The following is a 60948-nucleotide window of genomic DNA, read 5'->3' as shown; positions in this document are numbered from 1 at the left end:
TCATTTGATCGCCGAGCCACTCCGACAGTGTTATGTTAAATAAATGTCTCATCTGTCCATAAGGAAAACCGTCAATGTCACGCAAATGAATGTTTTCTAAATGAAAATTAAGTGATCGATTGAAAAGTCATGGCACCAAATGAGCATTGCACAAAAGTTGCGCCGCCATTAATGTCCTTTTCCCGATTATTTTTATCAATTTAGAAAGAATGTACCATGAATGAGGATATATACAGGCAATAAATTCATCTTTTTCACTCTTTTATATCGAGAGTAGTTTGGGCATTGTATTAAGTGCTCCTTATAATGTATCTCATTATTTGACATTTGGTAAAGATAATCAACATATGAAGTAAATGGGCGAGTTTAGGCCACGCTCTTGCACGTGAAAGCCCGGCCCACTTCATCTTTAACCGAGCCCAGCTGAAAATATTTTATATGATGGATGGGCTTCGACAACACAGTAGGCCCAATATTCAAACCCAGCGTAATCAAAGCCTCTCAGTGATCACCTATGCTACAAATTTATAGTTCATCATGTAATTGTCACTAATATCCTAAAACCTTAACCAATAACAGATCAGATAGTAAATATTTACTCAAGTGGCTTGAGAATCAAACGCTCGAATTTGCATACCAGCATCTCGTCGAGAGGATGAGCAAGATGAAGCCTTAACCTTCGGCGATTTTTTTTTTTTTAATTTTGCGGATGAAAAATGTGGGGTTAAGGTTTGCGCTTGGATCTACTTTAACCAATTCGTCAATTTGGGGCAAGGAAAGGGCTGAATGACGCTGCTATTCATGCTTTTGATGACGTCGTTTCCTTGGCGAGCCCAGTTAGATGGTTTTATGTTAAATAATATCATATAGGATTTTCCAAGAAATGAAATCACCGATGTCGTGCAAGTGAACATTTTCTAAAAGTAATGGAATTTGATTGGTTGAAAAGTTATGACATCAAATGAGTGTTGTACGTTATGGTGCTATTAGTGTCATTTTCTTGATCATCTTTGTCAATTTAGAAAGAATGTAACATAGACAATATATTAATAGTTATCTAGTTTGAGGAAATACATAAGTAAAAGATTTGTTTTTTTTTACCTCTTTTCAATCGAGAGTACTTTGAACATTGTAACTGATTGATCCTTTGCGACCAAAAAAAAAAAAAAAACTGGTTGATCCTTTAAATCTGCATTTTAACTGCATGGTAAGTAAAGGTAAGAAACTTCCACCAAAAAAAAAAGGGCGGATTGGGGCAATGCTCTTACATGAGAAAGTCCAGCCCGCTCATCTTTAAACCTGGTCAGTGTAAAAATTATTTGATAAATTTTGTGCGACTTAGGCAACACATTAGCCGAACTTCAAACTCAGCCTAACAAACTTTATAATTCATAATATAATTGTCAGTGATTTCCTGAATCCTTAATTAATAACTCATTAGAGGATAATTATTTACGAAATTATCTCATCGAGAGAACGAGCAAGATGAAGCCTTACCCTCGACAATCTTTTGATTTGCAGATGCAAATGCGGGATTAGAGTTTTTGATTGGACCTAATTTAACCTCAATTCGTCAGTCTGGGGGCAAGAAAAGGGCTAAACAACGTTGCTTTACACGATTTTGATGACATCATTTTCTTGGCAAGCCAAATTGGACGATTTTATGTTAATTTAATACCATATCGGAGGAAGAAGATATATACGGCGTTCACTTTGTTGCCAAAAATTCTTGCCGGATCACTAAGTGCCAAATCGGAGATAGAATGATCACTTTAGCCTTTAGTACCTCCGGCGAGAAAATCCTGCATAAATTAATACGTGGCATTTTGAATTAAATTTTTAATATTAAGTGGTATTTATTAAATAAAAAATAAGTCCACATGGATTTTTAAACTTAAAAAAAATTAAAAAGATAAAATTAGATTTAAAAAAAGAAAAATTAGTAAAGGCAATTTAAAATACAAATTTTATGTAAAATAAATTGAAACATTAGCTTAAAATTTAACAAAAAAAAAAAAAAAAATAAAAAATAAAAAAAGGGGGATGCAGAACTAGGCACCGAGGGGGTTGCCAACCCTTGGCCTAGGCTCAACGACCCCCGCCGGCCATGCCCTACCCTCGTTGGCAAGCACTACAGCCATCGTCGCTTGGTTATCCATCCCATTTTTTTTTTATTTTATCTTCTTCTTTTTTAAATTGTTAAGCTTATTTTTTAATTTATTTTAAATATAAAATTCATATTTCAAATTTTTTTGTTAATTTTTCTTTTCTAAAATATAATTTAAATAAAATTTATATTAAAAGTCGAATTTGAACCAAACCGACGTGGTCTCAGCCAAGTCATTAACAAGTAAGAGAGAAAAAATATTAAAAAAAGTCGTCATTTTCCATTAGTCCAAATGGATGAAGTTAACAGAGTTACTCGTTTGCACCAATTTGATAAATTTTAGGATTTGATTACACGTTTTGTAAGTTTGAGGACTCAATTCTACTTTCGTGACAAGTTTTACGACATCTATTGGACATGTCCTTTTTTTTATTTTTTAGCTTTTTTATTTTTTTAAACTAATCAAGCTTGTATTTTTTTTATTTTTTTCATTTATTTTTTCAATTTTTAGCTTTTTTTTTTATTGCTAACTGGACCTCTAGCCAACCATGTGAGCTTCATATATGAAATAAAAATATGCACATAAGATTTTTGGCCAAGCATATCGGAGTTAACACTTAAGTGATCATTTTTCAAAAAAATTTGGCACCGAAAGGATCGGTCGAAATTTTTTGGCACTAAAGTGAGCACTATACATAACTTTTGGCACTCGTAGTGTTTCTTCCCATATCGAATTTTTCGGTAAGAGAAATTATCAACTTATGTGAACCTTTTATAAAAATAAAGGGACTTCAATAATCAATTGAAAAGTTACGGTACCAAATGAGCATCGTACAATAGTTTTGACTCCTTATCATGATTGTTTTGTTCTTGTTGTTGGTTTTCTTGGCTTATCCTTACTCTTTTCTATAACTAGTTTTTGGGGTATTGTTACTAGGGTTAATACAACGAAAAACCTTATACTCGTATACATGTGATAATCTTATCCTAAATTAATTTTTTGACCAACAAGAATCCAAAACTGGAACACCTATGGTAAATTTACCTCAAACTAATATTTTGACCATAAAAAATTCTAAATTGATACATCTATGAAAAATCTAACCCATGTTAGTTTCCGTTAAATTTGTTTATCACCACAAAAATCCAAACCAGTATACCCGTGATAAACGGAGGGTAAAAATTTCAAACTGGTATATCCGTCAATTGTCACATGTCATTCAGCTAAGTAATTTGACGGTAAAATTAATGAAAATTAACGGAGGGTAAATTGGTCACAAATGCATCGCTTTGGGCTCTTTGATGGTTAAAAAATTAATTTGAAGTAAAATTATGATAAGTGTACTCTTTTGAATTTTTCACGGTATTTGAAGTAAATTTACAACAAGTGTATTCTTTTGAATTTTTCATTGTATTTACCCTTGCTACTAATGGATTCTTAGAATGTACCATTTATTATATTGTCAAGAAAGGCAATCAACGGATAAATGATGGATGGGCTTGGGCAATGCATTAGGACCGATTTTCAAACATAACCTGGCAAGAGCCCTCGCAATGATCACCTCTATGCTACAAATATACAATTATCATATGATTGTCCCTAGTTTCCTAAAAGCTAATAAAAATGATAGGGTAATTATTTACTTAAGGGACTTGATAATCAAACACTCAAATTTGCATATAAGTATCTAGCGAGCTTAAGGTTTGGATTACATCACCTTTAAAGCAAAATAAGGGAATACGCTGGGGGAAACAAAAAGGGAAACGTCTACACCGGATTACTAATCCCAATGGCGCGCTCGATTACCATTACCATCTTCGTTAGCCGTCGGAACCTAGATATCTAAAAAAGAGGGAATAACTACAGAGTGAGCCAAAGCTCAGCAAGTAAAACGTCTAGCCAAACCAGTAAACTATCCAAATCACCATCCAATTAGGCACAATCCAGCAAGCAATGAACACCCCCAAATGAACAACAAAACCGGCATGAAAGGACCAAGCAAGGCCACGAGGTACTAAATGTTCAATCGAATCAGCAGTTAGCGAGCTCGAGGCTCGCTAGGCCGTGCCTGTGGCCAATTGCCAGGTTGTCGGCTGGTGATGAGGCCTGGTGACTGCGAAGAAAGGAAAAGAGAAGAAAAAGAAAGAAAATAAGACAAAAAACAAGAATACAAATTATTTAAACCAAACTAAAGAGGCATGTTGATAAAGAGAAGTCAGAAGAGAGAGATTGGTCTCCGTCAAACCCCACTTTTGAAGGTGTTTATTCCATCGACGGAAAACGATTTCCTTGAATCATTTATTTTTCATGAATCGAACTTCGAAAAATTTGGAAAATATTTTCTTGGAAGCTATTTTCACAAAATGAAGGGATTCTTAAATTTATTTATTCAATGCACACAACCGTGCCCGCATCGTTTTGCACATTTTGTAGCCCTACCATTAATGAGGTGAATTATGAAGGTCCTCTCCTTTGAAATTTTTAGGAAAAAGAAAGCCGGGGGCAATGTTCTAATTTTTAAAAAGAAAAAGAATTCTGACAAAAAAAAGGAAAGGAAAAACATCACCAAAAATCCTAAACTATGCTCATCGTGACATATTTACCCTAAAATTTTTCTTGTGACATGAAAAATCCCAAACTTATATATGTGTAACACATTTACCCCAAACATTTTTTTATGACACAAAAAATTCCAAACTAATATCAATGTGACACATTTATCCCAAATTATCTTTTTGTGACACAAAAAATCCCAAACTTATAAGCACGTGACACATTTATCCTAAATATTGAGGTAAATGTGTCACACGGATACAAATTTAGGGTTTTTAGTGTCACAAAAAAAGGTTTGGGATAAATGTGTCATACTAGTATAAGTTTGGGGCAAATGTATCACATGGATAAAAGTTTGGGATTTTTGGTGTCACGAGAAAAAGTTTAGGGTAAATGTGTCACAATGGGTATAGTTTAGGGTTTTTGGTGGCTCCCAAAAAAAAAAAAGAGAGACAAAAAAAGAACAATGATTATTTTGTTAGAACAAGAGAATGATATTTATTTAAAATTTAAATATAATTGTTGAAAAGTTCTTTTAGACAGAACGGTTTATTTCATGAATTTTGGGAGTTCATTCTTATCGATTTGATTCATTTCAATAACTAGAAGCGTATCTTTCATAATCGTCCATTAGGATTGTGTCTTTATCATCGCTTGAGCCAGTAACATTCATGCAGCTTCAACAACGAACCATAACAGAATATTAGATGAACTAATCATGATAATTTCGTCCCGCCATAAGTACATAATAATGGTGAATCAGGCGACCACAATATGGATGATCAATAAAATAAGTTGAGTCTTTTTTTAAAAAATTTAATACTACGAAAAATCTCAGATCGATATATCTGTGATAATTTTACCTCAAATTAATTTTTTGACCATAAAAAAATCCCTAACTGGAACATTTGTGATAAAATTACCATAAAATTAATTTTTTTATCACCAAAAATCCCAAACTCATACACCCGTGATAAATATACTCTCGGTTAGTTTTTATTGAATTGGGTCAATATAACGAAAAAATCCAAATTGACACATATGTGACAAACGGGTACAATTTAACAATAACATTTAACGGAAACTAACGGATGACAAATTTATCACAGAAGTACGTATTTGGGATTTTTAGTGGTTAAAAAATTAGTTTAGTAAATGCGTCACAACCGTATCAATTTAGAGTTTTTCGTTGTATAAACCATTTTTGAAAAGAAGGGGTTTCTGTAATTTGGATATTTGATTTGTGGTGGGTCATCGTAAAATACATGCATCTTATATAATTTCTTAACGAGTAAGAACTAAATAATGTGCAAAATTAATTAGTGAGATTTAGTCCTGGTTAATACATTTAATAGATTGCCAGAAGAAATGATGTGTAAACTTCATCCTTGGGTTCAATTTCTTTTTCCTTTTTTCCTTTTCTTTTTCCTACTTCCTCCATTGTGATTGGTCGGCAACGGTCGCCGACGAGCTCGAGGCCCGCCCGGCGACGACCACAGGGAGCTTGAGCCTCCCTAGGCTGCATCTGTGGCTGGTCGCCCGGTTGCCAGCAGTTGCTGAGGCCTGGCGACCGGTGGAGAAAGAAAAAAAGAAGAAAAGAAAAAGAAAAGAAGCCAAAAAATAAAAAGAAAACATTTTTTGAACAAAAAAATTATTAAAAAATTCGAAGACATATAGATAGGGAGAAGAGGAGATATGTCTCCTAGGAACCCCACTTTTGAAGGCGTTAATTCCATCGACAGAAAATATTTTTCTTGACTTATTTATTTTTCGTGAGCTGAATATCGAAAAATTCAGAAAGTATTTTCTTGAAAATTATTTTTCGCCAAACAAACGGAGCCTTAAATTTATATATTCGATACACACAATTTGGGTTTGCACATATTGTAGCCCTACCATTAACGAGATGAATTTTGAAGGTTCTCATCTTTAAGATTATTAGGAAAACGAAGGACTAGGGCTCAATGTTTTGATTTTTAAAGAGAAAAAGAATAATGATTATTTTATTAACACAAGAGTATGATATTTATTTAAAAATAAATATAACTGTTGAAAAGTTCTTTTAGAAAGAACGGTCTATTTCATGAATGTTAGGAGTTCATTCTTATCGATTAGATTCATTTCAATAACTAGAAGCGGATCTTTCATAATCGTCCATCAGGATTATGTCTTTATCATCGCTTGAGCAAGTGACATTAAATCAGCTTCAACAACGAACCATAACAGAATATTAGACGAAGTAATTATGGTAATTTCGTCCCGCCATAAGTATATAATAACAGTGAAATGGGCGATCACAATATCGATGATCAATAGAACGAGTCGAGTCTTCTTTAAAAGGTTAACACCACAAAAAACTCATAACTAATATATCTCCGAAAAATTTACCATAAACTAATTTTTTGACAAAAAAAATTATAAATTGGTACATTTGTGATAAATTGCCACCAAAAACCTTAAGCTTATATACCTATGATAAATTTACCTTTATTAAATTGGGTCGATACTAAGAAGAACTCCAAATTGTTATACCCGAAACAAACAGAGGGTAAAAATTCCAAACCTGGTACTCCATCAATAGCCTTGTGTCATCTAACTCAACAAAAAACTAACGGATGATAGATTTGTCGTAGAAAGTACGGGTTTGGAGTTTTTGGTGATTAAAAGATTAGTTTAGTAAATTTATGACAGTTGTACTAATTTGAAGTTTTTGGTAGTATTAATCATTTTAAAAAAGAGGGGCTTTTGTAATTCGGGTATTTGATTTGTGGTTAGCTTATAGTAAAATACATGCATCTTATACAATTATAATTTCTTAACGAGTAAGAACTAAAGAAGGTGCAAAATTAATTAGTGAGATTTAGTACCTGCTTAATTACATTCAAATTCAATAGATTGCCAGAAAAAATGAGATGCAAACTTCATCCTTCGGATTTCAATGCCTTGCCATCTCAGGGGCGCCCCCCATCTGTTCAAAAGCCTCCCAAGCCCTCCCTCCCTCGCTCCCTCGCTCGCTCTTCCTCTTCCTCTTCCTCTTCCTCTTCCTCTCTTCCGTAACTCTCTCTCCTCTCTCTCTCTCTCTAAAACCCTCTGCTGGGTTTGTCAGAGGTGCAGCACAGCTCGTCTCCCTTCCTCTTCCTAGGGAGCTGGCTTTTCTTGTTCTCGAATCTCTGTGAATCTTGGCGTTCGCCCTCGTAATTCGAGTCACCGGCCCGCTATGATTGGGATTGGCGGGTCGCTCGCTGGAGTTGCTCCGGTTCGTGATTCTGCGATGGGTCGCTCCTCCAATTGAGCCTCTTGACGGTTCGGAGACCGAATCTTGGTCGGTTTCGCCACGAGCGGGCGGGTTTCGTTTTTTTCTTCTGGTAGCTGGGTTCTTGTTTCGACACTCCGTCTCGGGTTCGGGAGCTACGAGCGGGTTCTTCTGTGAATGAACGTCGTTCTTAGGGTTTTCGTCAGCTTCAGATAAGTCGGAATTCCGGTGCAGGGCGTGTTCAGTCCTGATGAATAGCGTATTCAGCGAGCAGATACTTGCGGACAAGCTCTCCAAGCTCAACAGCACACAGCAGTGTATTGAGAGTAATGCCATCTTAGTCCTTGTCCTCTCTTTGTGTGCACTCCTCGTATGAGTGCTTTGTTCATTTCCGCATCTTGGCGTTGTTGGGAACCTTGTTTACTTAGTGAATATCTGGTTTAGGACTTGTGTAGGATAAGGGCTATCATGGTTAAGATGTCATATATTTTTTATGCCTTCATTTGTAAGTAGTTGGTTAGATTCTGTTTTAGTGGTTCTGGTTCCCAATTGGGATTATAGTCTTAAGCATAGTTTTTGAAATTTGCGGTGTCTGGTTATCTGTGGTCAAACGTGATTGTGCATTCATTCTTCTGTCCTAAGTTTTTCTTGAATCACATCCTTGTAATGTTGTTCAAGATTGTTATGACTGATCTAGGGAATTTAGCAGATGGCCTGTAAAGTTTTTGGTTTCTCTGCATCCATTGATGGGTATAGTTGGCACTAGAAATGTCGTGTAGGAACTTAAGAGGCCTTGTCACCTTCCATAACTATCATCTTCTTAAAGACAAAATGAAATATCCTTGAATAAAGCATATTGGAGGTATATGTTCTTGGTGATATGGATTTACGAAAGACCCATGTACTCTGTTTCACACAATTTGAAATTTTGATTGTTACGGTCTAGGTATTTTCTGAAGGTACTGCTGAGTGGTGTAACAAGTTGAGGTTTGCATGTAGTGAAGGGAATGTAAAGCATGGTAATAGGCAATTTAGTTCATTAGTAGTAGGTTTTGCTTTTGGGATAAATTTCCCCTTTTCTTGCCAGTCGTCATATAGAATCCTAAGCTGCTCAATCATTCTGGTCCTAAGGACACTGTCAATTACTGGAAATATCTCTTGTTACATCAAGGTTACTTTTGACTTCAGGCTAGACTAGGAACGGTTTTTTCTTGATTGCTGTGATTTCTTCTACGTCTTTCCTTATCCTGATTGCATGAATCAACTGGTTGATTCTTATGGTTTTGTTTTCCTTTATGTACTATTCACAGCTTTGTCACATTGGTGTATATTTCATCGAAGTAAGGCGGAGCTGGTTGTTGCAACATGGGATAAGCAATTTCACAACTCTGAAATGGTTCAGAAAGTTCCTCTATTATATCTTGCAAATGACATACTGCAAAACAGCAAGCGCAAGGGAAATGAATTTGTGAATGAATTCTGGAAGGTTCTTCCAGCAGCACTCAAAGATGTTGTTGAGAAAGGGGACGATCATGGGAAGAATGTTGTTTCAAGATTGGTGGGTCTATCATTTAATGCTCTTGCATGTGTACCGTGCTTTTTTTTTTCTTCTCTGAAGCTGTGTATGTTTCTATGCAAACTCTATAAGAAATTGCAGGTGAAGTATGAAAGTTCTGCCGATGCAGTTTTGGAGCTAGTTAGAGTAACTGTTTATCTTTTTTATAAGCAGAAAAGATCAACTTCACTGTTTTTTTGGTAGGTTGGTATCTGGGAAGAAAGAAGAGTATTTGGATCCCGTGCACAGAGTCTCAAAGATTTAATGCTTGGAGAAGACATTCTTCCACCCTTGGAATTAAACAGAAAGCGTTCACGTTCTGTCAAGATTGTTAAAAGGGATTCGCGCTCAATTAGAACGGTTAGAATGCGAATGTTACCTCATAATACTTGCTTTCTGTCTCAAGTAGATTGGAATTCATTTTTTTAGTATTCTAGAAACTTTCTCCACCTTGGCTGCATGCTTTTGTCTTATGCATTCCACGAGATTGGAATTGACGCTAATTTGATGTTATATTTGTACCATCAGAAATTGTCGATTGGATCAACAGCTGAAAAAATTGTTTCGGCAATTCACCTGGTTCTCAGTGAGCATCCTAATGAGGATGTGGAGATGAGTAACTGTAAGTCTGCTGTCCATCGTGTGAGGAAGATGGAGAAGGATGTTGATCTAGCCTGTGTGACTGGTAAGCTGAAACTAACTTGTAGTTAACTTTGGTGTGGACTTCATTCTGCTCGAAAGATTAGCACTTAAATTTCTTGAGTCTATGTAAAGCTTTCTGTTACTCAAGACCTGAGTATCTAATTCGTCCTTGTCTGCCTTCAGCTAAGGATCCTAAGAGGAGAACATTGGCTAAAGAGCTTGAGAATGAAGAGAACACCTTAAAGCAGTGCGTTGAGAAACTCAAATCAGTTGAAGCAAGTAGAGGACTACTTGTATCTCATTTAAAAGAAGCACTGCATGAACAGGTATTCAATTTGGAATGATTATTGATTATTCTGCTCTTTGCAATGAGGCAGAATGAAGTTATTATTGCAAGTGCTTATCAGTCTGATCTTTATCTCCTTTCATGTTTTTCTTTTTCAGGAATCTGAGCTTGAGAATGTTCTAACTCAAATGCAGGTAGCATTTTCTCAGTTTAACTTATTCTCAAATCTTTGTGAATCAAATATCTATATTGGATTTTTTTCTATCGATAGCCTAATGTTTAACTGCTTAAACTTTAGTCTGGGTTTTTGCTTGGATAATTTATTGACACTTCTTCAGGACTAGTAACTATAAGATGTCTTATAACAATTAGGTGGCACAAGCACAGGCGGAAGAAGCTGAAAGTATGAGAAAACGGCTAATGGATGAAGATTATATATTCAAATCACCCACCTCTGCTACTCAAGGCCTTGATATAAATGCAAAAGGGGGACAAACGCCCAAGAGGACAGCTGCAGCCATTGCAGCTGAGGTTGCAGACAAGCTCACAGCTTCTAGTTCCTCACAACTGATTATGAGTTCAGTTTTATCAACATTTGCTGCTGAAGAGGCAAAGAGTGCTGGGCATACGAAGAGCTCCAATAAATCAGACAAAACAATACCAGCATCAGATGTTAGCGCTTTTATGCCATCTCAGCCTCATGCTACTCACTCATACCAAGCCGCCGTCATTGTGAACCAGCAAACCATTCAGCAGCAGAATCAATGCTCGGCATCTCACAGTCAATATTATTTGCAGCAGCCCTCTGGAGCAATGATGCCCTCCTACGGTTATGTTAACTTCCCAACCATGTCGCCTGGACCAGCCCCACCGCCACATGCGTTGAGTGCAATGGTGCCTTTGAGTCAGCAGTCATTACCCATGGCTCAGAAACAGTCAATGGCTTTGCCTCAGCAGCCAGTTCCTTTAACTCAACAACAGCCCATGCCCTTGAGTCAACAACCACCCATACCTCCTAGTTTTCGGCCGCTTCAGCCACCGAGTATGGTGTATTATAGTCATCAGCATCATTCCCAGTAAAATGGCAATATCATTCTGTGGCAGCTTTTGGGGACAAATTTGATTAATTTTGTGGAGAGTTTGGTTTCCAGTTAACAGGTGAGACCATTTGAAAAATCTTTAAAGCAAAAGCATTTATAGAGAGCGGCTGAATTAGTTGTCATTTTGAGGGTTGAATTGTAACCTTGGATTGTGTTTCGAATGTAGGTTCTGTTCAATATAAACCGCCGATCTGGCCTTTAGTACTACCAGTAATGCAGGCAAATTTATTGGGTGCTCTCGACCGGTACATCTACTCCCGCATTGGTGTGGACATGGGGAGCATGTTGGTCATTGTGCGGTAGCAGGTGGTATGTGCATATGAGCTGGTTTTGCGCTGATGGAACCTTTCGGTTTCAGCATTGATAACTCAGCTAATTGTTAGGTTAGCCTAGGACTAAACCATAGGTTGTGAGTCAAAGACCATAATATTAGGTTTCTTCAGACTTGATTCGCTGTGTAATGTCATTCGCTATTGAGAAATAAACTGACAAGAGAATCCGGAGAAATAGTGGTGTTATTCAATCCTTATCTATTGAGAAATAAACTGACGAGAGAATCTGGAGAAATAGTGGTGTTATTCAATCCTTATCGGCGTGCAGAACTCAGAGTGAATCGAGCCCTTAAGACTCGGTGAGCCCGTGCTGGCTAGCAAAGAGGGTTACCTTTGTTTCATTCTGAGCCTTACATAGGTTTTTCCTTATGACCCTTGACTGGTAGGGAGGCCATTGCTGTTGTTCCATATTTCAATGACAATGTCAAACAACTGATTTCCTCATGATTTTGATTGTGGGTGAAATGTGGAGGCATCTCCTTTGGATCCAATCACAGCGACACCACACCCTGTAATTTCGAGGACGTTGCTGCACGTAGGTAGAGAGAAGAGCCCGGCAAACAAGGACCAAACTTGATTGCACTTGCAAAACTCAAGAAAAGAAGGATAGATGAATGGCCGATATCATGGGAAATTGCACGAGTTCTGAGCCTTATGGAAAGAAATCACCTAAATTTCTCAGTTAATTAAACCAAATCCTAAGCCTTTTATTGAAAAGAGGCAATGAAGTCCTAAATCTTTTAGTTGATTGAATTAAATCCTAAAGCCTTATCGAATGATGCAATTGATTCGTAAAACACATATTGAGAAGTGCAATTTAAGGATGCCACATTAACAATTCCAAGTGACATGTAAGCAATTTTGGATACTGCTTATCGAGATGACTTAATTGGACTTTTTACAAAAGACTTAGTAATTAGTTATACCAATTGGAATATTTAGTATTTGATTGTATTTTGTGCATAAGGTTTGGTACTTCCAAGTTCCAACTACTTTCACCTATTTAACCATAAGACAACCAAGGAAGCACGAACATCGACGCGTGATCAATAAGTGTAAGACATTCAACACGTGATCAGCATTCCGAACACGCCGGTGACACGCGAGTCCAGCATTCCTACACATCATTTCGACACGCATAAGGTCAATTCTAAATACTCTCAATAAATTGTGTCAACGTGTAAATGTATCAAAAATATATATTCTTAAGTCATATAACCAACCACCCCAAAATTATATAACTAGCCGCAAAAAAAAAAACCTAATCGTGAATCCCTAACATAATAAAAAGCAACTCACTATTAATATTTTTATATACATGATAATTTATCATATTTATAGAAATACATCTAATATACATATCCCAACGTGTCAAAATTTTCTATTTTTTGATAATTGACATCATGTCGCGTGTCGGTACTACTTAAAAGTTAGAAGACAACCACCATTCTTTGCAATTTTTTTTTCCCTATCCGTATTTTGGGGAGAACAATTTTATGTCCTGTAAGTTGCGGGAACAAGCCAAAAGTTATACAAAGCCAGACCTGCCGACGCTGGGTCATACCTAACATTTCATCGCCATCCTCATTATGAAATCCCGATGAAGATTGGCTTGCGGGAACAAGCCAAATGTTCTATTCTACTACGAGATTGGAATCGGCCCAAATTAGATGTTATCCTTTTAATGTCAGAAATTGTCGATTGGATCAACAGCTGAAAAAATTGTTTCGGCAATTCACCTGGTTCTTAGTGAACATCCTACTGAAGATATGGAGATGAGTAACTGCAAGTCTGCTGTCCATCGTGTGAGGAAGATGGAGAAAGATGTTGATATAGCCTGTGCGACTGGTAAGCTGAAACTAATTTGTAGTTAACTTTGGTGTGGACTTCATGAAGAGAAAAAACTCTCCTTTCATTCAATGAATATTTTTTTCTGTACATTTTCAATACTCAATCCTATCATATATATATATATATAGGACATCCGATAACCCTAATTAGAGGATATACAATAGGAAGGATTCTATACTAGGAAGCATACTATACAATAAAAAACTTCCTAACAAATAGGCTAAAATAGCTCACGACCACACTCCCCCTCAAGTGGGTGCAAAGATGTCTTTGACACCCAACTTGATAAGTGAGCAATGGAATTCTCTACTTGATACAACATTTGTCGAGATATCGCCTAACTGGTCTTCGGACTTGACAAATGGTAACTGGATCACTTTTGCATCCAAATTCTCTTTGATGAAATGTCTGTCAACCTCCACATGTTTGGTTCTATCATGCTGAACTGGATTATGAGCAATGTTTATGGCTGCTTTATTATCACGGAACAATTTGATTTCCAAACCTGGTGGATACCCGAGCTCGGTTAGCAACTTCCGAAGCCATAGAAGTTCACATAACCCATTTACTACACCTCCGAATTCAGCTTCTGCACTAGATCGAGCTACAACCTTTTGTTTCTTACTTCTCCATGTAACAAGGTTGCCTCCCACAAATGTAAGATACCCCGATATAGACCTCCTATCTGTCACACTTCCAGCCCAATCCGCATATGTGTAACCCTCTAATTCAAGGTGGCCATTCTTTGCAAATAGCAATCCCTTTCCTGGGGCTGACTTCAAATATCGAATGATGTGCAACACAGCACTCATATGATCCTCACTAGGTGTATGCATGAACCGACTCACCACACTTACTGCATGAGCAATATCGGGATGTGTATGTGATAAGTAAATCAATCGGCCTACTAACATTTGGTATTTCTCTTTATTAGTAGCGTCTGATCGGGGTACTCTCCAAGCTTACGGTTTTGTACCATAGGAGTGTCTGCAGGCTTGCAATCAAGCATGCCAACTTCAGTCAAAAGATCAAGAACATACTTCCGCCGAGACAAGTAAATCCCTTCCTTCGACCTAGCAACCTCGATTCCAAGGAAATATTTCAGACCTCCCAAGTTCTTCATCTCAAACTCCCTAGATAATAATTTACGTAGTCTCATAATCTCTGCACTATCATTGCCTGTAATAATCATATCGTCTACATATATAATAAGAGCCGTTATTCTTCCTTGAGCACTTTTTAAGAACAAAGTGTGATCCGAATTACTTTGGGAGTATCCATACCTTTTCATAGGCGAGCTAAAGCGACGGAACCATGCACGAGGGGACCGCTTCAACCCATGCAATGATCTATCCAACTTACAAACCATGTTCGGCTGATCTGCGCATCTGTATCCAGGTGGAAGCTCCATATAGATCTCCTCCTCTAAATCTCCATGAAGGAATGCATTCTTCACATCAAATTGATGCAAAGGCTAGTCCAAGTTTGCAGCCGGAGATAACAACACTCTTATAGTATCTAACTTCGCAACTGGAGAGAATGTTTCCTAATAATCCACCCCATAAGTCTGTGTATACCCTTTAGCTACTAGTCGCGCCTTATACCTCTCAATAGTGCCGTCTGCCTTATGCTTGACCGTAAACACCCACCTACATCCAACTGGCTTTTTATCCTTTGGTAGTTCCACAAGTTTCCGGGTTCGATTTTTCTCCAACGCCTCCATCTCTGCCTCCATCGCTTGAAGCCATTTCGGATCCTTCATGGCTTCTTCGACTCTGTTTGGAACTTGAACCGAGGAAACCGTGGACATGAAGACTTGTAGTGGTGTGGACAGCCTCTTAGCGGACACATAGTCCGTAATAGGGTATCGAGACCGACGATCCTCTACATCCGGAGAATATCGATTCGGTGGTTTACCCCTATTATGCCTATCGGGTAGCTTATAACTAGTAAGCACATTAGTATCTTCAAAAGAATTAAGTACGGTAGAAGTACTTACCTCGGGTACATTCTCGGGAGATTGGAGTGGTACTGAAGAGGGCGAAGAGGGCAAAGATGAGGGATGCTGTTGTAGCTGTGAATCGGTTGACACCTGTTCGGACCCATACAATAATTCAGTGCTCCCGCACGGCTGTATGGTCTGGAGCGCTTGATCGTGCGGTTGTAGCTCGGTTGCCACCGCATCTGTGCCGCCCGGCCGTGCGCTTATCTCACTTCCATGAGGCAATAGTTCAAAATCTTCAGCCTCAGAATCGTGCGACCGTGCGCACCCATCCGTCACTCCTGCAGTCCCAACCTCCCACCAATGTCCGGTTCTACATCCAGTCTCCCCCCGAACAGGACATTGGGGGGAAGGAAAAAAGGACTCCGTCTCGATAAATGTTACATCCATGGTGACATACGTGCGCTTCCCGGCAAGATCATAGCACCGATACCCTTTCCGAGAAGGGCCATAGACAAGAAACACACATTTGATCGCACAAGGGTCAAGTTTGGTCCGCTGATTTTTGTGAAGATGGACATAAGCAACACATCCAAACACCTTAGGAGGCAATGTAAGAACCGAAGGAAGAGACACATGGGCGGCAAGCGATTGCATTGGCGTACGATGGCTTAGAATGCGGGAAGGCATGCGATTTAACAAATAAGCAGCTGTAACTACAGCAGAATCCCAAAAACGATGGGGAACATGGCCACCCTCCAACAATGCTCGAGTGGTTTCAAGAAGATGGCGATTCTTGCGCTCAGCAACACCGTTCTGCTGTGGAGTCCGAGGGCAAGAAGTTTCATGTATCAAACCATGTTCCCGAAAATAAGCTGCAAGAGGTTTACTTAAGTATTCACCACCATTATTAGACCGAAGAACCTTAAGTTTGGCCCCAAACCGAGTTTGAATCATACGGTGGAAAGTCCGAAAGATAGCTTCAGCCTCATTCTTATGTTTCATCAAATATAGCCAAGTTATACGTGTGCAATTGTCAACAAAGATGATAAACCATCGAAACCCGGATACGGTAGTAATAGGAGACGCACCCCATACATCAGAATGAATTAAGGAAAAAGGAGTGGAACCGATATTCGAACCGGGAGGAAAACAGGTACGATGGCTTTTTGCCAAAATACATGTATCACACTGAAAACTAGAGTTTGATAGACCATGAAATAACTTGGGAAATAAATGCCGTAAATACCCAAAGGATGGGTGACCTAAACGACGATGCCATAACCAAAGTTCCTTCTCTTGAGCTAACTGTCCACGAGAATGATAGGTTCGTCCGTAAGTAATTTCATCCACGAAATACAGCCCCTCCCTCTTAGTACCACGCCCAATAATCTCCTTCGTGAGAATGTCCCGAAACAGGCAAAAATCAGGGTACATAAGCACAACACGCTTTAACTCACTAGTAAGCTGTCCAATTGATAATGCACGATTAGACAATGTAGGAACAAGTAAGGTATGAGATAGAGAGAGAGAAAGCGTGACGGATACACGCCCAGCAGCCGTCACAGGAAAGCTATGCCCATTGGCATTGTAAATATGATCTCGACGTGGTGTAGTAGATGTAAGAAGGTCACCGGATTCCGGAGTCATGTGATCGGTGGTGCCGGAATCAATTATCCACCCATGATGATCAGCACCACGTCCATTAGCAAAGACAAACCCATAATTGCCTTCGGGAGATTTGGCATTAGCAGATTCGGGCTCCATAGGAATTAATGCCAAGCCGCTAGTCACTAAGGAGGCTTGCCCTCCATTCCGCCCCTTCCGTGAGCCTTGTTTCTTCTTCTTGGTCTGAAAATCATCCCACCAGTCCGGATAACCATGCAGTTTAAAACAAGATGCTGATGTATGTTTAGGATTCCCACAGTGAGAGCACCCCTCGGATTGAATTGGCATACCGGGTCTAGGGCGAGCTCTCGGGGCAGAAGGCACTAACCGGAGATGCGGATCACCCTTGCCTTGCTGCGACACCATGGCGGAACCAGAGGTAACCCCGACGGGAGTGCACAGCATGACAGATTGGCGCATATCCTCTCGCCCGACCCGAGCATAAGCTTGCTCAATAGTGGGGAATGGATCCATCTTCAGAACATCAGCACGAACATTATCCAGGCGGTCATCGAGACAGTCCAAAAAAATATAAACTCGATCTTCATTGACAATGGCATTGTACCTTAGAATATCGGCCGGGAATTGCATAGGATTATGACGTCGGAAATCAATCTCACGCCAGAGCCCTTGAAGATCATTGTAATATTTCTCGATGGGTCCACCGCCTTGCTTCAATTGAGAAATCCGCCTCTTAAGATCATAGATTTGGGAGGTGTCGGATCCATCAAAAAAGGTCGTTGCCACGTAATCCCATACGGCTTTAGCAAGAGGAAACCGAATGAAGTTTGGTATCAAGGCTGGATCCATAGAATTGATAAGCCAACCTTTCACCGTAGAATCATCCGTCTTCCATTGTCGAAAAAACGGATAAGTAGGAGGGGGCTCAAGAGAACCACCATTCAAATAGCCCAGTTTGTCTTTGCCCGAGACATACATCCGAACAACCTGGGACCATACGCCATAATTTTTTCCATCAAGCTTGACAGCAATCGGTGCGGCAGGAGGTTCAACGCACGACGGCGCGGCCCTCTGGGTCAAGAGCTGCTTCATCCCAGCGGTCAAGTCTGCTAGAATGTCGGTAGTGCAGGCACTAGCATTCGCTTGGTCGGTTGGAACAATCGGCTGTTTGTCGGCCATGAGATCGAGTCCGAAGTAGATCGGACGGGACGAAGTTGATCGGCATGAGACGATGACGCCGCGACAAAAACGATCAAAAAAAAAATTCTAGTCAATGATTGACGTACAAGACCCAAAGGATCAAACCCTAGGGCTCTGATACCATGAAGAGAAAAAACTCTTATTTCATTCAATGAATATTTTTTTCTGTACATTTTCAATACTCAATCCTATCATATATATATAGGACATCCGATAACCCTAATTAGGGGATATACAATAGGAAGGATTCTATACTAGGAAGCATACTATACAATAAAAAACTTCCTAACAAATAGGCTAAAATAGCTCACGACCACACTTCATTCTGCTTGAAAGATTAGCACTTAAATTTCTAGCGTCTATGTAAAGCATTTTGTTATTCAAGACCTCAGATCTATTTCGTCCTTGTCTGCCTTCAGCTAAAGATCCAAAGAGGAGAACATTGGCTAAAGAGCCTGAGAATGAAAAACCGCCTTAAAGCAGTGCATCGAGAAACTCAAATCAGTCGAAGCAAGTAGAGTAGTACTTGTATCTCATTTAAAAGAAGCCCTGCATGAACAGGTATTCAATTGGAATGATTATTGATTATTCTGCTCTTTGCAATGAGCCAGAATAAGGTTATTATTACAAATTCTTCACTTGTACATTACAAATTTGGTTTAGTGAGCTATTACGCACTCTTTTAAGGGTGGCTGCTTCCAGGCAAACCTCCTGGCGCTCATCTGTTTAGCAGTCTAATCTTAAGCTCCGTTCATTTTTTTCCCGGAATCTCAGCTTGAGAATGTTCGAACTCAAATGCAGGTATGCATTTTCTCAGTTTAGCTTATTCTCAAATCTTCGTGAAACTTGGATAAATTATTGACGCTTCTTTAGGATTAGTAACTATAAGATGTCTGATCACAATTAGGTGGCACAAGCACAAGAAGAAGAAGCTGAAAGTATGAGAAAACGGCTAATGGACGAAGATTTTACATTCAAATCGCCCACCTCTGCTACTCAAGGCCTTGATATAAATGCAAAAGGGGGACAAATGCCCAAGAGGACAGCAGCAGCCATTGCTGCTGAGGTTGCAGACAAACTCACAGCTTCTAGCTCCTCACAACAGATTATGAGTTCAGTTTTGTCAACCTTTGCCGCTGAAGAGGCAAAGAGTGCTGGGCATACGAAGAGCTCTAAGAAATCAGACAAAACAACAACTGTGTCAGATGCTAATGCTTTTATGCCATCTCAGCCACATAATGCTACTTCGAACTTGTACCGTGCCGTCATTGTTAACCAGCAAAACATTCAGCAGAACCAAGGCTCGGTGTCTCAAAGTCCATATTTACTGCCGAACCAGCCTCCTCAGCAGTATTTGCAGCAGCCCTCTGGAGCAATGATGCCCTCCTACGGTTATGTTAACTTCCCAACCATGTCAGCCGGACCACCCCCGTCGCCACATGTGTTGAGTGCGGTGGTACCTTTGAGTCAGCAGTCGTTACCCATGGCACAGAAACAATCGATGGTTTTGTCTCAGCAGCAGGTTCCTTTAACTCCACAACAACCCATGCCTTTGAGTCAACAACCACCCATACCTCCTAGTTTTCGGCCACTTCAGCCACCAAGCATGGTGTATTATAGTCATCAGCACCATTCCCAGTAAAATGGCAATAATTTGGATGCATATATTCTGTGGCAGCTTTTCGGGACAAATTTGAGTAATTTTCTGGAGAGTTTGGTTTCCAGTGACCAGGTGAGACCATTCAAAATATCATATAAAGCAAAAGCATTTATAGAGTGGCTGAAATAATTTGTCATTTTGAGGGTCGAATTGTAACTTGGATTGTGTTTCGAATGTAGGTTCTGTTCAATTTAACCGCCGATCTGGCCTTCAGTACTACCAGTAAAGCAGGCAAATTTATTGAGTGCTCTGGACCTAATACATCTACTCTCACATTGAGCCACTGGTCTGGACATGGGGAGCATGTCGATTGTTGTGCGGAAGCAGACGCTATGAGCCGGTTTTGTGTTGATGGATCCTTTATGTTTCAGCATTGATAACTCAGCTAATTGCTAGGTTGGTTTATGACTAAACCATAGGTTGTAAAATTACTTTTAGAATTGGGAGAGAGTTCTCTGGCCTCCCGTAACTTGTGTCTTAGACCATAATTTTAGTTCTCTTCCGGACTCAAGTCCCGGCGTATTGTCATTCGCTATTGAGAAATAAACAGAGGAGAGGATCTGGTGTGATGTTGGTGCTATTCAATCCTTATCGAGCTCTTGAGACTCGGTGAGCCTGTGCCGCTAGCAAAGAGGGTTACCTCTGTTTCATTCTGAGCGCTACACAGGCTTTTCCTTATGATGACCCTTGACCGGTAGGAGGCCATCGCAGTTGCTCCATATTTCAAAGACAAAGGCAAACAGCCACTTTGCTCATGATTTTGATTGTGGGTGAAATGTGGAGACATTCTCCTTTTGCTCAAATCACAGCGACACCACACCCCGTAATTTCGAGGATGGACCGCACGTAGGTAGCGGATGGGTTGGAGGCTTTGGCTGACATCATACGGAAACGAGAGATTGGGAGATGTCATTGGTTACAGGGAACCGTAGCTCGGTTCTAGACACACCGCATGTGAGCCACAGCTCGTCCTTTGCGCTCACAACCTACAGCTTTCGGGTTCGGGTCGGCCTTTGGGCCCGTGGCTAGAGAAGAGCCCGGGAAACATGGACCAACTTGATTGCGCTTGACAGCTCAAGAGAAGAAGGATAGACGAATGGCCGATATAATGAAAAATTGCATGAAAAAGCCCTACTCAGGGGATGCAATTGCCAAAACTTTTCAGTTGACTAAACCAAATCCTAAGCCTTTACTGAAACGAGACAATTAAGGCAATCAAGTCCTGAATCTTTCAATTTACTCTCAATTGATTTAATTAAATCCTAAAGCTTTACTGGCAAAACACTTTAAAAAGTGCAATTTAAGGATGCTACATTAACAATTCTAAGCGACACTGCTTATTGAAATCACTTAGTTTTCCACCAAAAAAAAAAAAAAAAAAAACAGAAATCACTTAGTTGCAATTTTAACAAAAGACTTAGGAATTAATCATAGCAATTGGAATACTTAGTATTTGAGAGTATTTTGTGGACAAGATTTAGTATTTTGCAGTCCACTTTTTCCACCGATTTAACCATGAGTCGCGATTGGACCAAAAAAAAAAAAAAATTTTGATTCACGTACGTCAACATTTTCCCCACTATTCTTCACGACAACCTTTTCTTCTCCATTTTAAACATCCTTGTTTTTTGGGGAGAACAATTTTATGTTCTGAAAGTTGCGGGAACAAGCCAAAGGTGTACAAAGGCAGACCTGCCGAAGCTGGGTCATACCTAACATTTCATTGCCTTCCTCATTATGAAGTCCCGAATGAAGATTGGCAGATGGTATGCAACACAACTAATGGTGGAATACTGGCCGTAGGTGAACCAAGCTGGCGGATTCTTTCTTAGTATTGCAGACACGGCCTCCTTCGCAAACTCTTCAGAAGGGGTCGCTTTGATTCCCTGAGAGAAGTGAGCCCTGTCACGTATCACTGCCTCGAACGGCTTATACAGCTTCCACTCGGGCATCTTGTTGTAGCTGGAAACTGCAGAGTTTCCTATGTTCGATTTGATAGCACCGGGAGCAATGTTGATGACATCGATTCCAAGTGGTTTTAGCTCCAATCTGCTTATCCCAAATGACGAAATGTTTGGTAAGTACTATTTCAACTGTGCCTTGTTCTGGACCTACTTAGTTATATGAACCCATTTACACGGATTTGGCAGGTACAAGAAAGTCCTCTAGTCAACATCATGGTATTGCTAAGGTCATTTAAAGAATCGAAAAGTATGTAACATTTACCCAATTTTTGTTAAACAAAAGAACTCCTGTTAGTTACCGAATTGCACTAACATATAATGGCCATTTATTCAACTAGGCCGTAAGTACTTCTCGGAGCTATTTCCGCGGCATTACTCATCGGTTCCATTCTTATCCTATCCGAGTCCAATGATCATACGAGCCATTCTTTCCCAACCGATGGTGAGGGTGAGAACTTGGACATATACCAACCAACCTAAAGAAAAAGAACAAGAAAATCAACAATGCTCTCACCTGAGAGTATCAGTCATTGAGTGAAGGGCAGCTTTTGATGAAGTATAAGAACCTGCCCATGGTCCATTTGTCAAAGCAGCAACACTCCCCACATTGGCAACTTTTCCCTTCTTCCTGGTTGCCATGTGAGGGACAGCAGCTTGAATCATTCTCAATGATCCTGTAGGAAGTATTGAGAAATGTCAGAGAAGCAGATGCTCTACACTCACTTCACAGTTGCCATGAGAGTGAAAGATAGAAAATACAGCCGTAACATCTTGTTGTCATCGGTGATGAAAGAGATGCAACCATGTTCCTTTAAGATAATCACCAAGGTCAAAGTAATTTGCAATATGCCATGGACATGGTCCCAGGCTCATTGCAAGAATATGTGCCACTAGTAAACAACAAAAATACAGAAAGAGTACGTATATAAGCATTATATGCAGAAGAATTGCCTCTGGGAACTACAGTTTTACAACTCTAATTTTCAACCTCTGGATCTAGAAGAGTGCCTTTCCCTAGAGCTTTGACTACTAATAACAGGACGTTATCGATACAGATGGTAATCTTTCTGCAGTACTAAATTGTCTGGATCAATTTAGAGATTTCTGAATGAAGAGAATCGACATTGAAAAATTTGCAGACTTAAATTATGAAATTACAGGGCTTGATATTTTGAAAGAAAGCATCTGAGGTTCTTAGGTATTAACCTATCCCTTTTTGTGCTACACTGCAGGATTTACAATTGCTCCCATGTGATGTATAGCTTAAACACTAATACACTGGATTGGTAAGTAGATGTATAAGACAGCCCTGTCTAGAGCTAATCACCACAAGAACTGAGAAAAATGTTTCATAGTGTCTAATGATCCACATAAGCCTACTCTGTGTTTTTAAGGCGAATATCGTGTACCGAGACTAATGCACCATGCATAGGACAAAGTAATAGTAAATGCAGGATGCTGCTTTCAAACCAGGATATAATGTACCTCAAGCATGTCCAATGACACAACCAAAAGCAATCATCTTAGGTAGGTATAAGCGGACCCACGACATGGGATCCCAAGAAATTGATCAAAAGTCCAGGTGGGTGGTTGCGCTATGAAATTATTTGCACTAACCAAACCTGTGTCGTGTGTCTAAATCACACAAACACATCTCTATTCCTTAAATCACTGAGTCAATCCCGTTGTTGTTATAGGAAATCGATCCTGTGTCATGCCTAAATTAGGCATGCGCATCTTCAATCCCCAGACCAAATCCTATGGTTGTGTAGGAAACAAGCACATCCCAAAGCAATCATCTCATCCACGGGACCACCTATATAGTAAGAGTTTCACTCTTTCTGGTTGCTTTTTCCTTTTGGTTGCTAAAGCACTCTTCCTGGTTGCTAGCAACAAGCTGAAGAGATCTGCCATCAGCAGGAGAGACATTTCGAACAAAGCACGAATTCCAACTGTCTATGTAAAGCTTTACAACAGCATCATGTACTAACTCATCTGGTACATGTACCAACAACAAAATCATCAATTGTTGACGGTAAGAAGGACAGTCCACGTCCATAAACAGCTAACAATTTTACCGTGAACACCGCATCTCAAAACAAACCTCAGCGATTGCATCCACGCGTCCAGCCCAGAAACCAAGATTAATCAGACAAAAAGCACATCTCAAGCAGCGAATCAAGACTGTGCAGATAATTACCCAAATCATTACATTAATTACCATAGACGTTGGTGTCGAACGTCCTCTGGAGGGCAGAAAGCGGGACCTCCGCGAGAGGGCCCACGCACTGGACTCCGGCATTGTTGACCAGCACATCGATTTTGCCGAACTTGTCAATCACGTCCCCGACCACCTGCTTTACGCTCCCCTCGGAGAGCACATCGAGCTCCTGGAGATGGAACCTCGGGTCGCCGTCGAGGTCGGCCATGGAGGAGATGGACCGGCTGGTGGCGACGACGCGGCAGTCCCTGGCGGCGAAGGCCCGGGCCATGGCGTGCCCGATGCCGCCCTGGGAGCACCCGGTGATCAGGACCACTTGCTGCCGGTCGTCGTCGTCGCCGCCGCCGCCGCTTGCCATCGGAGTCGAGAGATGGGTGAGGTCCGGTCGCTAAGGAGGACTCGAATGAAGATCGAGACCCGTAAAAAGGGAAGCTTTTCGATGATAACGAAGAAGGGTGAAGTAGATAGCTGCTCAGCCTGCTCTGCGTACACTCCTGTGCGCTTGTGGTGTGTGTGGATTGGCATGGTGAGGACAATTCCGTAATTTCATCTTTTTTTCATCTTTTCTTTAAAAAAGATATGGAGAAAAATGTTTAATAAACAAAATAATATTTACTGCCAAGCCATAGCTCACAAATCGGTAAAACTCGTGGCTTTTATTTACTAATCTCCTTTCGGTAGTCGCTTTAACAAAATTCTAATTTTGCATATATTAACTTTCGTGCTTGTTTTGATAATAAATATTTAATGGATGTAGGAGAAGTAAAAACGTCACACATATATTTTTTTGATAACAAATGTAACAAGAATAGTTTTGATGTACATTACACGTTTAAGAGTAATTCATAATGAAACAAGTTATGATTTACGCTCGAATGATGACCATTATGTTTCTCTATTTTTTTTTTTTTTGGTTATTGGGAACAAGTTTGGAACATAAATCTATTTGATAAAATAATTTTATTTTCTATTTCCGGGATAAATTTTAGCCCGTAAATACAACATAAGTGAGAAGCAGAAATTTTTTACTTTTCTATTTTTGGAATAAGAACATAAATAAGAATTTTTCTCATTACTCTCTCTCTCTCTCTCTCTCTCTCTCTCTCTCTCTCTCTCTCTTGCGCCCCAGTTGTTGGCTAACGGTCCTCCGGTCGGTGGCCATCGGTAGTTGGTCGTCTGCCAAGATCCAACAGTTGGTAACCATAGAAATATTATGCATTTATGAAATGAATTGAGGTTTTGGGAACAAAAAATTTGTGTCATTGTTAAACGAGTTTTTCTGTTCAGAAACTCGTTCGAGGAGCATAAATAGAAAATTCTATTTCTAGGCAAAAAGTCTTGAAAACATAGTGGTTATCACACGTGCCGTTAGTGTCCCGTCTTAAAACTTATCCAGCCATACAAGTTTCACGGATACCGCAAATTCCACGATATAGACCCCTAATCGAGAAATTGGATATAATACGATCTAGGGTTTCGAGTTGGAAAAACTTAAAATTTGCTAGGTAGACTCATTGATGGCGTTCATTGGGATTAAGTAGCAAGGGAGCTAAATCTCCATGATAGAAGATTTGCTTATGGTAGGGTGTGATTGTTTCACGGAAAATGAATAATTCGAAAAAAGTTTTCATAAAAAATGGTCACTTGTATCTCTTACAAAAATAAATAATCAAAAAATATTTTCATTATCCCCGTAAATGTATCTCTTATAAATTGCTCTCAATTATGAAAGCATTTATCATCGGGTAAATATTTCATGTAATATAAACGATTATTATTAGGAAAATATTTTTCAAATCATTCATTTTTACAAAATAAACGAAGCTAAAATTGAACCTTGGATACCCACGAACACAAGTAATCTTAGTAACTAAATCAACTTCCAATGGCTAGGGTTTACTCGTTTCTATTTGTATTTCCTCTCAATTCATTTTTTTCTCTTTTTTTTTTTCTTTTGGGTCAGAAGGAATCTCCTCTCAATTCAAGTACCTAGTGACAAAAAAAAAAAAAAATGAACAAGAAAAATTTCAAGTACCTATCTTCTTAATGTTTTGGCAGCATCCCTTTCCGCCATTGAGTAGAGTAGGTCAGTTCTTAGTTGAGGCCAATTTAATGCACCGCTTTGGGAGGTTTGCATGTGATTTTAGCTTGGCTTGCCTTATATCCATTGAAGGAAAAGTGGCAAATCGTTTCGTTCTTTTTTTTTTTTTCCTCATTGTTTTTTAGCCATATTGGTTCGTCATCTTTAATTTTAGCCATAAATTATTGACGTAAATGTCGGCCATCCTACTTGGCACGGCCGGCGCTAATGTGGATAATTTTTTATAATACTCTAATATTTGCTTGAACTTATTTATTTATTTTTTCTTTTCCTTTATTTTTTGTTCTTTTTTTCTTTAGTTTTTCTTTACTATAGCCGATGAGGGTCGCAGCCTTCATCAGACACTCGGCAGCCACAGTTAGAAAAAGTAAGGAAAAAAATAAAAAATAAAAAAATATTATTAGCAATTGTCCACGTAAGCGATTTTCGAAAAAAATTCGTCGAATTGACTCAATTGACAAAAGATAAAAAAGTTTAGGGCTCAAGTGGCAAATTAAAAATTTTAGGACTGAGTTGGCAAAAAAATAATAAATTTAGGACTTTTTGAATAATTTTCTAGTTTGCCGCAGAAGTGCCACACCACTTTTCTACTAAAGTGCAACCGGAAGTTGGACCCTTTCTATACAAACACAATAGCCTTCCTCCATCAATGTAAACCTCTCTGCTAAGATGGCAGATGGTTCGAATAAATAAATCCAAGGTACTATTGCCCGGGCGCCCGCTTTATGCCATAGATTTCTCCTTTGAGCAAAGTTCTCGAACAATCCACGAAGAAGCACCGGCTAAGGAATGGAAGCAAATGGAGTCATATTAGAACTCTACACCATTTTTTTGGCCATTGTACTTAGAGCTGCTCTCTCTTAACATTAAAGAGCACTTTGGTGTTGGGCCATTTCCATTTTGTTTTGTTTTTTTTTTGTTGCTAAAATAGACCCGTCTTAAGATGATTGACCAAACTAGCCTTTAACTCACGATTAAGCAGGTATTGGTGTTTAATAGCACAAATTAGCCTTTAACATAAAAGAAAGATATTAATGCTGCTTACGATCCATAAATCACAACAATTATTCAAAAGAATCTTAAACCTATTACATTGACATCAATTAAGTTTCAAACCTTTCAATTTGACCAGTTTAGTCCTAAACCTTTTGTTTTTGTGCCAATTCGGTTGTTGCGGCCAATTTCAACTGGAGATAGCTGACATGGATGCCGATTATCCTATATGGTATGATCGGTGTTGACATGAATAATTTTTTTTTTAATTTTTTAATATTTTTCTAAATTTTCTTTTTTCATTTTGGCCAACGAGGGTCATGCTAGATGCGATGAGGGTGGCCCTCGTGGCCTGAGGAAAGGTTGCCCTTGTGGACTTTAGCACGGGCTCGACCCTCACCAACCAAAATGAAAATAAAAATAAAATAAAAAGACAATGAAAAAAACAAAAAATGTTAAAATTTTGTAAAATTTGTCAACGCCAGCGCAAATCTTGTCACGTATGATGGCCAGCGTCTATGTTAGTAATTTTCAGCCAAAATTAACCGGATGAACTGTATTGGCACAAATGCGAATGGTTTAGGACTAAAGTGGTCCAATTGTAATGTTTTTAATTGAATTTATATCAGTACAATAGGTTTTTGACTCTTTTAGTGATCTCCCCTGATTATTTAGGTAGAGAGAGTAACTTAGTCTTCTCAATGAAGAAATATGACTTTGTGTAATTAGGTTTGACTCTCCATTAAATTCACACAAAGCTCAGACGAAAGAATGAATGAACAATGTCATAACAATTCAAACGAACAGCAATATACTGTCAACAAGTCAATGGATTGGTGATCGGCCATGGAAAATCTGTTTTTCAAGTCAATGGATTGGTGATCGGCCGTAGAAAATCTGTTTTTCAACTTTAAAACACGGTTTTGCTTAGAAAGACCTTGTTAGTAATACTAATTCACACGTAGTCGTGAGTAATCTAAAAGTCTTTTAACTACCATTTTCGTTCAAAAAGATAAACGGGGAAGAACTTGCTTAACATTTTCAATATTTAGTTAAATATAACATGCGATTGAGAGTAATTTAGCCGTTTCGCTTAATGTCTCTTTTTTAAGCAAAAAGGGTTGTCGAAAATAGCCCGACCCATTTATGTTTCCTTCTTTCTCTGTCTTTATTATGTAAAAAAAAAATGTAATTGTGATGTACCAAAAAAAATCATTTAAGATATATCTATAGATAGTAGAAACAGTAGGAAATGTCATCCATTAATCTCTCTCACACACATTACACACATGGTAAGTAGTAAATATGTATTTTGTACTTTGTTGTCCTATTGTCCTAATTTTTTTTTTCTCAGAAAAACTCTGCGCAATATTTTCTCGGGGCGTTGTTTTCAATTTTCATAGTCGCTGACAAAATAATTACTTTTTATGACCATTTATCTACCGGTCCTAAATAAAAGCTTTCGAAAATCTACGCCCAACGCTCCTCCCTGCTCGTTTCTCTCGCCGTTTTACCGCGTACGTTTCGGCCGCTTTTCCATGTTCGAACATTCCATGTGGTCTGCAAGGGAAGGGCTCTAGCTTTTGCAGACTGATTAATCAGGAGGTTGAATGCAGATTTCACAGATATGTTATATTGTCAGAAGAAAACACGTTCATTTACTGGGATAAAGCGCGTGAATACAATCCGTAAGATTCGGAGCAGAGTAAATCCCAAATGTCCGGGAGAGGATAAAGGATCCAATTGTTCGGTTAACACTTTTTTCTTTGGGCAAATTTCATAGATATCGATCTGTGGATATAGGGACGAATTAATGTGGTAATTATCGTTTAGAATTTTAGGAAATTGATGACGTGATTCTGACTGGATCCGTCAAATGGGTACGTCAAGTCAGGTCGAAAATGGCCCGCTTGACTAAGTTTATCCGAATCATATTGCTGGAACATTTTAATATTTAACCAAATATAAGTAAATTCAATCCATTCTGAGGTGATAGCACGAAAAAAGTGAGCGCAAAATCAAGTGAGGACGAGAGAGAGAGAGAGAGAGAGAGAGAGAGAGAGAGAGAGTAATTGAAGTAGGTTAAATATAAGTACGTCGTGAACTCAATTAATATTCGTATTATATTGAGCTTTACTATTCTAAACTCATTTGTAACCCATTTAATGAATATAATTAATTTATATAACAATTTAATAAATCAAATATGGTTAGAAAATAAAAAAAGAAAAGCATGAGTTAGAAAACGGGTCTATGACCTATTTTGATAGGTTTGATTTTGACTAGCCGATTGAGCCATGACACATGTTGTGTGGACATCGATAGGCACGGTTGGTAATTCCCAGTGGGTTTGGATAATTCCACCCGACAGTAACATTTTGTTGCCCGACGGTCTGGTCTTGACAGCGCGTGATTTCAACATTATTTTGTGGGAGCCCATGATGATGCTACTTCTATCTAAAAGATTGCACGTGTATCGGCCCTTAAAACTGTATGAATGTCATCTGTGATACCCTTTCACCAGAAGGCATTCGTAGATCACCATCTGTCCAACATAACATTCCACCAATAATTATATACATGATTAATATCACGAAAAACTCCAAACTCATACATTTGTAACAAATTTATCCTAAATAAACCGATACTTGTGAAAATTTTATTCTACATTAATTTTCGCTAAATTATACTGTCAAATTATTATGTTAGAGGATATGTGGCGGTTAACGAGTGCACCAGTTTAAAATTTTTACCATTTATTTGTCACATGTGTACCAATTTAAATTTTTTTATGATATTAACTTAATTTAACGGAAACTAACAGAGTGTAAATTTTCCACATGCGTATCGGTTTGGAGTTTCTAGTGCTCACAAAATTAGTTTATGATAAGTTTATCATAGGTATACCAGCTTGTGACTTTTGATGGTCAAAACATTAGTTTAGGGTAAATTTGTCACATGTGCATCGGTTTGGGATTTTTATTTTATGGTATTAATCTTTTATATACAAATACTAATCTAAGTGAGAAAAATACCGAAAAAGTTCTAAACCTTTTTCATCGATATCAATTTAGTCATAAACATTTTAATTGGACCAATTCAATCTATTAGTACAATTTTTTCCGGAACTCGTTGACGTGGTTGTTGGCCTTCTTACATTGTGCGACCGGCGCCGACGTGGACATTTTTGAATACTTTTTCAAAATAAATTCTTATGTTTTTTTATAAATATTTTAATTACTTTTTAAAATTTTTTCATGCTTTTTCTTTTCTTTTCACTTTGGCCCGCGAGGGCCTTCGAGGCTGCGAAGGCCCTCGCCAGCGGTTGCCGAGGGATAGCCAGCAAGGGCTAATTGGCCCTCGTCGACCAATGTGACAGGAAAAAAAAAAGTAATGAAGAAAAAGAAAAAGAAATTAAAAAATAGTTTTTTTGCACAATAAAAATGTAGTTTAAAAAAAATTAAAGAATGTCTACGTTAGCGTCGGTTGCATTACGCCACGTAGGACGACGGACGTCCACGTAAGTGTTTTCTAGCCGAACAGATTGAATTGGTACTAATGCAAAAGATTTATGACTAAATTGGTACAAATACAAAATATTTATGATTAAATTTGTACTAATTCAAAAGGTACGAGACTTTTTGGATACTTTTCCCTAATCCGAGCACATATTTATGCTCTCCGATTCGTCTCTAGGATAACGTCTCTCCCTTTATCTCTAAGCTCCGAATCCTTTCCTTTTTTCTCAAAATTTCCCTCGTATCCGGTGCTAGCTTAAAAATCCCGACGCCTAGACTCGTCCGTTGTGGTGCAGATTGATTTTCCAGTGAAGCCTCAGCTGGTTAACTTGTCAGTATTTGCTGTGCTTCTAAGTTTATGAGCCCTATAAATTCATGTGATATCGTCCACGTTTGGCTCCATCCTCTCGTAGGCGTTGCAGTAAAACCATAAATGAGATTCCCATGCAAATTGAACTGGTTTGGATTGCATTTGGCTTAAATTTTGATGATTTCATTTAGGGCAAATTTCTTTGTCGGCATTCCAAACCTGCAACTAGGGTCATTTGTAGCATGAGCTGTATGTTCGGCTTAAATTAGCTGAATTTGCATATGCTGGCATCTGCCTTCCAAAATTCCAGCACTCAAATCATGAATTACAATGCCGTAACATGTGACCCAGTCATACATTCACTATCTAGCCAACAAATTATATATGCAAGGTGTCGTTTGTCTCACGAGAAATGAATGATTTGAAAAGTATTTTCCTAAAAATAATGGCTTGTATCGCTTAAAATAATTAGTCAAGGAAGAATATTTTCATTATCGACAATAATTTACGCCTTAACATTTTCGTGGATGATGAAAATATGTTTCGTTCATTCATTTTTATAAGCAATGGAAGCGATCATTTTTAGAAAAAAATATTTTTTGAATTAATCATCTTTCGTGAAATAAATATAATCGTTTGATGTCTAGCTCTCAAGTCTTTACTGGTTTGGAATTGTTTTTATATGATGAATTATTGCTTTGGTACTCCGAGAGACATTGACAAGCCTATCTTTTTCAATGATCGCGCAGTTTTCAGAGTACTAATCTATAACAAATTAGACCCTTCACAAATTAAATCGCTAAGAATATTGGATTATATGCTTATTAACGTCGGATGGTACACCGATCTAAGAATGCAATACAATCCTAACGTAGCCAAGGCCCGAGTTGCTTTTGCATAGAATTTCCTCCAAAAGAGACTATTATATCATGTAACGACCGATACGACCATGTATAAATAAAACAAATGTGGTAGATGACTGTACTAAACATCTATCCAAACGAGCGGTTCTTCTTCCGTGACCAACTTCCGGGTTTAAGCGGCAATGATGAATTCAAATCGACCTTGCTTCGAGCAAACTTTCCCATATAGTAACTAGTATTCACCATCAACACCGTTCCAAACGAGATGCCAGTTTTCCACCAACTCTTTGGAAAACCAGTCCCTAGGTAAACCATGGAAGACGATTTGCAAAAGCCCATGGTGCTGCATCCTGGATTCGTTTCTTCTCTCTTTCAATAGACAACTGGAATGTGAAAAGGACTCTATCCAGTTGGGAGACCATTAAGTTTTCCCACTTCCACACCTTTTTCATGGTTAAGCTGGCAAAAAGTTACCCGACAAGAGTGAGTTCACAGCTTCTGGTGGATTCATTTGATAGAGAACCATCCACTTGCGTGACTTGCATTTGAGGCCAAAGACTGCTCGTTTCATTTCAAACAGTAGCAACCTTTTCTTGGTCATTCATTGTGCGACGACAAAAAAATTAGGGGTAAGAAAAGAGGTCGGAGGAGGTGGCATGGAAGAGAAAAGGGATAATGAAACAAATCGTCCCTCAACTTTAGTTCAACGTGCAATGTTGTCCACGAACTGTTAGTTTGTTCGATGTAGTCTCCAAACTTTAGCTCAATGTGTAATATAATTCCGGAGCTTTTAATTTATTCAATTTGGCCTTTGAACTTTTGAAACATATTCAACTTAATCCCTGAACGATATGAAAATATTCAGGGACATCATTGAACATTTTCCTATAGTTCAAGAATTAAGTTGAACATATACAAAAAATATATGGACCACGTTGTACATTGAGCTAAAGTTTAGGAACCACGTTGAACAAATTAAAATTTTAAGGACCACATTGCAAATTGGGCCAAAATTCACGACCATTTGTGTCACTTTCCCAAGAGCAAAAGAGTTAGGAAATATCAATAGAGGTAGATGGTGAAGAAAAGGTTGAAGGTAGGAGGTAGGGCACAAAGAAAACTACCGCAATTGAGACTGTTGAAGTATTGTCTGAAGATCAATTGAGAATGTTCAAGTATTGTCCCACATTGCTTTAGAAACGATTCTAATCCCCTTCCACATATCAATTTAAGCTTTTGAGTTTGCATTTCTTTCGCAAATGTGCGTTCACTAAACGTTATAAGCTAAACCGATTCTTATATGTCATTAATTACCATGACTAAATCTTTTTATTTTTATTTTTGATAACCGAGGTGTCCGCGCGGCCGGCGAGCTTGCGCTCAAACCAACGGTGAAGCACGACTAGTCCTCGGGGGCAACTGCAGGACCCCACCACCACGGTGCCTAGGTAAGACACTCGCACCACGAAGTTTTGAATCCGGAACCTCTCATGAAAGGAACCGAGCGCAAACCCGCGCGGCCACCAGCCGGTGGGTACCATGACTAAATCTTGGTATAGGGGAAATTTTGGTATAGGGGAAAAACAATTAAAGACCAATCGGGGTTATTTGATTAAAAAAAAAAGATATTCGAATCGAATTTGATTACACAACATATTGTTAATCGGCACGAAAAGCCTACTAATTCCCTACTAATAACACATAACTTGCTTCCGACCCAAAAAAAAAAAAGCATAACTTGCCTGAATGAAAATACTAGTATGACCACAATGCTTGGATGATCTATCGTCATTTCCTTCCACATTCATCGCCAAATCTCAGATCGGCCTCGCAAAGCTTTTCGATTTTTGACGCGAGAAAAGCGCAGCGCCAAGCTGATTCAACTTCCAAAGTCTAATTCGCAACATCGTCACCGAGCCTTCATCTTCCCGAGCATCCTCGGGAACTCGCGGGGGATCGCCAGCTGTAATTTCCCGAACCATCTCGAAGGAGTTAACGATGTCGGTAATGACTGAAATGGAAGAAAACGCATCCTCAGAACCTCTGTCCCTCCTTCTCTGGTCCTCCATCTTCACGACGAAGATTTCTACGTGCATGGGCTTTAAGAAGCCAGTGAGAATGGCGTTGCTCACAATCTTGGTCGTTGCCGATGTCTGACAACCTTTGACAAGCTTGTTGCCTCGTTCCCTTCCTTGAGTCGCCAGTTATTTCCGAGCTTCAAACGGGCGATGTTCTCAATAACCGGTCGCACTGTTGTCCAGAAAATTGGTTCGTGTTCAAGACATGGATAACCTGTTAGAATTACAAGAATTAGAGGCATTAGAGTACTTATATCCAATTCTATCGTGTTTATAACACGTGAATCTAATCCAAAAACTTAAATTGATAAACACAAAAAGATCACGTATAAAATAAAGAATATACAACCTCATAGTCAAGCGACTGAAATATTTCAACATTATATGTATATAACGAATGCTACGAGCTATGTCGGAAAAGGGTCCAAACATCGAAAATGGAAAGCCAATTAAGAAAGTCAATACCAATTTTTTTTTTCGATTTGTTGCGGGGTTTTCGACGATTTCAAGGCTCCAATTTCTTCCTCCTCCTTTTATGACTTCAATTTTCACCAACTTCGACAAGAAAAGCCCCCGAACCAGCTCAACCGTTAAGGAATGGGTACACACAACAAGTGTTCAAATTCCCTAAAACTATCAGTGTCCAGTCTATCGACTAATCTCCTGTCTAGTGGAATCAAATATCTATTTAATAGCGCGCGAGAATTCTTCCACGACCAATTTGCCCGTTATTAAGAAAATCCATGTCGACGAAAATGTTCGTCCACCATTTGTGCTCGAGAAATGCAAAAGATGGAAGCTAGGGCAAGGGAGAATTTTTACCATTTTCTCCATCGTCGAGACCGGAGTAGTCGCTAAACTTCATGAAAACCCTCTCCAGGGTGTCCACCATGTCTTCATCACAAACTGGAGGAAGCTGGAGGCCATACAGAAGCCCTAGCATCGCAAACGCAAAGCTCCTCTCTCCAACTCGAACCACCACGGCGTCTCTCGAAACCGGCCACTGCAGGTCGCGCACGCCGCACGTGGTCATCATGAGGTGAGTCACTGCCTGCACGTAGAGGTTGACCACAAAGTGCCCGACTCGCAGGACCGCGAGCGACTGTTCATCATCGCCGCCATGGCCGATCTTCATCACTACCAGCGAAGCACATTCGTAGCTGAAGATGTCGGTGACGGTACCGCGAGGATGCTCTCTCCTTGTCCCTATCATTCTTGAGAAATTCGAGAGGATGGAAGTTGCAGACAACCAGTAGATGCACTAGGGTTTGGAGATGTGATTTCGGTGGAGAGAAGAGGAGGGAGATAGTGAAGTGCTGAGAAGTGTGGGTTTCTTGAGTGGCATCACATTCCGATTTGACTTTACCTAATTGAAATTGGCAGAAGCGACAAACGGGTCAGTCCAATATGACCAATCAGAATTCCACATTTTTCCAATGTAGGAAAGAGATATCCTCAGACTTCCTAATTAGGAAAATTCCTAACATGGGCATCATTTTTTTTAGGTCTCTCAAATTTCCCTAATTGGAAAATTCATTGGATTGGCATCATTTGTTACTTGCCTAGTGTTATAAAGTAGCAAACAAAATTTTGCTTGGTCCTATGAGAAATTGTATAAGCAATTGAATCGACATATCTTGTCCCAGTCCTTTTGTTTTATAATTGGGTTATCCATTCATAGATTTGATCAAAACGTGCAAACAGATTTGACCAAAAAAATCATGTTTTTGTTTTTATTTTCCTCTTTTTTTTCAAAGTCCCGCGAGGGTCGCCCGACTCTCGCCAAGATCCGGCAAAGGACTTGCGGCCCTTGCCTAGATCTGGCGAGGGTTTCGTGGCCCTCACCAGTTGTTGGAGAGGGTTTCGTAACCCTCGTCGATCGTTGGAGAGAGTCGCGGGACTTGCCGTCAATTAAGTTTCGAAACAGTTTTTTTACATTAGTCTTGTTATGAAGTTCGTTTGTTCCAGGCCTTGTCATCAATTAAATTTCAGCCCCAATTGTAATTGTACAATCTTATCGAAGCTCGAGTTGTTGGTTCCCTTAATTTTTTTTTTATATTTCCTACCCAGAGTCGTCGCATGACCTGTTTCCCTTTAATTAAAAGCTGAAGAGCAACTTTCAATCAAAGATATTTCATTGCAAAAGAAAACCGGGCGAAACACCGACATAACTCGACAATCCACAAACAGGTATACTGTCTTTGATTCCTCAACAGGAGAAAACCTCTCCCTTTTTTTTCTAAGCTCTGAGTCCTGTCCTTTTCCTCTATATTTTCCTCGTTTCAAATGCTAGCTTAAGCATCGAAGGACCAATCCGTGAACGAGACCCCGACGCCTCGACCCTTTTGTTTTGGTGCAGATTGATTCCTTCCCGATCGACTTCTCCACCTTCGCGCAAATCTGGTGTGATGGCGCAGGTAGCTTTCATTCATCGTCCCTTCTCACCGACAGCTCGCACGTCCTCTCTGTTGCATATGCACTCATCTGCGAGGAAAAGTTTCCACCTCTTCTACTTTTGTTTCACTCAATCATGCATTGTGCTCACGGAACTCGAAGAAATCAAGCAACGCATTCCGTCTTCTGCTTTGATTCGTCGATAGAAGTACGACGTGATCGTGAGCTTCATAGGCTGATGACGCAGAAGTCAAAATTCCGATGACTCACCCTAAGCGTGAGGTGGCTACTATACAAGCTTACCTCACGGTAGCCATCTGAAGATGACGTGAAGTCTATCTTCCTTATCGTCACCCCCATATTGAGAGAAACATATATTTTCTTCCCTTCATCCTAGAGAATACCTTTGAATTTTACGTCTTAGAGTTCGGACGAAGCGGTTTAAGGACTTAGGTCCAAATTATATCCTTAATATATTCGGAAAATTACTAAATGCCTATTAGATTGCTAACTAATACGATTAAATCGTGATGTAGGGAAAAAAAATAATTCAAGAGCAATCACATAAAGTTATGCTAATCGGCAGAAAAAACCAGCTTCTTCCATCCTAAAAAACATAATTGCATGAATGAGAATACTTATTTGATTCCGATGCGTGGATGCTCCATCATCATTATCATTCCATATTCATCGATAAATCTTCAACATGGCCTAGCAAAGCAATTTCGGTTTTTGACGCAAGAAAAAGGCAAGGCCAAGCTGGTTCAATCTCCACAATTTGATCCGTGACGTCTTCACCGAACCATCTTCTCTGTCGGCATCCTCGAGAGCTTGTCGATCGCCAACCGGAATCTTCCAGACCGTCTCCAAGGAATTAACGACATCGGTTACGGCTGAAATGGAAGAAAACGCTTCCTCGGAATCTGTGTACCTCCTGTGTGGGTCCACCATCCTCACGACGGCGATTTCTACGTGTGCGGGCTTCAAGACGCCGGCGACGATAGCGTTGCTCACTGTCGTAGTGGTCGCCGACGTTCTGACAACCTTTGACAAGCTTGTTGCTGGATTGCCTTCCATAAGTCGCCACTTCTTTCCCAGCTTCACACGTGCGATGCCCTCGACGACCGGTCGTACTGTTGACCAGAAAGTTTCATCGTATTGAGGAAATGGATACCCTGTTATAAATTTTTGAGTCATTAGAGTCCTTATGCCCATTTCATAAAGTGAATTTAAATGATAGTGTTGACTGTTAAAATACATGCACATGTCCCAAAAAAAAAAAGTCAAAGCAATAAGTACCTTTTTGCTTTCCCTTTAAGTTTTAAATTATATGTGAGCTTAAAATTTTATAAAGTTAGGCAAATACTATACATGAATTGATATATCGATAATATGATTGAAAAAATATCTCAACTAAGGTGTACTCAATTTTGATACCATTTGACATGATCACCAAGAGAGAGTTCAAACCCGAGCTCATCAATATATACAGTTGTCGGTTGGACTAACATTCACTAAAAAAATTAAGCAAATGAATTATGTATCAATTTAAATATATTAACTGCGGTACACGATACCAGTTTCTCGATGTGGGACTTTTTCTAACATAATTCACATGTGTCTCTCAGTGCAGTCTACGGGACTGGTGAATATCTATGAACCATTTAAATGAAAATACGCATTTAAATTGTGCTGAAGAAAATCAGATGAAGTCCTATAATGCAAAAGGAGAAAGCTAGGGCAAGGGAGAATTTCTCTACCATTTGCTCCGTTATCGAGGAGGCTGGTGTAGTCGCTGAACTTGATGAAAACCCTCTCGAGAGTGTCCACCGTATCTTCATCACAAACCGGAGGAAGCTGGAAGCCATACATAAGCCCCAGCATCACGAACGCGAAGCTTCTCTCTCCAATTCGGATCACCAGAGAGTCTCTCGACATCGGCCATTGGAGGTCACAGACGCAGCATGTGGTCATCATGATGTGGGTCACAGCCTGAACGTACAGGTTGACTGCAAAGTCCCCATATCGCCAAACTGGGAGCGGCTCTCCATTGCCAGGACCCATCATCATCACGAGAAACCTAGCACAATTGAAGCTGAAAATCTCAGTGACAGTCCCATGAGGATGCTCTGTCCTCGTCCCCGACATTCTTGCTCAGTATTCTGAGCTGTCAATCTTGCTCCTGCCAGTGAAATTCAAGACCCAAAAGGTTGAGAAGATGCAGGAGTTTCAGGGGATCAAATTTTATCATGAAGATGAAGAAGCTAGGGAGAGGACAGAAGTAACCAGGAACCTGGAAGTTGAACCCGGAGAGGAAATTCTGAAGTCTTGAGGCAGGAGTAGGTTTTATGGATGGTGGCATGTGGTGGAACTTATCCAACAAATTTTACTTGCCTGATTAGAATTGACAGAACAAGCAACATTGGGTCAGTGCAATAGGACTATAATCACATTTCCACATTTTCAAATATAGGAGAGATATCCTCACACTTATTAGAAAATTCCTAACATGGGCGTCATTTTTTGTATCTCTCATCTTACTTAATTTGGAAATTCCTAGGATGGGAATCATTTCCAAGGTATCTTGCACAATCATTGTTGATGCCTAAATTTTGACTTTTAGAAATTCATTTTTTTACTTCATAAAATGAGAGTTTGTCATAATTCTCGCAAAAATTAAATCCTCATACATTGCATATTTATTTTCTATCAATCATTGCATTTAAGATTAGGTGTGAGTCATTTGAGCTTAATTTTGACAAGCAGTTGGACTAGGTTCAATATAGACTTTTCGACTAGAGCATAGAGGGGTTCATTGAATTTATTAAGCTAATTGAACTTAGCTTCAAGCCAATTTTATTCCGTTCAAGCTTAATTATTCAAATAAGGCTTTCAGTTAAATATCCATTATTTAGAAAAGCCTTAGTTGAGTTTAAGAATGCGAGACAAGTCTATAGTTTAATCATAAAATCCGATGGGGGTAGTCCATGAAAGAGCCGAAATTTGCATGTGGGTTTTATCCTTGATTTAGTTTAGGACTTCTATTTAACCGTTTAATTGATTGAAGTCCAATCATGCATAAAATTGCATCTCAAAGCCCACGAACAAGGTCATGTCCGGCCAACTCCATCATCACTTGCCTTGGTCGAAAATTTGATGAAGTAAAGCTAGGATTCTTCAGATTTTCAAAATTAGTCTAGGATCTTAATGAGTTCCCAAAAATTAAAACTCTATCTCTAATTAGCCGAAAATAATAAAGAGTTTTGATAGATGCGGGAACTCACGATCCAATGACTCATACTTCGACTAGCATTGCAAATCTAACAGTCTTAAAAGAGTCCTGGGGGGGGTGTGGCCATTATTAATTTGCAACAAAATTGGAGAGTTGTTTGGGGAGATTGAGGGTTCGATTGCCTCCTTCGTGGTTGAGGCAATCCCCTAGCCGAAGCTCCCTCACATTCGACCATCACCCCGAAGCTCTGCCGGTCCTCCTCTGCACACGATGTAACCTCACCGTCCAGCATCGTTCTCCACCATCTAGGCGCCTCGTGAGTCAGCCTTACGCCCCGCCGATCAATCCTGTTCATCACCGACCACCACCGGAGCCAACGCATATCAAACTAAGCTGCTATCCAGCTCTTTGGTGCTACTGATCCAGCACTGAACGAGGGTTGTTTGGCTTAGGTTCCGATTGACAGTTGGTGACTAACCTGTGTGTTACTTTGTGCAAGAATATCTTGAGGTTTAGAACTTAGTTCGAGCTTTGTGCGGGAATCGATGTTGCGAGTGTGCTGGAATTTCTGCTTGAAAAGATTTTTTTTTTTCTCAATTTTTGATTGTAATTCAATGCTCGTTAAATTGATAACTTGCCTAGGTATTTGCCATCATATGTTGATTTGCAATTGAAAGTAAAATTTTTGTTCGAAGCCGAAACTTGTCCTAGGATGCATAAAAATTCTAATCATGAATGAGTTTACGTTTGGATGCTTACCTTTGAATCGGTTGGATGGTTGAATGCGTTGGGGAAAGTGATTTTAATTCAAGTGGAACTTGTCTATCCTTAATTAAAAATTATTCCTCAATGGTACAGGAGTTACATTGAATAAAAAATCGGAATCTTCCGGTATGAGCATGGAATCTCTGGGCACCTAGGCAATCCGTTTGATCATACAGTTTAATGTGAGTGGAGGATTAATCTTTTTCTCTACGTTGGTTAACTGGAACTTATCCATTGGGTGTTCGATCATAACCTCGTGTTATTGATAGGAATTTGTGATTGTTCGATTTTATCTCCTGGTGTGAATAAAGATTCGATTAAATTGAAAGTTTATCTAATTCACCTATATTAGATAATTTTTGACTTATGGATACATTTTTTTGACCTACTCGTTATCTTTAACAAATGCGAAATGATTTGGATGTTATATGTTGTTATCTTACTTTGTCTCTGGTGAATTTTCTGAACACATTTGATTAGAGATAAGGTTTGGTTAGATTGAATGTCTATCTAATTTTTTTTTTTAGAATTATCTTAAATTTTTTTTTTCATATCTCAAGGATAATTTACCTAAATTAAAATTGAATTAAATTTTGGTTGAGGAAAGGTGGATCCCCAATCTCATAACTTCGATCACCCTTCTAAATTTCAGAAATTTCAAGCTCAATTGATTCATTTTATTTTATTTTTGTCATGCTTGTTTGTTTTAGTTGTTATAAAATTTGCACAATTTTAAACAAACATGCTCATAATATATGCTCCCATGTGTCTAGACCCTTCGAAAAAATGAAATCACACGCCTTAGCCATGATCTCATGGAATAAGATGGTGATTGAGTATAAAACTTCGCGTTCTTTCCCTTTGGCAAAAGGGACGTTGTTGTTTTATACCCTTGTCTGCATACTAGCTCGAATCTTCGAGGATGTAGAGGATAAAAATTCTTCTATAATCCAGATCTTTGGGGATGAGTGAATTTTTTGAAAAAATCAGAAATTAAAAGGTATATTATGGGCATTTTTATTTATTTTTGTTCAAATTTTTGATTTCTTTTTCTTTATTGTTATTATTGCAAAAATTCATAAAAATACAAAAGAAAAATCATTCTTTTTGGCGCATAATATATGGTCTCATGTCACATTTTTCGAAAATAAAAAATTGATTCACAATTGATCAATTGAAAAAGGATTTTTCATGAAAGTTGGTACCAAAAGGGCATTAATTTTCTAAGTTAATGTAACCAAGTTCCCGAACTCACTTTCTTTGGTTCATAGAGATAAAATAGTTCTTCCTCTATTTTATATAGGTTTCTAATCAACCTACCGTAAATGATTAGTGGCGGCTCCTATTAAATAATTTTTCATGAATTAAACCTAAGTTGCAATTTGATAGGACTTGGGAGGATTCGAGTTATGTTAGTTAATTTAATTGACTTGATAATCCATTAGCTGAATTTTAGGTTGCGACAATGATCATCATCATTTGTACATTTGGTAGGGTTATAAAGTAGCATAACATAATATGCTTTTGTCCTAAGAGAAATGGTATAAGCAATCAACTAGATATATCTTGTTCTAGTCCTTTTGTTATATAAGTAGGTTGTTCCTTCGTAGATTATCAAATTGTACAAAAGAATTTGCCCTTCTATAATAACATAGATACATTAACTTGTGGTTCTAATTTTCTTCGACCTCTTTCGAATTTGCCTCTTCGCAAAGTGAATTCAACATCCAATCTAAGGAATAATTGTCCACAAAATCCTAAATCTATTGTACGGTCATTTATTCAATCAGAAACTAATTTGGCCAATATAATCGTAACCCTTTTCACGAATTTTCAATATAGTCAATCCAACCAATTTAGACTGAAAATCATTGTAGGGTCAAGTCAACACCAATCGTCCTACATGACATGGTTGGCAATGTAACGTGTTTGGCGGGGCTCAAAAAGACGTCATTGTGAGACATTTCCAAAAAATTATTTGTTCTATGATTTTATTTTTTTCTCTTTCTTTCCTTCATCTTCTCGGAATTTCGGCCGGTGAGGTCGCTGGGCTGTCAGCAAGGCCAAAAATTCGGGAAGATGAAGGAAAAAAGAAAAAGAAAATATAAAAAAATTCCAGATTTTGAGCTCCATCGGACACGTCAAATCACTAGCCATGCCACATAAGATGGTCGATATCCACGTCAACGATTTCTAGCCTAAATGGGCCTAATGGACTACATTGAAAAATTGTCAAAGATTTAAGGCTACATTGGCCAAATTAGAAAGTTTACGATTGAATTAGTGACCGTACAATAAATTTATGATTTTTTGAATAATTTTTCCTCCAATCTTATTTATCAATAAGTAATCCTGACCAACTTGCAATACAGATTAATTTCTTATCACATCGCTCAAGTGTGTGGGATTTCGCAGTGGTGTGACCATTATGTTCTTATGAACGGACCTTTCTTTCCAATTTTTTTTACGGAACCATTACCGCTAACATAAGTAATCGACACTGAATTTCAGGGAAAGTACCAAAAAAGTTCTAAACTTATTAATTGATACCAATTCAATCCTAAACCTTTCAATTGAACCAATTTAGTTTTAAATGTTTCAATTGGACCAATTTCCTTTTAAATCTTTTCACATTGGTATCAATTGAGTCTATCCGGTGAATTTAGGCCGTAAATTGTGACATGGATGCTGGCCATTCTATGTGGCGCAATCGGTACTGACCGTGGACACTTTAAATTATGTTTTAATAGTTTTATTAATTTATATTATTTTTTGTTCTTTTATTTTTTCCTTAATTTATGTTTTTTTCTTCTATGTTTTCATTTCATTTTGGCTGGAGAAGGTCGCTTGCAACCCTAACCCAGGCCCTCGTTCGCCGTTGGTGATGGTCGTAACCCTCGCTATATTTGGGCAAGGACCACCTCGCCCCGGGCCGACGAGGCCGGTGAAGGCCCCGGGTGAGGGCCCTTGCCAATAGCTAGTGAGGGCCCTTGCCGGCAGCTGGCAAAGGCTTGTTAGCCCTCAACCAAAATGAAAGGAAAAAAAAATAAAGAAAAAAGGAACAATATAATTAATGATAATTAAAATTCAATTTTAAAAAAATTATTGAAAAATGTCCAAGTTTGTGTTGATTGAGCCACGTAGAAAGATTAGCACCCACGTCATCAATTTCTCGCCAAAATTGGATGGATGGACCTAATTTGTTGTGAAAAGGTTTAGGACTAAATTAATCCAATTGAAAGGTTTATAATTGAATTTATATCAATGCAATAGGTTTCGGACTAATTTGTACTTTTCCTTTGAATTTTTTTTATGTCTTTCAGGGCAAGCAAGGAAGTTTGACCACAACAAATCGCAAAGCTACGGATGAAATATGTGGAGCAAATGCCAAAGTTATGGAGGAGGCAAAACAACTTTGAATTCGAATTTAGGGTGCATTTGTCTAAGTTACAAAAAAATTATGTGTATTAATTTCTAAACTATCATAAGTTTGGTTTGATGAAAGTGATTAGTCAACGGAATACTATTTACGATCAATGAAAATATGAATGTTTAAAGTTATGAAAATGAATACCTAGACCTAGAAAAAGGAAAATATTTTCCTAAAAAATAATTTCTTGAAAAATAATTTTCTTTAACCTGAAATTTTTTCAGAAATAAACACGCCCTTAAAAAGAAAAACAATTGCGGTATAAGATTATTACGGCGCGGTAGAATGCAGTCATCTCCATGAAGGACATGGCAGAACATGTTTTTAGTGGGTTCAACATAACAATACAAATATAAAATGAAAATAACCAAAGTGTAAATGCTTTTTCATAAGCAAATTTCACCAATCGTCAAAAATGTGTTTAAAAACCAGCAAAGTTCAAATGAAAAAGGTAACTATTGACATCTCATTTCATTGGCTAGTGTGATCTCCTATCAAGAAACTAACGCAGTACTTCTATCAAATAGGTGGTTGATCGAGTGATGCAAGACTTGATTTGCAAGTCATAGGTTCAATTCCTTAATATAATCCTGGATCTCATGTTACCTTGGTCAATCTACGAATGACAAGTTTGTACTTAGGTATATTGCCAGTCTTGGACTTTTTCACTAGTATCCGATGAGGCCGTGGTGAGAGGCTCACATCGTGGACGGAGTATTTTTCATTAGCTAAATTGGACGGCGTTAATGAAATTATTTGATTACACCAATTTAACAAGTTTCAGGATTTAATTGCACTTTTTGAAAGTTTTAGGATTCAATTGCACCTACATGACGAGTTTTTCCCTATTTATAAAGTGACTAGGATACTAAATTAAGAAACATCAAACTAGGAAGCCCTAAATTTGGAAATATGAAACTAGGAAACTTTAAATAAGTTAGGAAAAATTAAACTAGCAAATATCACACTAGGAAACATCAAATTGGGAAACATTGATTAGGAAACTTAAACTAAGAAATATCAAACTAGGAAACATCAAATTGGGAAACATTAAATAATAAAATCCATTTGAAATAGGATACCTTAGTTGGGCTTCTAGTTTCTTTTGCATTTTGGGCCTTTTCAAAACTATATTTCTACAAGAGATAAGAGGGCCAACATGATGGGCTGAAAAATGAAATGGGTATAATAAGCTCTAAATATTCATGAACAGAACAACCATTTTTAAGTAAATTTTACCCTGTAGTTGAACTAATTCACGCTGAAGCAGTATGAAAATCTTTATGTACTTGGAAATTACAGATGGGGCAAAAGGAAAATACAAAATAAGAAGAAGATCATTAGTCATCGGGAAAAGCAGCTCAAATTAGACAGGTCCTCTCCAATAAAAGTTGATTACACTGTTTAGTTGATCTACAACATACAAATTCAAACAAAAGGTAGAGAAGGAGGAGGAAGGGTCAAGCAGAGAAGAATCCATCTGAGGCTGCGAGACTCAAGGGGCTCTTGGGCTCCAACACCCACCTCACCATCTCCAGTTTCTTATCCTCTCCCATCACCTTCTTCTTCACCCTGTCTGCAAACGAGGACGCAGAAGGAGAAACCTGACTCAGTTTCAACCCTTCAAACTGATCACCTGTCCCACCTTCTTCAACCTTCAGCTTCACCTTCGGGCAGTTCTTGATCCTCCTCTCGTACTCCTCCGCCACCAGGATCGCTATGTCCGCCATTCTTGACGCGCGCACTCTCTCTCTCTCTCTCTCTCTCTCTCTGTGACAGGCAGCTTGTGAGCTAAAAACTCTGTTCTTTTCTCTCTTTCCCTTCAAACCTTGGTGGGCAAGGATATTCTTGAGGGAGGTTCTTATAGCGGATGAGAATGAGACAATAGGAAATGGGGTTGAGTTAGAGAAACGGATAAGGCTCTCAGATGGCTAATGTTTTAATTATCACTATTAGCACTGTTGTGTTGGGAATATTCTCTCTCTCATTTGATGGTTTTTTGTGGGGTTAGATGGTTCTGGACAAAGTTTTTTTTTTTTTCCCTCTTAGGTTGGTTTGCCGGGTGCTGTGCACTTGGGCAATGCATGATTCGTATGTTTCATATTTTATGATGAACCAAGACAGGTGGACATCACTCGCAATCCAAGTTCTGTTTCTACGTCGGCCTTTCTTCCTCCAATCAATACCCACTGGAACGAACAGTCAACAGCTTTGCGATGATCAAGGGCAGTTTTGTCATCACGTGACGTACTACTCCATCAATCGTTTGGAAGGAGTGTATAGATTCATCCATCACCGCCAGTAACTTTCGAACACGTGGAATTTCACGCTCGGACAATTGAAGGGCCCACGGAGTTTGAACTTTGAAGTTTGTGGAGAAGCTTCTAGAAAAATATTTTTGTTTTCTTGGAATAATTTGGAAAGTCGTCACAACTTTTGCAAAAAAGAAAAAGAAAAAAAAGGCACCCGGAAAATTTTCATTTCTCCACTTCGTTGAAATAATCAATCTAGATCAATTATAGTGGACACTAGATTAAAGTCCCCAAAACTACACTTCCAAAAAGAAGTGTTTCTCATTCCCATCTTTTTTTCCTTTTTCCGGACAATTTTATTATAACGCGTAAATTACTTTCGTGACGTACGCAACCGATGCTATGTTTATGAGACCGTTCAGAATGATAGGCCCTTCAAATAACATGATCTATGTGCACTAGAAAACGCAGAGTTGCTATTTTCTGAGACTCTTTTCTTTTTCCTTCCAAAAAGTACTTTTCTCCCACTACTTAGGTTCATTTGATAGACATTGGAATTTGACTGCCAGCAACTTCAAATGCTGAAGATTAAATTAAATTTTTGGGCAATGTTAGTTGTCCGTATGGGGACTCTACATTTAATAGAAAATTATCAATTCTGATTTCTGGAAAAGAATAAAAAAATGTGACAAAACGAAGCTATAGACACGTAAATACTGATCACCTAGTAATTGAGAGTAAAGGTGATTATCAAGCAAGCTCCTTCACATGTTTGGGGAGAAAATTACCAAAAAAATCTTAAATTTATTGTAATTGTATCAATTTAGTCCTAAATTCCCCCCCTTTTTTTTGTCAATTGAATACTAAACTTTTGCAATTTTTCCAATTCATTTTATATGGCCGATCGGCACTGAAGTGGCTTCACCGATGCTAGCATGGATAATACTTAACAATATTTTAATATTTTCCAAAATTTTTAATTATTTTTTATAATTTTTTCCTATCTTTTCTTTTTTGTTTGGGCCGATAGGAGGCCTCCGGTGGCCGGTCACCGGGCAAGGGTTGCGACCCCTTGCTCGCAGCTAGGCGGCCCTTGCCCAATGGCCGACAAAAGTTGTTGGCCCTTGGCCTCCCGCGAGCCCTACACAAAAGAAAAGAAAAGAAAAAGACAGACAAATTATTAATATTTTGAAAATTATCATTAAAAATTATCCACGTCAGCGCCGACTAGCCAAATGGACTGAATTGACATAATTGCAAAAGGTGTGGCACTCAATTGACCCCAAAAAAAAATGTTTAAAAGACCGAATTGGTATAATCACAAGAGATTTAAAGTCCAAAGCCTAAAGTTTTTACCTTGTAATTTGCTTTCTAAGCCTCCTCAAACCTCGTGGGATCTTATATGTTCATAAGTCCATTTATCTTGTCATTCAGGTTATATTTGAATTAATGGAAGCTAGTTTTTTCGATCAAAAAAAAAAAAATTCCAACCGTCGTCACTCCTACACATGTTCGAGTATCTTAAAATTGTAATTTCAACAGATTTCTTCCAATTTTATGTTGGACCGAATGAAATTTATTAAAAGATTCCACTTCAAGTGAACCTCGTGAACGTAAAATTGTCAAATGCGGTGCACCGATTGGGACTCCATCCATATGGAAATAGACGTGGCCCCTAACGTTACTCTAACGAGGCATCCTGTTATTTGAAAATGAAATGTACTGCATCCAAATTGAGTATTCAACTAACTCCCTAGCGAGGGATCATTAACGTTTTTCGCTTTCCAAATCAAAATTTGAGCAAATGAACATGTTTCCAACCCTCATCCCTTCCCTCCAATAAAGACTTTTGGTCATTGTTTTATGTTGGAATGTGAACCGGCATGATGGAGTTTAAGGAAAACACAAATCTAATTGAGGTTTGGTCACTGTTTAAAAGCTTCAAAGGAGAGACAGTTTCCTTAAAAATCTTTTATTTTTCAGCTTCTCCACCTTAAGCAATAAGTTATCCATTTCTTTTTACTTTTAAAAATTGGCAACGGCATATAAATAGAGAGAGTGACAACCAAGCTGGTATACACTATAGAGAGACAGAGAGATAACAAATAATAGTAGGTCGCCAAAAGTGGGTCGGTTCGGTCGATAAGGATTGGACGTTTCGCCCACCATGCTCGGGGTTCAATTGCGATCTATAAATCCACTATAAGACCTTCTAGGCTCGTGGCATGCTCTATTATTTAGCACGGGGTAATTTTCCTTCTTCCTAAACTTTTTTCACATGAAAAAAAAAGTTGAATAATTTATATGTGAAATTATGCTTCATTTAAGAGTTTGACCTTTTAAAACAGACGGTAATACTCCCTGCACAATATTTTCGCAAATAACATGAGTGACTGAATGGGGGCAGGTAGGAAGTACGTGGATTTGCATTTTATAGACATCTAATACCCCAAATTTAAACCTACTTTAATCTTTCTCTAATCAATATCCGGTTCCTTGGGATTGTTGCACGTTCAACTAGGTATCGAATAATAAGCAAAAATGTGAGGTGACACGTCAAAATCCAAAGCACGGAATCCAAATTTGTTTGGATAGGGCCGGTGAGTATTTCAATGAGGTGGGGTCAAGTCTAGCTAAAATGCTAATTATTTAGGGGATTTTTCATTTTAATTTTCCCTAAGAACATGGGAACTTGCAGTTCCATGAGAGCGACCAAGAGAGTAGCCACGCAATTGCGCTTGGCAAGCATGAGGGTATCCAACTTTGATGTTGCCGGCTAGTAACATTGATGAACATATGTAGCGACTCGCATTGCTCTCGGCGATTGCATGGAATGGAAGGTGTTGTGGTTTGATCATGAATATGAGTCAGATCAACAAAAGAAAAAAAAATCAATTTTATGTTCAGTCCAAATTCTGTCTCGATCATTTTTTGTCTAGAAAAAAAAAAAAAAAAACCAACTTCCACCATGTCTCAAATCTGCCTGCAGCCGGCGAAGTCTTGCTAGCCCTTGGCCAAAATGAAAGGAACAAAAGAGAAAAAAAATACAATTTAAACTAATTAAAAATTATTGCAAATTTTTCCAAGTCAAATATAATGTAAACTAATAAAGAATTATTGAAAAATGTCCACGTCAATGTCGATCTCACCACGTAGGAAGACTGGTGTTCCGTCATCAATTTTCGGCCAAAATTGATTGGATGGACTATGTTATAGCAATTAAATATTAAACCACACTTTTATCTAACAGCTTAAGATTTTAGAACAATTTGTAGTGGTCTCACAAAATCTCACATGATATTAGAGTAGATTTAAGATTAAATCTCACAAACTCAATTGGTACTAATGTGAAAAGATTTAGGACTAAATTGGTCCAATTAAAATATTTATGAGTGAATTTGTATCAATGCAATAGGTTTAGAGATTTTTTTTTTTTTTAACTTTTTCATTCAGTTACATTTATGTCTTTCAGGGCGAAAAAGGAAGTTTGACCGTAACAAACCGCAAAGCTACAGAAGATGAAATTTGTGGAGCAAATGACAAAGTTCATGGAGGAGGCAAAACAAGTTTGAATTCGAATTTAGGGTGTATTTGTTTAAGTGTAAAAAAATTACGTGAATTAATTTTCTAAACTGTCACAAGTTTGGTTTAATGAAAGTGATTAGTCAACGGAAAAATATTTAAGATCAATGAAAATATGAATGTTTATTGTTTTGAAAATGAATTCCCTGACGTAGAGAAAGGAAAATATTTTTTTGAAAAGTAATTTCTAGAAAAATAATGTTATTTATTATGAATTTTTTTCCGAAATAAACACATCCTTAAAAAGAAAAAAAAAATGTAAGTTATAACGGCCCCGCTAGGATGCAGTGCTTTCCATGAGGGACGGGGCAGAACATGTTTTTAGTGGGTTCAAGACAACCGTACAAATATACAATGGAAATAACTAAAAATGTCAATGCTTTTTCATATGTAAATTTTACCATATCGTAAAAAATATGTGTTAGAAACCAGCATAGTTCAAATTAAAAAGATAACTATCGACTTCTCATTTCATTGGCTAGTGTGATCTCCTATCAAGTTACTGACGCAATACTTCTATCAATTAGGTGGTTGATCGAGTGATGCAAGACTTGATTTGCAAGTCATAGGTCCGATTCCTTAGTATAATCCTGGGTCTTACGTTACCTTGGTCAATCTATGAATGACAGGTTTGGACTTAGGTATATTGTCAGTCTTGGATTTTTTTCACTAGTATCCGGTGAGGCTGTGGTGACAGGCTCGCTCTGTGTATGGAGCATTTTTCGTTAACTAAATTGGATGAAGTTAGTGAAATGATTTTAATGCATCAATTTGATAAGTTTTAGTATGTAATTGCATTTTTTGAAAGTCTTAGGATTTAATTGCACTTTCCTGACAAGTTTTTCCTATTGATAAAGCGATTAGGATACCAAATTAGAAACATCAAACTAGGAAACCTTAAATTTGAAAATATGAAACTAGGAAAATAAAATAAATTAGGAAACCCTTAAACTAGGAAATATAGAACCAGGAGACATAAAAAATTGGACCCAAAAAAAAAAAAAAAAACTAGGAAACATCAAATAAGAAAGTCTATTCAAAATAGAATACCATATTTGAAGGTTGGGCTTGTAGTTTCTTTTGCAATTTGGGCTTTTCAAAGCTATAGTTCGACAAGAGATTAATATGGTTAACATGATGGGCTAAAAAACGAAGTGGGTATAAGCTCTAGATATTCATGAACAGAATAATTATTTTTACGTAAATCTTATCATATAGTTGAACTAATTCATATAAGAAGTATGAAACCCTTTGTATACTTTGAAATTACAGATTGGGAAAAAAGAAAGTACAAAAGAAGAAGAAAAACATCATTAGCTATTGGGAAAAGCAGCTCGGAATAAACAGTTCCTCTCAAATTAAAGTTAATTACAATCTTCAGTGGATCTACATCATACAAATTCAAAGAAGAGGAAAAGGAGGAAGAGGAAGGGTCAAGCAGAGAAGAATCCCTCAGAGACTGCGAGACTCAACGGGCTCTTGGGCTCCAACACCCACTTCACCATCTCCATTTTGTTATCCTCTCCCATCATCTTCTTCGTCACCCTCTCTGCAAACGAGGACACAGAAAAAGCAGCCAGACTCAGGCTCAACCCTTCAAACTGATCACCCCCACCACCTTCTTCAACTTTCGGCTTCAACCTTGGGCAATTCTTGATCCTCCTCTCGTACTCCTCCGCCACCAGGATCGCTATGTCCGCCATTCTCTCTCTCTCTCTAAGCTTCTGAGTTTAAAACTCTGTTTCTTTTTCTTGAAACCTTGGTGGGCAAGGACATTCTTGAGGGAGGTTTTTATAGTGGATGAGACTGAGAAATGTCAAATGGATAAGTCTCCCATGCCGCTAATCTTATTTTTATTATTAGTATTATTATTGTTAATTCTTATATTATTTGCACTATTGGGTTGGGAATATTCTCTCTCTCTCTCTCTCCCTCTCTCTCTCTTGATGGTTTCTGTGGGGTTAAATGGTTTTGGACAATGTTTTCTTTTAGGTTGGTTTGCTGGATGCTGTACACTTGGCGAATGAATGATTTATATGTTTCATATTTTATGCAGAACCTACACAGGTGGACATCACACGCAATGCAGGTTCTGCTTGTATGTCGGCACTTGATTTCTCTTAACGTTAATACCATTAAAAATTTCGAAACAGGAACTTCAAACTGATATGACATGTTTATTCTAAATTAATTTTTTTTTATCTCGTACAAAAAGAAAAACCCAAATTGGTATTTCATAATATAAATCTACCGTTTCTCGGCATTTCATGTAATATCACGTTAAAATGCGTATGTGGCATGCAACCGCGAGACAGATCCGATGTCAAGAACAACAGATCCGACTTAAAATTCTACGTGTCATTTTAACGGGGAGTAGACTAATTTTCAAAGTTCTTGGACCATTGTCTAGCATTAATAAAATTTACAGCAGTAATCTGCAATTTTCGAAAGTTAGAGGGCTATTCGTGGAACAACAGAATTTTGAATTATTCATGAAAAGTTTATTAGCAATCACCGGCTTCCGCCGACCAATACCCACCGGAACGAACGGCCAATGGCTTTACGCTATCGACAGCCGTCCATTTTAAGTTAAAAAAAAACATGCGACGGGCAATTTCGTCATCACGTGACGTACTACCCCGTCAACCTTTGGAAGAAGTGTCCAGATCCATCCGTCACAGCCAGTAGATTACGGACACGTGGATTTTCACGCTTGGGCATTTGGAGGGCCCACAGAGTTTGAACTCTGAAGTTGGAGGATAAGTTTTTCAAATAATATTTGTGCTTTTGGAATATTTTTTGAAAATCCATTGCAACTTGCAAAGCAAAAAAAAAAAAAAAAAACTACCTGGAATTTTCATTTCTCCACTTCGTTGAAATAATCAATCTAGATCAATTATAGTGAACATTAGATTAAAGTCCTCAAAACTACACTTCAAAAAAAAAAAGTGTTTCTCATTCCCTTTTTTTCCCTTCTTTTTTTGGTGATTTTATTTTAACTTACGGATTATTTTCATGACGTACACAATCAGCGGTTTGAAATTTAAATCTGGCCTCGTTAAAATTTTTAGGACAATATGTGCTTAAATAGTGTCTCGAAAGCATTTGTTTAGGAGACCATTCAGAATTTAGCCCCTTCAAATAGCAGGATGCGCACTAGAAAAGTAAGGTTACTATTTTCTAAGGCTTTGTTTGTTTCGCGACAAATATGGCGTCTCTGAAAAATATTTTTCAGGAAGTCGTTTTTTAGAAAAATGATGATATTTTCAGGTGTTTGCTTGAAATCGAAAGCGAACTGGAAAATATTTTTCGTCGTCTGTAAGAAAAATTAATTTCCGCATTTTTAGGAATATGTTCATCGATACAAGCAGAACTTTGAATTTTGTGTCGGGACTCAACTTCAGTAAACAACTCGATTTTCTCGAAATCATCATGAGTCTAGGGTTATGATTGATAGTGGCGATCCTGCTTTGCCTAAATATATCAGAAAATTGTTGCGCTCTCACTTTAAGTTCGAAGTACAATATTACTTTTGAGAAAGAAAACGCTTTTGACTGGCTTGTTAATTTTGGGATCGATAAACGCTCAGATTCTATATTCTCTTCATTACCTCCTAAAATCTTACTTCATGCTTTAGCCTGTGATAAAACAAGGGATAGCATTGAACCTTGAACTGTTCAACTAAGTATCAAATATTCGACAAAAAAAAAAAAAACCTAAGTATCAAATAGTTACAAAAAATCTGAGGTAACGTGTCAAAATCCAAAGCCCCGAATCCAAATTTGTTTGGATCGGGCCGGTGAATATCTTAATGGGATCATGTCTAGCTAAAAAGCCAATTATTTGGGGGATTTTCATTTTAATATTCCCAATGAACATGGGAACTCGCAATTCCGTGAGAGCCACACAAAGAGGGAAGAATTATAAAAAAAATTCTAAACCTATTATAATTGTGGCGATTTAGTTTTAGGCTTTTTTTTACCAATTCAGTTCTAAATTTTTTGCAATTACGTCAATCTAATTCATTCAGCCAATTTTAATTGGTTGACGTTGAAGTGGACGCTAATCGTCCAATGCTATATTATTATTTTTTTGAAAATTTTATTTTATTTATCCTTTTTTATTTTTTTTTCCCTCTTCTTCCTCTATCCGATTGACGAGGTCAAGCCTCGCCTAGCTGTGGCGAGGCTTGACCTGGCCGTCATCAAGTCGAGGCCACGTTGGGCGAGGCCGGACTTGGCTAGATCTAGGTTGGCCGGGCGACGATGACAAAAAGGCTTGGCCTCACTTGCCGGCCGACGCCTGTAGCCGGACGCCACCGGTTTCTTCAAAATTATCTACATCGGAAGGTTGATAGTGTTCCATACGAATGTAAGGGTATTGCTAAAGACGTAGGTTCTAATAATGAACCTCTAACTTGTCTTGATGTTCATAATTTTGAGCAAGGTGGTAGCGACTTTTGGACGCGTGGCCAGATGTGAGATTAGAGTGAAAGTTGAGGGCTTATTTTACACAATAAATAAATATTAGAGAAGAATTAGTTCTAGACTAAAAATGAGTGTTTTTTTACAGAGAATTTAGCCCATGAATGTGTCATACCCTGGCCGAGCAATTGACATTCACTCCATCCTTGAGTTCATGATGAAGCTTCTATTCGCTTGCATTTGTCGGCGGCTTTCGACTTCTGTTCATACTTTCCCTCCTATAAAGATGTCACTTAAGTTTCAGAAAATTGAGAAAAACAACAACTCACGGACCATTATATTTTCTTGTTAGTTGTCGGCGTAAATCCGATATGGAAGCTTTCCTAGGAGTAGATAAGTGGCTGGTCTTGTAGCCTTGAAGCTCCTTCAACCGGGAGATGCTTATCAAATTGAAACCGTTTTTATAAATAGAGACCATATTAAAAAAATCCACGTGTGACTCAAAAATAAATAAATAAAAACATACCACGTATGATGATTTGTCAAAAATGACACTCACGTGATCGATTTTACTCTAATGTGACATTTAAGTAAGCGAAAGAAAAGTTATGGCATTTAAATAAGAGTTATGGCATTCTAGGTGAACTTATCCCAGCATTTAGTGTTAGCTCGATAACTAACACGTTTAAATCCTAGTGTAGGGCAAAAATATATAATTTCGAGAACAATCACGTAAAATTATAATAATTGGCACGAAAAACCTACTAATTCCCTACTGAAAAACATAAATTGCATGGACGAAAATACTTTATTTGACTCCAACGCATGCGTGTTCCATCATTATTATTATCCTTCCACATTCATCACTAAATTTTCAAATTGGCCTAGCAAAGCAATTTTGGTTTTTGACGCAAGAAAAAGGCAAGGCCAAGCTGGTTCAACTTCCATAATTTAATTCGCGATGTCTTCACCGAGCCATCTTCTCTGTCAGCGTCCTCGGGAGCTTGTCGATCGCCGGCTGTGATCGTCCAGACCGCCTCCAAGGAATTAACGACGTCGGTTATGGCCGAAATGGAAGAAAATGCTTCTTCATTATCGGTGTACCTCCTGTGTCGGTCCGCCATCCTCACATCGGCGATGTCTACGTGCGTGGGCTTCAAGAGGCCGGCGACGATAGCGTTGCTGACCGTCTTGGTGGTCGCCGATGTTCTGACAACCTTTGACAAGCTTGTTGCTGGATTCCCTTCCATAAGTCGCCACTTCTTTCCCAGCTTCACACGTGCGATCCCCTCAACGACCGGTCGTACTGTTGACCAAAAAGTTTGTTCGTATTCAGGAAATGGATAGCCTGTTACAATTCCAGAATCAATTTTATATCCGTTTGTCAAGTGAATTTGAATAATAAAGTTGACTATTAAAATAAATGCATGTGTCAAAAAATATAAAGCAAGAAGTACTTAGAAAGGATGCATTTATTAGACTACTAAAGAACAAAAAATTGTCATAGCTAGTCAATTATTGTACATGTTTTTTCTCATGACTCATTTGGTGCGTTATATTTATGAATATATTGATAAAAGAAATCTATGAACCGAAATACACACATTCTTCATGATTTCAATTTGTTATAAGAACGCAATAGAAATCCGACACATTTAAGATATCTCAGCTAAGGTGTCATCTGCATCAAGATATCTCAACTTATAATCAGCTTTGATACTATTTGTTATGAGTGTGCTAACAGAAATCTAGTACCTTCATCTAGGGTGATCGTCAAGAGATAGTCCAAATCCGAACCTTTCAATATATCCAGTTGAACCCATATTCTCTCAAAAACTTATGGTAATAAGTTATGGACTAATTTGAATACATTAACCGCTTCATACCATACCAGTTTTTGGATCCGAGATTTTTTTTAACATAACTCACATGTGTCTCTTAACATAGTCTATGAGATCAGTGAAATATCTGAATTTTCTGGTTATTAAGAAAAAAGCCATTTCAATGAAAAACTCGCATTTAACGTTTGCGCTCAAGAAAAACCAAATTAAGTCCTAGAATGCAAAAAGAAGAAAACTAGGGCAAGGAGGAATTTTTTTTACCATTTGCTCCATTATCGAGGAGGCTGGTGTAGTCACTGAACTTGATGAAAACCCTCTCGAGAGTGTCCACCGTATCTTCGTCACAAACTGGAGGAAGCTGGAAGCCATACATAAGCCCCAGCATCACAAACGCGAAGCTTCTCTCTCCAATTCGAATCACCAGAGAGTCTCTCGACATCGGCCATTGGAGGTCGCAGACGCAGCACGTAGTCATCATGATGTGAGTCACAGCCTGAACGTACAGGTTGACCACAAAGTCCCCTATTCGCCAAATTGGGAGTGTCCCTTCCTCGCCAGGACCCATCTTCATCACGACAAACCTAGAACAGTTGAAGCTGAAAATCTCAGTGACAGTCCCATGAGGATGCTCTCTCCTTGTCCCCGACATTCTTGCGCAGTGTTCTCAGCTACCGATCTTGCACCTGCCCATGAAAATTCAAGATCCAAAAGGTTGAGAAGATGCAGAAGTTTCAGGGGATCAGTTTTGATCATGCAGAAGAAGAGGCTAAGAATAGGACAGAAGTAGCCAGGAACCTGGAAGTTGCGCCAGGAGAGGAGATTCCGCAGCCTTGAGGCAGGAGTAGGTTTTATGGGTCGCATGTGGCCGCCACTTGTGGTTGACTTGCCTCACTAGAGTTGACAGAAGAGGTAACAATGGGTCTGTCCAATAGGACTTTAATCACATTTCCACATTTTCAAATGTAGGATGGATATCCTCACACTTCCATATTAGAAAATTCCTAACATGGGCGTCATTTCCAGGGTATCTTGCACAATGATGATCATCATTTGTACATTTGGTAGGGTTATAAAATAGCACGACATAATATGCTTCTGTCCTAAGAGAAATGGTATTAGCGATCAAACCGTCCTTCTGTTATATAAGTAGGTTATTCATTCGTAGGTTTTCAAATCGTACAAAAGGATTCGCCCTTCTACAACTAGATAGTTACATTAACTCGTGGTTCTAATTTTCTTGCAAAAATGATCAAAAAAGTCCTAAATCTATTGCAATAGTGTCAATTCAGTTCTAAACTTTTTACATTTGTGCCAATTCAATCCTTCAGGCTAACTTTGGGTGGGTGATGGTAACGTAAACATTGATCGCTGCTGATGTGGTCACTGGGATTGACGTGAATAATTTTTAATAATTCTTTATTATTTTTCATTAGTTTTATTTTTTGTTTTTGTTTTCTTCTACTCTTTCCTCCGGCTGGTCGCGAATGCGGAGACCGGCCAAAGGCCAGAGCCGGCAAGGGCAAGGTCGGCCTTGCCCGGGCCAAGCCTCGCCAACTTCTCCGGGCGAGCTCGGCGGTGACGATGAGGGTCAGCCTTGCTAAATTTGGGCTAGGCCGACCTCACCATGGCTTGGTGAGCTCGGGCTCGGGCACCATGGTGGCCGAGCTCGCCTAGATCGGTAGCTCATCTAGATTGGTGCTGATAAGGCAAAAAGGAACATTAGATGGGTAGATTTGGATCTGTTTTTGCTTGCCATTTCAATTGCTAGGTCTTCGTACGTGTTGTGGTCGGCTGGCTGTCCAGCCGCCACCACCTTCTGGTCCCACCAATTAAACCGCGCATCTGGCACATTGCGAACACAAGTCCGAAGAGCACAAAGGCACCAGATCTAAAAGAGAGAGAGAGAGAGAGAGAGAGAGAGAGAGAGAGAGAGAGAGAGAAGGAAGAAGAACGGAACCTAGAAAGACCGAAACTCAACCCTAGAAAAACCGGAAGCACAGGGGTGCAACTGAGAGCAGAATCGGGACGACAATGTGGCGGAGCGATATGGCGACGATCTAAGCAAAAAGCGATGGAAATGTGGATCAAGGCTGGGGATGCAGGTCGGGCAAAACGAGGAGAAGAAAACAAAAAGAAGAAAAAAAATTAATAATAAATAATTTAAAATACTATAGCATTATTAAAAATTGTCCACGTCAATACCGACTTCTACATCAACGTTGGTCAGCGTGCACGTCAGCATCAGCTTGCTAAAGTTGGTACAAAAGACTAAATTGGCACAAATGTAAAAGGTTTAGGACTGATTAGGCACAATTGCAATAGGTTTAGGACTTTAATTTTCCCAATTTTCTTCGATCTCTTTTGATTTATGCTTGTTGCCATTTAGTTTAACATCCAAATTATGAATAATTGTTTAAAAAATTCTAAACCTATTGTACGACCGTTTATTCCGTTTGAAATTAATTTGGCCAATGTAATCATAAATCTTTTGATGAATTTTCAATGTAGTCAATCCAACCAATTTAGATTAGAAATCGCTAATATGTGGATCTAGTCAGCACCAGCTGCCCTACATGACATGGTTGACCAACGTGTTTGGCGGGGCTCAAAACGATGTCATTGTGGGACATTTCCAAAAACATTATCTATTCTATAACTTTCTTTCCTTCATCTCCCCGGATTTTTGGCTGGCGAGGACGTTGGGCCCTCGACAAGGCCAAAAATTCGAGAAGATAAAAGGGGAAAAAAGGAAAGATTCTGGATAAAGAAATATTCAAAGCGATGTCGTTTGAACCCCGTTAGACACGTCAAATCACCATCATGTCACATTAGATGGCGGCATTCACATGAACGATTACCGGCCTAAATGGGCCGAATGGATTACATTGAGAAATCATCAAAACTTTAGGACTACATTGGTCAAACTAAAAAGTTTATGATTGAATTAGTAACAATATAATAAATTTATGACATTTTGAATAATTTTTCCACCAATCTTATTTATGAATAAGTGATCGTGACCAACTTGCAATATATATATCGATTTCTTATCACATCGCTTTAGGTGTGGCATTTCACAGTTGTCCACTTGCTCTTAGTTCTTATGAATGCACCTTTCTTTCCAATTTTATTATAGAACCATTTACATATTCGTTTTTCAAATGTTGTACCACTAACATAAGTAATCAACCCTAAATTTCAGGGAAAAGTATCAAAAAAGTTCTAAATCTATTACGTTAGTATCAATTCAATTTTGAATTTTTCAATTGGACCAATATAGTCCTAAAACTTGCCATTGAACCAATTTCATTCTACACCTTCTTAGTTTATTGTTTGTTGGGTTTTTTCTTTCTTTCTTCTATGTTTCATTTCATTTTGACTAGTAAAGGTTGCTTGCAAACCTCACCCATGCCTTCGTTGACCACTGGCCAGGGTCACGGCCCTTGCTAGATCTCGGTGAGGGCCTCGCCAGCAGCCAACGAAGGCTTGCTAGCCCTAGACCAAAATGAAAAGAAAATTCAATTTTAAACAATTGTGGAAAATGTCCACGTTAGTGCCAATCACGCAACGTAGGAAGGTTGGCATCCATGTCATCAACTTTTGGCATGAATTGATCGGATGGACTCAATTGGTACCAACGTAAAAAAGGATTATGACTGAATTGATCCAATTGAAATATTTATGACTGAATTTGTACCAATGCAATAGATTTTAGACTTTTTTTGTACTTTTCCTTGAATTTCATGTATGTCTTTGAGGGTAAACAAAGAAGTTTGACCGTAGCAAATCGCAGAGCTACAGAAGATGATATTTGTTGAGCAAATGACAGTTTGTGGGGGAGGCAAAAGGGTGTACTTGTTTAAGTGAAACACAAATTGTGTGAATTAATTTTCTGAACTGTCACGAGTTAGGTTTGATGAGAATGATTAACTGAAAACTATTTACAATCAAAGAAAATATGAATGCTTAAAGTTATGAAAAAGAATTCTCTAATCTAGAAAAGGGAAAATATTTTCCTGAAAAAATAATTTTTCCAAAAACAATTTCCTTTATCATGAATTTTTTTTCCCGAAATAAACGCACAAGAAAGACAACTGCAGTATAAGGTCATAACGGCCCCGCAAGGATGCAGTCCTCTCGATGAAGGACGGGGCAGAAAATGTTTTTAGTGGGTTCAACACAACACTACAAATATAGAAAGAAAACCAAAATGTCAATGCTTTTTCATATGTAAATTTTGCCAAATCGTCAAAAATATGTGTAAAAAACCAGCAAAGTTCAAATGAAAAAGATAACAATCGACATCTCATTTCATTGGTTAGTGCCATCTCTTATCAAGAAACTAACACAATACTTCTATCAACTAGATGGATGGTCGAGCGATGTGTGACTTGATTTGAAGGTCATAGGTTCGATTCCTTAGTACAATCCTTGGTCTCAAGTGACCTTGGTCAATCTACAAATGACATTTTTGATTAAGGTGTATTGCTGGTCTTGGATTTTTTCTCTAGTATCTGATGAAGCTGTGGTGATAGACTCGTCTTATGGACGGAGTATTTTCCATTAACTAAATTAGACAGAGTTAATTAAATGACTTGATTGCACCAATTTAATAAGTTTTAGGACTTGATTGCATTTTTTTTAAAGTTTTAGTACTCAATTTCACTTTGGTGACAAGTTTTTTCCTAATTATAAATGAACTAGATTGCTAAATTAGGAAACATCAAACTAGGAAACCGTATATCAGGAAATACTAAACTAGGAAAGATAAAATAAATTAGGAAAACTTAAAATAGGAAATATCGTACTAGGAAACGTCAAATTAGGAAACTTAGACTAAGAAATATCATTATACCAACAAAAAAAAAA

General features: G+C 38.4%; 3 protein-coding genes and 1 long non-coding RNA gene across 9 annotated transcripts; 1 reads left to right on the top strand and 3 right to left on the bottom strand.

Moving 5' to 3' along the window:
* The first annotated feature begins 7693 nt into the window (after window positions 1-7693).
* LOC115744081 (regulation of nuclear pre-mRNA domain-containing protein 1A) lies at window positions 7694-20675 on the top strand. Of its 6 annotated transcripts, none has more exons than XM_048272329.1 (9): window positions 7694-8240; window positions 9225-9472; window positions 9674-9829; window positions 9998-10154; window positions 10295-10437; window positions 10556-10591; window positions 10770-11117; window positions 19713-20183; window positions 20291-20675. In XM_048272329.1, the coding sequence occupies exons 1-8, from the start codon at window positions 8165-8167 to the stop codon at window positions 20091-20093; spliced, it is 1545 nt and encodes a 514-aa protein (XP_048128286.1). In that variant the 5' UTR covers window positions 7694-8164; the 3' UTR covers window positions 20094-20183; window positions 20291-20675. The 6 variants fall into 6 exon arrangements, with proteins under 6 accessions (XP_048128286.1, XP_048128285.1, XP_048128288.1 ...); XM_048272328.1 differs by having other exon boundaries at window positions 10770-11120; XM_048272331.1 differs by having other exon boundaries at window positions 10770-11427; window positions 20044-20183.
* A 1000-nt stretch (window positions 20676-21675) lies between these two features.
* Window positions 21676-24778, bottom strand: LOC115744082 (short-chain dehydrogenase RED1). Its single transcript, XM_030679172.2, has 3 exons — window positions 24297-24778; window positions 22590-22749; window positions 21676-22160 (listed from the first exon to the last, which is right to left on the bottom strand). Exons 1-3 carry the CDS (start codon window positions 24652-24654, stop codon window positions 21824-21826), a joined length of 855 nt encoding a protein of 284 aa, XP_030535032.1. The 5' UTR covers window positions 24655-24778; the 3' UTR covers window positions 21676-21823.
* On the bottom strand, window positions 23912-24289 carry LOC115744083. The gene is made up of 2 exons (XR_004015779.2): window positions 24154-24289; window positions 23912-24070 (listed from the first exon to the last, which is right to left on the bottom strand). It is a non-coding gene; the product is annotated as an uncharacterized LOC115744083 (long non-coding RNA).
* A 26325-nt stretch (window positions 24779-51103) lies between the features above and the next one.
* Window positions 51104-51752, bottom strand: LOC115744039. The gene is made up of 2 exons (XM_048272458.1): window positions 51725-51752; window positions 51104-51520 (listed from the first exon to the last, which is right to left on the bottom strand). Exon 2 carries the CDS (start codon window positions 51515-51517, stop codon window positions 51248-51250), a length of 270 nt encoding a protein of 89 aa, XP_048128415.1. The 5' UTR covers window positions 51518-51520; window positions 51725-51752; the 3' UTR covers window positions 51104-51247.
* Window positions 51753-60948: the final 9196 nt, after the last annotated feature.

Source organism: Rhodamnia argentea, chromosome 11 (genome assembly GCF_020921035.1).
Source record: "Rhodamnia argentea isolate NSW1041297 chromosome 11, ASM2092103v1, whole genome shotgun sequence".
NCBI classification, from domain to species: Eukaryota; Viridiplantae; Streptophyta; class Magnoliopsida; order Myrtales; family Myrtaceae; genus Rhodamnia; species Rhodamnia argentea.
This window is presented reverse-complemented; position numbering and strand designations above follow the sequence as displayed.

Coding starts and splice junctions, on each gene's coding strand:
- LOC115744039 (XM_048272458.1), bottom strand. CDS start 51,517: ATGGCGGACATAGCGATCCTGGTGGCGGAGGAGTACGAGAGGAGGATC.
- LOC115744082 (XM_030679172.2), bottom strand. CDS start 24,654: ATGGCAAGCGGCGGCGGCGGCGACGACGACGACCGGCAGCAAGTGGTC. Junction 22,750..24,296: donor GTTCGACACCAACGTCTATG/GTAATTAATGTA, acceptor TACTTCCTACAG/GATCATTGAGAATGATTCAA. Junction 22,161..22,589: donor TCAATGACTGATACTCTCAG/GTGAGAGCATTG, acceptor TGGGATAAGCAG/ATTGGAGCTAAAACCACTTG.
- LOC115744081 (XM_048272326.1), top strand. CDS start 8,165: ATGAATAGCGTATTCAGCGAGCAGATACTTGCGGACAAGCTCTCCAAG. Junction 9,473..9,673: donor AGAATGTTGTTTCAAGATTG/GTGGGTCTATCA, acceptor TTTTTTTGGTAG/GTTGGTATCTGGGAAGAAAG. Junction 10,438..10,555: donor AAGAAGCACTGCATGAACAG/GTATTCAATTTG, acceptor TTTCTTTTTCAG/GAATCTGAGCTTGAGAATGT.